The 72,089-nt window shown below is 31.8% G+C and overlaps 4 protein-coding genes across 5 annotated transcripts in view; 2 read left to right on the top strand and 2 right to left on the bottom strand.

Moving 5' to 3' along the window:
- LOC134269311 (caspase-3-like) overlaps positions 1 to 5,861 on the bottom strand; it is an 8,230-nt gene extending 2,369 nt beyond the window's left edge. For both annotated transcript variants that reach the window (XR_009992551.1, XM_062751510.1), the window contains exons 1-6: positions 5,576 to 5,861; positions 5,117 to 5,415; positions 4,575 to 4,855; positions 1,787 to 1,983; positions 720 to 846; positions 1 to 234 (exon numbers count right to left, since the gene is read on the bottom strand). The exon at positions 1 to 234 is cut by the window's left edge. Coding sequence is in view for 1 of the 2 variants with exons in the window: in XM_062751510.1 (XP_062607494.1) it covers positions 1 to 234; positions 720 to 846; positions 1,787 to 1,983; positions 4,575 to 4,855; positions 5,117 to 5,295 (1,018 nt within the window). In the remaining variant the exon portion in view is untranslated. The remainder of the gene's footprint in view (positions 235 to 719; positions 847 to 1,786; positions 1,984 to 4,574; positions 4,856 to 5,116; positions 5,416 to 5,575) is intronic.
- Positions 5,862 to 20,980: 15,119 nt separating this feature from the next.
- On the top strand, positions 20,981 to 26,336 carry LOC134269257 (proteasome subunit beta type-3-like). Its single transcript, XM_062751464.1, has 6 exons — positions 20,981 to 21,085; positions 23,158 to 23,342; positions 23,777 to 23,884; positions 24,135 to 24,312; positions 25,404 to 25,498; positions 26,163 to 26,336. Exons 1-6 carry the CDS (start codon positions 21,083 to 21,085, stop codon positions 26,209 to 26,211), a joined length of 618 nt encoding a protein of 205 aa, XP_062607448.1. The 5' UTR covers positions 20,981 to 21,082; the 3' UTR covers positions 26,212 to 26,336.
- Positions 26,337 to 31,216: 4,880 nt separating this feature from the next.
- Positions 31,217 to 35,818, top strand: LOC134269279 (superoxide dismutase [Cu-Zn]-like). Its single transcript, XM_062751482.1, has 6 exons — positions 31,217 to 31,350; positions 32,632 to 32,730; positions 33,402 to 33,496; positions 34,632 to 34,795; positions 35,021 to 35,138; positions 35,637 to 35,818. Exons 1-6 carry the CDS (start codon positions 31,317 to 31,319, stop codon positions 35,709 to 35,711), a joined length of 585 nt encoding a protein of 194 aa, XP_062607466.1. The 5' UTR covers positions 31,217 to 31,316; the 3' UTR covers positions 35,712 to 35,818.
- A 5,552-nt stretch (positions 35,819 to 41,370) lies between these two features.
- LOC134269269 (uncharacterized) lies at positions 41,371 to 54,096 on the bottom strand. Its single transcript, XM_062751473.1, has 15 exons — positions 53,956 to 54,096; positions 53,441 to 53,638; positions 53,015 to 53,131; positions 52,526 to 52,648; positions 52,225 to 52,344; positions 51,827 to 51,921; positions 51,355 to 51,518; positions 50,834 to 50,951; positions 50,574 to 50,631; positions 45,673 to 45,810; positions 45,035 to 45,130; positions 43,897 to 43,991; positions 42,858 to 43,021; positions 42,277 to 42,394; positions 41,371 to 41,533 (listed from the first exon to the last, which is right to left on the bottom strand). Exons 1-15 carry the CDS (start codon positions 54,017 to 54,019, stop codon positions 41,459 to 41,461), a joined length of 1,743 nt encoding a protein of 580 aa, XP_062607457.1. The 5' UTR covers positions 54,020 to 54,096; the 3' UTR covers positions 41,371 to 41,458.
- Positions 54,097 to 72,089: the final 17,993 nt, after the last annotated feature.

Genomic DNA, 72,089 nt, shown 5'->3' with positions numbered 1-72,089 from the left:
GGTCTTTTGTCAGAGTTGAAGTCACTGCCGGCGCGGAATAACTCTTGCCTGGACTGATTCCCTGGTCTCGGAGTTTAGTGAGATAAAGTCTGTTTACATGGAGAAGAATGTCGTAAATTTCCCGTGACTTTTGACCTCTCCGTAGGGGATCATAACAGTTCTTCTGTAATGTTTCTTTCAACCCCTCGATGTACCAAGACAAAGCATTGTCATCGTCATACCAGCTGTATGATCCTAAAAAATTATTACATTTTATTTAAAGAATATCTTAAAAAAAAAAAAGTTACCAGCAAATCTTCATCTTCAAATTATTTTCAAGGGCTGTAAGACTCAATATATTATTTGGGTAAATGAATAAGTCACTTTCCCCAAAATCAATTTCCTGAAATCCTTGATTAACAGTATCTGAAAATATTTCAATGGAATTCAAATTAAATGTTTTTTAACTAAACATTTTAACTATTGTAAAATCCTTTTAAAAATGGGTGAGAATTCAAATCCTATGAAATCACAATTTTCATGGGTGTTTAATTAATATTCCTTGTTATTGAGGAATGAAGAGACCCAAAATTCATGTCCACAACAAAATGTAAAATATCATACACATAGCTAATTAACAATTCTTGACCCATGAAATCCAATCCCCTTGAACCCAAAATTTTTCCTCAAACCACGAAAATTTGACCCTACGAAAATACGTAATTCTACAGTAATATCACCTGGTATTGTAGAAATCTGTACAAGTATGTCGGAATCTGTTGGGATCTTACGGATCTCAGGTTCCGTCGGTGTGGCACCACTTCCTGTCAGAGAGTCGGCAATGTTGTATGTGAAGGCTGGACACAACTGAAATACATACAATATACCATCACAATAAAATAATATATGAGTACTGAAGAGTAATTGTGCAAAGTTTAATATTCACATTTGCTGTGTTTTTCTAGTAAGCCAACTGTGAAATTGACTTGAAAACCATTTTCGAGTATACTCCCGCATAGAAATATACAAGGAGAAACGTGCGTTAACGTGACGTCACAATAAGGCTACAGCAACGTTGGGAAAAATGCAACGATAAAGGGCAGCGAGAAATTCAAATATTGAGTATATTTTAGTTGCTTTCAATCATGTAAAATATAAATATAAGTAATGTTTCTAAGTTTAGTGTGAATTATTGGTGTGTGAATCACAAAGACTTGCACATAGGTATATTTTTCATGAAGCGCTAGCGCGCTTCATTAAATATGCCTACGTGACTAGTCTGTGTGATTCACGCACCAATAACTCACACAAAACTTAAAAATATTCCTTAAATCTCTTCAGAGAAGTGGACAGGCTTTCGCCTACATCCACTTCTCTAAGCAAAAGCCTGTCCACTTCTCTAGAGAGAATATAAAAAAAGTGTGAACAGACAGAGTCAAAGCTACTGATATTGTCAATGGTTAATTAATTTATTTGACTCACTCAATAAATTTTTTAAAAAATCAAGCCATTTTTCAATCAAATAACCTAAGCCTTTTCTGTTCTGGTTAGTGTGCAGTGGAAAAGGGTATAAAGCTCATCTGATTTGTCATATTTAATTAAGAGTTGTCTTCCTTTAAATGTACTACATATATTCTATGCTTTTGAGGTATCAAATTGAATGTTCCTCCATATCAAAACTTCTCTTGCTCTCTTGTTTGTAAAAAAATTTGTTTTATAATCTAATTCTTTTAGATTGATACATATCAATTGCTAACTCTTATTGAAATTTAATTTTAACTTTATTATTATCTTTTTGAAATATTACCTGCATGAAGAACAGTTTGGGTTTCAAGGCCAGGGAGGGGCATTTGTCAGCTTTGAATGGCTCTATGACTTTTTCAACAGGAACCAGTTTATCAGTGCTTCCGTCGGGACACATTATAGCGCCATCTATCCCATAACTAAGAACAACCATCACAAAACAATCATAGTCGCTGTAGTCATTCAGTTCAGGATTGGTGGCTAAAAATAAAAAAGAAATATTAAAAGATTACAGGACTGTTAAATTAGTTTTCATTCGGCCCACCTCTGCTGACTATGGTACCCTACATGTACATCAAACATGATGTAATCTGCTGAGGTGTGCCGAGTGATAATTTTCTTCTGAAGTATTAAGACAGCGGAACATTAATTGGCAAAATTGGAAATATACAGCAGCATTACAGCCTACATCATTTCTATCTGTTACCATACATGTTAACTCTCCCGATTTAGGCGGGAGTCTACCGCTTTTTCACTCCATCTCCCGCCTACCGATTTAATTCAGAAATCTACCGCTTTTCTACAAAAGCTGCGTCTAAAGTATTTTTGGTTCGCTTGGGTATCCATTTTTGAAGCCACTCTCATAAAATCTCGCTAGATATCGCGTGATTTGACTCGGAATCATACAAACGCTTTTTTTGTACATAGATTTCAAGCACGGATTTGACAACGACAACAACATAAGACTACCAGTGATTACATTGGTTACGATAAATTAATCAACATCCCTGCCATGAAAAAGGAGATACAGCTTTTAAGAATTAGATGAAAACATTTGACATCGTCTTTAAAAGCACAGAAGCTCACAACTTTATCAATAAAGTCAATAGAAATCACTCGATTGACCAAGCCATGTGGCACATCTCTACTTTCGTTTTCGATCATCGCGGGAAATCTGATTTGTATAACGAAAGATACGAACTTGTGTTAGATCTAGATTAAACCATGCCATCATTTGTTTTGTTTAAAAACTGAATGAACATTCAGAATTATTGCTTCTAGGCTATTTCAGCAAAGATCACTCTTCAAAAGGCTAAGTAAAGCAGCCAATCCAAGCAAAATGATGAGCATGAAAAATATTTGAATTTGTACAATTTATGTCAAACTTAAGGTGTTTCTGTCTTCTTCTTTGCTGTTGATATTTAAGATTAATTAGTGTAGGTACCTGATTTCATTCAAGGCTTATAATATACATGTATATTACATGAACAATATCGATAATCCAAGCGTTAAACAACACGCGCGCAATGCTACCGCTTTTCAAGTCTGAATCTCCCTCTTTTTCATCACAATAGGTTAACATGTATGCTGTTACAATCAAAACATTCAGTGATAGACAATGAAATGGGCGGGTACAATTCGCTGCGGACGTGGGGAAAACATCGGATTGAAATTGCAGATCAAAATTCATTTTCAATCCACCTGAGCTGTTTTCAAAGCAAAGAGTGAATGTATGATCCAAAAATCAACTAATTTCAACTCCCAAATACATATTGTTTGAAGTTCACATTAATATGAGTTTTAGCTTATAATTTTAAGAACGCAAAAGATCATAGAAGACAAAGATTATTTTTCAAGAGATATTTGACTCTAGAAGGGGAGGGGGGTAAAAACTTGTCCAGTCAGGCATGGCTTAACATGACAATATATTTTATTTCTAGTATTATAAGAGTGCATGAGTTTTATACTAATTCTCACTGAAAACTGTTGGACAACTTTATTTAAAAATCGTTCAGCCCCCCCCCCCCCCCGGCAAAAACAGATGATTTTGGACATTGTTCTGTATGTTCCACTGTGGGCCCAAATTGGTTGAATAAATATTCCATTCTATACATATATTTACCAAACAGAAATGAATTATTTGTCCCTTAAATATTAATCTTTCTAAAACACTGGACAAAAAAATTCAAACTGTACCAAAATTGAAATTATTTGTCTTCTGGGTCAATGAGTAATAATGTGCCTTCTAGCATAGCTGAGGGGATTGAAAATGAATTTCCATCTACAATTTTAATCCAATGTTTTCCTCACGTCCGCGTCGAATTGTGCCCGCCCATTTCATTGTCTATGTTTTGATTGTAACAGATAGAAATGACGTATGCTGTGTATTTCCAATTTTGCCAGTTAATGTTCCGCGGTCTTGTAATTAAAAAATAAATGAATCATATTCAAATATTTCCTCAAATGCTATACCGTAATTAAGGTTCAGATCCGCTCTGGGTACTCGGGTGATGTATACAGTAAAACATACTTACAGTGAACACCCTAATAATGAATTGACACTGACAATGAAGTGATAGTCATTTCCTGTAGATTTAAAATATATTGTAAACTAAATTAACAGAGCAATCAATCAATTACCTTATGAGGTACAATCATCTATACCTAGCATTTCATCTTTATAAGTGTGTTTTACTGTGCAAATAGGTAACTTTCTGGTCTTTTCATTTACCACTAATATACTGTAAAAGCACAAATATTCGTGGGGGATTAAATTTCGTTTATTTCGCTGTTACCAATTATCAACGAAATTAAATCCCACACGAAATTTTATATGACTATATAATGAATAGGATTACTTTCAAACAACGAAATTAAATCCCCACGAAACTACTCTAGATGACAAAACAACGAAATTTTATCCCCACGAAAATTTGTGCTTCTACAGTAGCTAATTAAGCGGCAAGTGAAAGACCAAAAAGTTACAAAATATAAACTAGTCTGTATTAATAAATGCTATCCTGCAAAATAATTGATTTCCCACATTTTCATTCAGTGACAAAAATACCTACCATCTTGAATAAGTCTCTCCAGTTGTGTGGACGATACATCGTTAACGATGACCTCCTTCCTCCCACAACTCTGGGTGATGGGCTCAAACATAAGATGCTCCAGTATGTTTGACAGGGCAGTGGCGTCTTTGATCGAATCGTCTCGCTCTGGTCTCTGATTAACATCCGCAAAGTTCATGTTGTTGATGATAAGGGCTCTTCCCCTTTTGGGATGGTCCATCTTATAAGCTGTTGCAAAAAACACATCATGGGACATGGATATTGGTTTTGTTTGTTTAGACCTGCAAAGAGAATATCATTATATATATTTTTAAAAGGAGAATATATTCAGGAAATGATACATGATTGTATTAATTTATAAAATGATTTCAAATGTACCTTAAATATGTACACGATGTAACGATACAAATTACAATATTTTTTTTTCCAATGCTTGGTCATATTTTGGAATATGTACCGTACTAGTATTTGATCTTGACCCCACTTATCAAGGTCAAAGGTCATGTATGTCATGACATCTATATTTGCAAAATGCACATTACCCATGTGATGTGGCCGGTTTAGCTTTAATTCCAGGATGGTGCCCAGCAGCTTTAATTTTTGACTGGGGAAGAAGAGGACAGACTGCCTGGTTCCCCACCCCTAGACTCAAACGCTGAGTTGTCGTTGACGACTTGGATGGACAAATTATCATTATCTGTTTCCATACTTTCAACACCATCGACTTCTAGAGACGACATTCTGTCAAGAATGCGGCCACCGCTCTGAATGGAGTTATATGGTTGTTGGACTACTCTTGCGTCTAAACTGGAATTTCCTTTGACTTTTTGTAAAATATTACCTTAAATAGAAAAAAATATACAACATAAATAATATAACAACTAATTTGGGCATTTAACTATGTAGAGTCAAAAAGAAAATTTCCTGCTCATTTAAAGGATGATATTAAATTTAAACTGTGCACTGTAAATTGGTAATAAAGTCAATGCAATATGACTCACCATAATTTGATATATAACCATTATCACTACATACTGGGGGACAATCTTCCTCTATATCCGTCATTTTAATTGATAGAATTAAGAAATTTAAACCAATTAAAATGTTCCAGGTAATTCACAAATTCTTGAAATGCGTTATGCAAGATATGCAATATCACATTAAATCCTTTTATGATCTTTCACATGTTTGACATCTTTGCGAGGTTCAAGCATTTACTTTCTCTTTCGTTCCAGAAGAATGCACATGAAATAATTATTTTTTGGTCACATTGGGTTTGCTTTAAATCTGAAAGAAAAAAAATCAAAATAATGGTTAAAAAAATTAAAATACATACCACACTCAATTATTCCATGTAAACATTATTGAATAGGCAAAATTCTTTAAAATGTAACTATAAAAAATTCTGAACACATGTAGGTCTTTTTAAATTCCTGTTTGCTTTAGAAAAAAAAAAATTGTGCCAAGGTCAATGAAGGAAGAGGAAATTCTTGTCTGGCAATTTTTGAATGGGGAGTCTCTATAAATAAAAAGCTTGTATAGTATAATAATGAATACATTCAAACACTTAATTATATAAAAAGAATAATGATCAAACAGTATATTAATTAATACATAATTGTGGAATGATATATATTTAATCCACTCGGACAGCAATTAATATCATGTTTCTAGTCAGACACAGCTAGATAACACAAAAAGAAATTAATACCATATCCTGGTTTTGCAGAAGAGAAACCTATAGGAGATATTATGTTATGTGTATCCACTGCATTTTTTATGAAAGAGAAAATGACTGCAATTCTTGGAAGGCCTTGGAGGGAAGTCATGTAATTTAAATATTCGCAGAATTAGATACATTAAGTTGTGTAGGCCTTTCAACTAATTTTTCAAGCTGCACATATGATAAAAAACATTGCATAGATAGATTTATAGGTACATGAAAATTTCAAAAAAGATAATAACTTATGCATACTTTTAATTAAATCATTAAAAAATTTAATTTTTCATAATTGACTTTTACGATGTTGTGTTTTAAGGACAGGTAACTCAGGTGTGAAAAATGACCAACTAAATGCCGATTTATGAGTTATCGTTTATAGGAATGACATATAGGCTGCTTCGGTATTGGTATTGTTATATGCACACAAAAGGGTTCCTTACATTGTTTTGTATACAAAAGTGTTGACCAAAAGAAGTAAAATGCCTTCACTCTGCCTGAAATAACAGGGTCGAATGAATGGAGAACAGACTATATTCAATATTTTTAACTCTCTTTGACGACTGTTGTGAAGTAGAAAATATAATGTCGTGTTTTTTGTGTTCGCGCTTTTTCGCTTCCTATATAAAACAACATATTTTTACAAGTAAATGCAACAATTGATTATCTTATTTGTGTTACTTAGCACGAAGGGGAACGACCGAGTATAAAATTTTAATCATGTCAGAACTAAGAAGATGGGTAGATTTCACTTTTTATTTTAATTAAAAATTTTTAAATATATGTTGTTATACGGTGTCCGCAAATACACAGTAAATAAGTTTAACACTGGAGCTAAATTTTAAAACCACTGGATTCTACTGACAGCAAAGAAACACTTAGGAAATGCTAAAAACTGACTTGCATGTAAACAGTTAGATACCTCGGGCCTGCTTTAAACAAGTTTCAGCAGTGAGTTATCGTTCATAAAAGCGAACCCTAGCGGCACTTGAAAGGCCTAAGTTGTGTAGTTATTAACAGTGCCTGGGCCAGATTGGGATAAAGATTTCTAGTAAAAGAGTATATATTTATGCCTGTAATTAACATAATTAACTAATTCCAAGCCTGTTCAACAGAGCGAGTGGCAACAACTCGCTCACAAACATTTCTATTGGAGTTATTAAATAAAGGAATTTTGGCAAGCACTAGCAAACATTCGCTCTGTTGAACAGGCCTCTGGTGTGTATTTCTTGTGATAACAAGAACTCTTTTGTCATCATAACCTTGGCCTTGGAGATGGTAAACTTTTTGGGAAAAATTTTATTAATCTTTGCAACGAGCTGTCATTTGGTGAACAGTTCTGCTTGACATCCATGCAGGTGCCAGTGATTTAAATTTTCTTTAAAAATGAAACGGTAACATTGGTTCTTGGAGTAAATATAAAATATTGAAAAACTTGAACAGAGAACTAACAGAAAGTCAACTTTCCACAGATGCTAAAAATAGGCACGAGTCATATAAGCTAAGTTTACATGATGTACATCCACATGTACAAGTTGTATAGAGTGCATAGATAATCATAATGTACACATTTTCATTCGTATGCAGCTTTTGCAAAACTTCTTAAAGTCAAACATATAAAAACACAACTGACAAGAAAAAAACTATTCACCTTCGCCTTCGGGCTTCAAGTGTTGGTAAACATGTTGTTGGTAAAATGAGGAGCAATGAAGGACCGAGCCGAAATCTGTCGTAAACTGTTTATATTACTGTCTGTTTAAATTATTCTCCTAATAATTTTAACATAGAATGATATAAACAGATAGTTTTTATCAGTGTTTATCACTGTTTATGCTTTCAGCATTTGAAGTTTACATTGATGTCAAGCAAGAAGACCTTTTTAAAATGCAGGTTAATCTTCATAATTATATTTCATATTCATCATGTTCATGATAGTTTATTTACAAATTTAAAAACGATTTTGATTTCAGAACAATATATTATAACTTGATATGAAAATCAAAAACAACTTATATTCACAGAATTTATTTTTTCTTTTTCAAATAATGCTTGTTTTAAAAAGCTTTTTTATTTTATTATTTTTGTTTTAATTGGTTTCAAGCGACACACCGTCTAAAAAATGGCCACCAGAATGTATTCCGATTATGCTTATGTAATATGCTTGAGGACAATCCATTTTTCCAATTAGCTAGAAGAAACTTTTCAAATTACATAGAATATACAAAAGATACACAAACTCAGTGGTCCTTGCGACACGTGTCCACACCTGTGACAAGTGAGGGAAAGTGCCCACAATCACTATAGGGTCGGCGCGGCGCAATGATAGAATTAAATTTAATCTTATCATCTGATATTGCAATTGAAAAATACACTTCTGTCTTTACCATGTTTACTTCATTGTATTATGAGTTTTAAAGGTAAATTACATGGGGAACCAGTCAAACCGTTCCCCACGAAAACCGTCATTTCACATGGGGAACCAGTCAAACCGTTCCCCACGAAAACCGTCCCGGTCAAAGCGTTCCCAGATTTTGGTCAATGCGTACCATGATTTTGGTCAAAATGTCCCCTGATTTTGGTCAAAGCGCCCCCTGACATATTTTATTGAAAAACGAAGTTTCCAAACCGCCCTCACATTTTGGTCAAACTGTCCCCTGATTTTGGTCAAAGCGCCCCCTGACATATTTTATTGAAAAACGAAGTTTCCAAACCGCCCCCACATTTTGGTCAAAATGTCCCCTGATTTTGGTCAAAGCGCCCCCTGACATATTTTATAGAAAAACGAAGTTTCCAAACCGCCCCCACATTTTGGTCAAAATGTCCCCTGATTTTGGTCAAAGCGCCCCCTGACATATTTTATTGAAAAACGAAGTTTCCAAACCGCCCCCAAATTTTGGTCAAAATGTCCCCTGATTTTGGTCAAAGCGCCCCCTGACATATTTTATAGAAAAACGAAGTTTCCAAACCGCCACAAATTTTGGTCAAAATGTCCCCTGATTTTGGTCAAAGCGCCCCCTGACATATTTTATTGAAAAACGAAGTTTCCAAACCGCCCCCAAATTTTGGTCAAAATGTCCCCTGATTTTGGTCAAAGCGCCCCCTGACATATTTTATTGAAAAACGAAGTTTCCAAACCGCCCTCAAATTTTGGTCAAAATGTTCCCTGATTTTGGTCAAAGCGCCCCCTGACATATTTTTTTTTGAAAAACGAAGTTTCCAAACCGCCCCCAAATTTTGGTCAAAATGTCCCCTGATTTTGGTCAAAGCGCCCCCTGACATATTTTATTGAAAAACGAAGTTTCCAAACCACCCCCAAATTTTGGTCAAAATGTCCCCTGATTTTGGTCAAAGCGCCCCAGAATTTTTTTTTTTCTAATATAGAAAAACGAAGTTTCTTACACTAAAATCTATAGTTAAATTGGTCAAAGCGCCCCCTAAAATAATTTTTTTGGGTTTACTTAGTTTAGGTCCAATAGAATAGAATATCTTTGCGATATTGCCAAAAAAAGCATGTGCGTTAATTACAGGGACTTAAGTGTGGTTTTCTGGTTAAGATCTAGTTAATGACTTTAGACTAACCTTTTGGTGCTATATCTATTATGAACTCATCACCAACTTCAACTTTCATTTTCCCGTACTTTGTTTTAAATTATTTCCATCCTTCTATGATGGCATTTTTTTTTTTGCAAAAAAACTTATGAATTTATAAATTCATGCCAAATATAGAACAAAAGTTTTTACTATAAGAATGCTTTTCAATAGGTGTAATGATAAATATTGTTCAGTAAAATAATTTTTAAAAATGTTTACTTTCAATTTTCAAACAATTTTCAATCTGTCAAAAATGTTGATAAGGGCATATGTGAGTGTGCAAAATAATTACACATGCAAATAATCTAATATTTGATAAATTTACATGTCTTTAGTAGTAATCGAGATTGGGGTATTAATTAGTAATCTTTAATGCGTTGAATTATTGATGTTAACTAGTTTCTTCTCAAAGTATAGCAAAAAACAAATATTAGAAACAAATATTGCAATACAAGTTTATAATAATGTTCAATCAAGTTGTACATACATAAATAAACAATTTTATTGCATTAAATAACATAATTTTCGTAGCATACTCTAAAGTACTCTGACGTACTCTAGCGTACTCCGTTTAGTAGTACCCAGTTTTTGCTTTGAACCATTAAAATTTCGAGGATGGAAAAAAACCTTGATTGAATGATGTAGAAAATATTCCTATTTTACAAACAATCGGAACAGTCAGTAAATTAGAAATTTATTAATGAATTTTGTGTGACATCATCACGGGAAGTTATAGAAGCTTGATACAAATTGCAAGAAAAATCCATACCGCCAAAATGATGAAATGACCAAAAGTATTAACACCCGTCGTTTACAGTGTTACAAGTTACGCAATTTCAAACCCCAATACTATGCGCGACGTCTATGTATTTTCGCTAGAGGTGAAATTTCAGCAATATAACGTACAATTTTAATCAAGCGAGTTTATCACTTGTAAAGACGACGATAATGGGTAGGTTGATGGATAAAATATAAGGATAAGTTAAATAAATAATGTGCCTAGGATTAGGGAGTGAAAGGAAGTTAATTGACCGAAGTTGTAAAATCGTAAATTTCTCCCAAAAAGTGCGCAAAAAATATTGCGCTGTAAATTGCACCTTTTTTGCATTACGGGATGTGTAACGTTATGGTAAAAGGGATTTTGGTAAAAGACAAATATATAAAAACCATAAAGCTACAGATCTGCAGCAACGTTAACTCGTTTATTGTTATCAAAATTTAATAAGAATTGAGTTATCTTGCTGATACACGCGGGTTACAAAAGTACTGTGTCCAGTACTCGTAAGCTATAATGTTGGTAATTTTATTTCAAAAAATATAAATAATTGAGAAGATAAACAAAACACTGATTTTATGAAACATTCGTTTTTGGGTTCCTCGCGGCTGTTACTTGTAAGCAATATATTTGAGGAATTTAGGTCGTCTACAGAACCTTTCTATTCGCCGCAGTATTGGAAGTCAACCAATTAAAATTATGATAAGAAGATATTCAGCACTAATTCCGATATGGTTTATAAAAAAATGTTTTATCTTGGTATTATGGAATCAATCTATACGATGTCACATTGTAAATGTTGAATTTATTGGGGGAGGGGGGGGGGGGATAAATGCAAAATTGTTATCATGTTGTTAATTTTGCATTTACCTCCCCCTAGTAAATTCAAAATTTACGACATGATACAGAGACGAGAGACGTAGTTGTAAAGAAATGTGAGAATTATTGCTCGAATTTCCTCTATCGTCTATATGTATTCGTAAAGGTAAAGATAACGAATAATGATCGATCCTAACAGTAAAATTTTGTTAACACGGGAACACTCTGAAATATTGAATATTATGGACTTGTAACAGTGTTGACCAGAAAATAAAATAAAAAAATCTTCCGATCGCGGTAACATATATTCACACAACAGATAACTTGATTTTTTTCACACTTTCTAAAACCTTAGTGATATATTTTATTGACTTTTTAACAAAAATGTTAAGGTTTAGTTGCTTTGTTGTGTTTATTCGCTTTTTCCCATAGAATAATAATAAAAAAAGTCGATTAAAAGTTGTGCTTTAACATCTTATTGATCTCATGAAATTGTTATTTTGTTCGAGTCTTGTTTTAAATGAGCTAGATGCAGGACATATATGTGTACAGGTAATTCTTTTCACTCAGCACGTAAACGCGAGCTCCTCATGTGTGTAACCATAACAAACTTACTATAAATAATAAACATGGCTACTTTGCATGCTAATATTTTTTAGTAGAATAAGGTTCTTGAAGTGCTTTGTGTTTTTCCCCAAATTGTCATGATTATTTGCTGACAACTTTCCCTTTTATTTCATTTTTTTAAAAATCGTATTAACCAAGTCTACTAAAAAAGGGAAGAAAAGATAATCGTTTCTTCTTATCATATAAAAACAAACAATACAGTGAGAAAATAAAACATAACTATAAAGCATATACTATTCACAGCCATTAATTGCACGCCTTTTACATTCACCTTGTTTGTTTACAATTATATAACGCGCCTCCCTCGATAACGCGGGGCAAAGTCGGTCACCGGGAATCAATCGGCGTGTGATCCAGCGACCCACAATCATACACAAAAGAAACCACAGAATGGTTAAATTAATTTTGTTAACTAATTGATGAGTGGATTAATATGGTGAATCTTTCAGATTATTTCATAGTATCTTTGACTGATTATGTCGCTAGTGCATTTCATTCAATAATTTATTAGCTGAGTTAAATGAAAGGTGCATATAATTATTTTTTTTTATAGCAAATGTTTTTCTCGATATCGAGGTCATGATATGTTTTACTTCAAACACCATCGAAAAAATGCTACTTTGATTAATTTCTACTAGTGATAGATTTTTATCTTAAATGTACATGTATGTAAGTCAATATACACTGTACGTTCTTTTGTCGACGTCCTTTAAATGTACAAATGTATACGTCCCAAATATACAAATATCGAGCGTTTTATCAGAATACATCAATACAAAATACCACATTCACACGCGCCACCAAAGTATGTAGATTGAGACACACATGCGTAACTTATTCCATTTAGCAACTAATTAACCTTGAACGAATGATTGTTTTCCATTAAACCTGTAATTTTTGCCAGCAGGTTTCCGTTATTTTTTCTTATCAGCCCTCGTATTGCTTAAGGTTTTACGGAGACATGTAATGTACATGCATGCAAGTACAGAACATGCACGTTTTATAACTAAAGTATAATGCATATGCAAGAGTGCCCAAATATACGCATGTAGAGCCTAATCTGTGTTTGAAATACAGACATTAAAGTGAACTAATTATAGGTCCGCGGAGTTGATTATGAGTTGTTTTTATAACGGGTAACCCATCCTGTCATCCATCATAATTACACAGGTAAATACTAAGGTGTCAATCCATACATTTTCACCTTTTTTCCCCCCATAAAAAATAAATTACCGAGAGATGTGTCGTTTTCTCTAATCATGTATCAATTGACAGCATTTATGAACAGCTGTTAAAACACAGGCCTGTGTAAACGGCAAATCAAAAGAAAGGAAATCTGCGGTACGAAAAACAGAAAATATATAATGCCTCATTCTCTGAAGATTACGTTGTCTTCCGATAACTAAAATAAATTAATGTCCGTCGAATTTTATTTTAATCAGAACATTTACTGATGTGTACCTGTAAACGCAGTGTGTCACTTTTTCTAAGCCTTCGCCCAAACGAACAATTTAGCAAATCTTGAATGAATTAATTAAAACTATCCTTTCCACATATCCACACACATTCGCCTATACCTGAAATCTAATAAAATTCAGATTTTTGACCATTTCTTTATTTTATCAAGATCGGTTGTAACAGATAATGTAGGAGTATTAATATCAGTGTCCACTATTGCAAACAGTGATGTATCATCCGCGAATAATCAAATTTCATTATATATGCCCTGTTACGACGCACTTTGAATTTTTTTTTTCAAAATTTAGGACCAAATCAACGCACTTTGAAAAAATAAAAATTTCTTTTCAAAGTGCGTTAATATCGACCATATTAACGCACTTTGAAAAAATGTGTATGGCTTGGTCAATATTCTTGCAAAAATAATTGAACCTGTTTGATAACTCTTCGGTATGGTCACTTTACGATGTGAAAGTGAGCGATTTTGATTTTTCCATTCATGTACTTTGAAAATTCTCTCTCTCTTAAATATTTTACTAAACTAATTTTTTTTACACTTTTCATTTTATGTAAACTAAAATTTATTGAAAAAATTTTAACGTCATACCAGTTATATTGGTGTGTAGCATAGGCATCTCTACGGGGGGGGGGGGGGGTATAACTCAGTTACATGTAGAAACAAACCATTCAAGACTGAGTATTCAAACTTCTTATGGTGATACATACTTATGTAAGCTATTCAACTGCATCAGTATTTTTTTTTTACTTTGACCTCTCCTGTAACCTTGATCTCACTTTACTTAAGTTAGTATTTAGCTCAGTTTTGAAGAAAGCATTTATATTTCTACTCAACTTCATATGCTGATACACACTTTTGAGAGCTATACAAACCTTAGTCCAGAACAGATGCTCTAACCACTGCGCCACACGGGCTGTGCTCAGATTTGAAGAATTTATTCAAGACATTTTTATCAAACTTTAGTATGCTGATACATTTTAACCTTGCACTTTCCTGTGACCTTTACCTCACTTGTCTTTAATTTGCATTTTGCTTAGTATTAAAGAAACCATTTGAGATATTTTTATGTAAGCTTAGGCATTTTTTGAAGGGGATTTTATAATCTATATCCATTTTTTAAGATTTCAATTTTTAAGAAACTATTCAAGATATTCTCAACAAACGTCATACACTACCAATACAGATTTTAATGTTGCATTATTTACTAATATACACTTGGCGGGGCATTCATGTCCTATAGATATATTTCTAGTTAAATCATTAGGTAATTCATAGTGTTGAACCTAATAAATTCTTCCGATTCGATATATGCCAGAAAAAAATAAGGCTGAACACATCCAGTCATTCGGACGAGTCAAGGTTACTGACAGAGAAACTGTAAATTCGCTAATACATGTAAAAGTATTTGTACCTGTGAAACATTGCTGATACATGTATAATGCAGGGTGGGACATGACCTTGACTCAAGTTCAAGGTCACTAAAGATAAGATGTTTTGGCTGGATTCATAGACTAAAAGAATATCTAAAAAACATATGTGAACTTTTCCAGTCGGTAATACACATATTAGATTTTTATAACACTACCAATACAGATTTTAATGTTGCATTATTTACTAATATACACTTGGCGGGGCATTCATGTCCTCTAGATATATTTCTAGTTAAATCATTAGGTAATTCATGGTGTTGAACCTAATAAATTCTTCCGATTCGATATATGCCAGAAAAAAATAAGGCTGAACACATCCAGTCATTCGGACGAGTCAAGGTTACTGACAGAGAAACTGTAAATTCGCTAATAAAAGTATTTGTACCTGTGAAACATTGCTGATACTATATGATGTATAATGCAGGGTGGGACATGACCTTGACTCAAGTTCAAGGTCACTAAAGATAAGATGTTTTGGCTGGATTCATAGACTAAAAGAATATCTAAAAAACATATGTGAACTTTTCCAGTCGGTAATACACATATTAGATTTTTATAACAGAGTTTGTCATTGCTTGATGAAAGGTCATTTAGAAAGTTCAAGGTCACATACATTCCTTTACAGTCTTTTTCCTGGTGAAACTTTGTAAGTTGCTTCCTTTACAAGCCTTTAGATTGCTTACTTGTATAACTTTAGAATGTGGCTTGACCTAGACTCAAGGTCTTCCTATTCGTAGCTCCAACGGAAGACCTATTCGTTGCTTTGAAACGAGCTCGGCTCTAGTTTATCCTAAATTTATATATACTACATTCATAAATAAATACCGGTATATGAGGGGTTTTTAAATTTTGTTTCCTATAAATCAACAACAAATATGCTCGATTTCTTAATATGCTTTCAGGAAACATTTCATAGAAAACTTTTTAAAAAACAATTATATGTATGTTATATCCGATTTTATGTAAAGTTTTTGAAAATATGAGTGTGATTTTTTTTCTTAATTCGAACTTTCAGAAACCCTTGGGGCCATTAGTAAAGAGTACTGTGTATACCACATATACTGCATGTATATATATACACTTGGTCATAGGCATTATTTCCTCCTAGGTAAATTACACAGAATATACAAAAAATACACCTGACCTCGCGACACGTGTCCCCACCTGTGGCAACTGGCACGTGAACTTCACTGAAGACAGGTGCCCGTACGTTAGTGAGGTTCGACGTAAATTATTGAAAAAAATCGACCCGAAAATATCAACTTATATATACACACTACTATTATAAAGAAAATACTTCTAAGTATGTTTGTAAGAAAATATAAACTAAGTAATTTGTCCAAGGTAGAATAACCTTTCCGAAAGCCAGTTTGACTTTCGCTTATATATGATTTAAGCTTTCTACATAACTTCCAAGCGTATATATAAAATGGAGGTAAAAAGCTTTATACCGATGCTACTTAAAAGTGTTATTGGACGATAATTTTCTGGATTTGTTGGGTCACCTTTATTGTTAAAAATCGGTTTGACAATACCCGTGAGTCATTCGTCTGATATTATTCCACTATCAAAAATTAAGTTGTACAATTTTTTATATACAGGCAAAAAAGTACAATGTAACTATTCATGCTATTTTTGATGAAATATGTTCGTTTAACAACTGGTCGTAGCCTGCAGCCTTATTATTTTTTTTTATTTTTTAACTGCACATAAAATTTCTTCCTCACTAATCTCAAAATTCAAGATATGCAATAATTGGTGTCGTGTACCTGCCCCCAGAAGGCAGTAAATACGCATCAGAATATTTTTTAAAATCTGTTATTGCAGAAAAAGAGATCGGGACTTAACCCCCCCCCCCCATTACTTCACTCTTGAAATTTTAAGAGTTTGCGCCCCTCATGCCCCCTTAAATCCGCTATTTTATGATACCGGCAAACATTCTCAGTTTAAAAAAAATATTATATATTTATCCTTATTAGAATAAGAATCAAACAAAATATAAGAATCAAACAAAATATAAGAATTTAAACAAAAATCTTTTAGTTAGAACCGTTTTTGTACATGGATTTGGGAGTTCAACAGTTATATTTATTTGAGTTTAAATTTTTTCTTCAAAATTATGGCTCTTTTTGAGAAGGCCTTCACGTGGCAAGAGCTGGGAAACGGTATCAGTATCATCTTTTTCGGGGGGGGGGGGGGGGGGGGGGGGGGGGGGGGGGGGGGGTTATATTAAATGATACTGGCGAACATTCTCAATGTTTCCCATAAAATCATCCCATAATTTCTAAAACTATAAATTAACGGACAAGTTGGAAACTTTGTTTTTCTAAAAAAAAAAAAAAAAAATATCAGTGGGCGCTTTGACCAAAATCAGGGGGTGCTTTGACCAAAATTTGGGGGCAATTTGAAAACTTTGTTTTTCTAAAAAAAAAAATGTATCGGGAGCGATCTGACCAAAATCAGGGGGCGCTTTATAAACTACGTTTTCCTATCAAAATATGTCAGGGGGCGCTTTGACCAAATTCAGGGGGCGCATTGACCAAAATTAGGGGGCGCTTTAGAAACTACGTTTTCCTATCAAAATATGTCAGGGGGCTTTGACCAAAATCAGGGGGCGCATTGACCAAAACCAGGGGGCGGTTTAGAAAATACGTTTTCCTATCAAAATATGTCAGGGGGCGCTTTGACCAAAATCAGGGGACGCATTGACCAAAATCAGGGGGCGCTTTGACCAAAATCAGGGGGCGCTTTGACCAAAATCAGGGGGCGCTTTAGAAACTACGTTTTCCTATCAAAATATGTCAGGGGGCTTTGACCAAAATCAGGGGGCGCTTTGACCAAAATCAGGGGGCGCTTTAGAAACTACGTTTTCCTATCAAAATATGTCAGGGGGCGCTTTGACCAAAATCAGGGGACGGTTTGACCAAAATCAGGGGGCGGTTTTGTAGTATCATATTTCTATAAAATATGTCAGGGGGCGCTTTGACCAAAATCTGGGGACATTTTGACCAAAATCATGGAACGCTTTGACCAAAATCAGGGAACGCTTTGACCGGGGCGGTTTTCATGGGGAACGGTTTGACTGGATTTCAATTAACGTACAATTTTCCTTAAACGAAAACTGGGTGGAAAATATCTATTGATAATTATATTTCAAAGTTTCCCCATCCGGGAATTTAAACGTGGTGAGTTTCAGTCCCCATCTGCAACGTGGTGGAATTCAAAACAAATGGGTATATTGTTTCCTTGACGAGGATATATTTTAATATATACGGAAACCTTTGGTGCATGTTTCCAAAGATTCCCACCTTGGCGACGGATTCATTGTATCCATGTCGGGAATCTAAGCGGTAACCATATTATGTAGTGGTTTCCTTAAAAAGGAAACGTACGGAAACCATTCATAGCTGACTTTCAATATTTATAAGACATTTTCCCCAGTTATAGATGATGATCTCCTTTGCCTTTTCTTCCTCATGTTTTGAAAATACAGGGATGAAAAAACTTGTACTTCATCTACAGATGGGAAACTTCTTTCACTGATGTCACAATATGATTCCAGTATGTCCCCAAATTTGGGAAATTTGGCTTTTCACCCTGTGCTGTACGCGGTTTTTAACTGTAAAATTCAACATACATGTATAAGACTAATAAAATGAAAAGAGTATTCTACATTTTTTTTTACATTTAAAGTCCCATTTGAAAGTGTATAAATTGAGGTGACTCTTTCCCTGTATTTCTGTAAATACCCTCCCCCTTTATGACAACGTACTTGTAGGTCAGTTCAGGTATGATTTTAAGAAAATCCATGTCATATCATCTGAAAGTAGATTTTTTTTAAATGGAAGGGGAGGGGGTTTGTAGATATTCCAGTTGAATTTTCCAAGAGAAACGCATGTTTTGATAATGTATTTCCTTTCTTTATCCCCCCCCCCCCCAAAAAAAAAGCTTTTGTTTTATAAGTTTAACGTTAATTCGTCGATCACATAAAATAACTATCTTGCACTAAAATGAAAAAAAAATGTTTATCTTATATATCTTGTTCAAAACCTGACTTAAGGGGGGACCTATGTCCAAAAAGTCTTTGTGTGAAATTTTCAAAACTTTGACATTTGTTTCCTGATCACTTGCTTTTAATTTTTAGGTATTAAAAACAATACCTTTATGTGCTTATTTTTACACAGGAGCACGCGCAAAAACAGTGTGAAATGCTAAAAATAGATTATCTTCAGACATTATTGTTTTACTCCAAATGTGCGCTAAAAAGAACCAAAAATGTCAAATCACAATCGAAATCAACATGTATTTAATTTATATGACTTGTATCTTTAAAGTGAAGGCAAATTCATTGTAATTCATCTCACATGAAAAATTATACAGGAGCACAATGTAAGTATACCCCGTTTTTCTTGTCGTATTTTCTACAATTCCGACATGCATAACAGGTAATATCTTAAAAAGTCTTTGTGTGAAAATGTTGTAATTAATATTTTTTGAAAGAAGTCACCCCTCTCTTTATTTTAACAAAGAAAAAAGTATACCTTTATGATATAATAAACGTGAAATATGACGTTTTCTTTTATTTTCGTTCTCTTCTGTCATAAATATTGACCTTTCTGTACTAAAAAAAAGTAAGTTAGCACTGACAAACATCTGAATATAAATCTTCTTTGCAAAAAACGAGTATTTTGTTTTGATAAGAAATAATTTAAACAGATAAACTCTTTTCTTCTTCATTCTAATCATTCTGCCCCCCCCCCCCTTTCCCCGTCAACAACCAACACCTAATAGAACCTAGGAATGACTTTATACAATAAAATCTACATGCACTATAAATCAATAAAATATAGGTAAAAGTACATTTCTTATTTTTTTTAAGTTTTATCCAGAAAATACAATTAATGGTAATCATAAAATCAAACATATTTCTCTCATTAAAGCCGCTGTCTTTGCTGAATTTTATCTTATAATTTTTGCATTTTTATATCAGAATATCATGGAGGTATATTTCTTCACAACTGAAATTGCTATGAATTATCAACCAAAGGAAGAGAATTTTAATATTAACAAACTCCATTAATCAAATAAAACTGTTATAAATGATGAAAAAAAAATCTTTTTGTAAACTGTGTACGTTATTGATTAATAACAATGTTATGCCTATAATCACAATTGCAAAAGTCAGCGGGAAAAAACAAACGTCGCTATTGTGACGTCACATAACGCTGCTTTGACGTAGAACGACATAGGTCCCCCCTTAATTGGAGGCAGACGGCGGCAGAGCAATGCCATCGTTTGCAGTTTATGCGCCGACTGCAGACTCGATCTCTGGTCTAAGTTTCTCGTTGATGAAATGTCTCCACCGTTTATCATTGTTTATTCGATAAATATAATGAAAATGAACATTCTTCAGAAAAGAAAACAAAATAATAGCATGGACCTATATATACATGTATTAATTCTAACATATAGGTCCTTGATAATAGTTCCAGTAAATATTTTCGGCGCATTCCCCGTTAGCCTTTACACGTATCTCAAGTGCCTTTACCCATAATTTAATAACAAAAAAAATCTTTAGCATATTACTCTTTCTTTCATGGAAGGGGGTCATGGATAGCATGTTCTGTGAGAATATCAGATTAAATATTAGTAGCTCTTTCTTTGATGCACTTTTTGAATGACTGAGATCAAGCAATGACTAAAAGCTCTACAAGCGTTTCTTTCAATTGCAATTAAACTTGCATGGAAAGAATGAAACGACTCTATACAGCACTGTGAAGAATATCAATAGAAAACCGAGAGAGTCCGGACTGGCAATACCTCTGCTACTTTTACCCCTGCCTTTTTCATAAAACCAATTTCGAGCCCGATGTTGAACAGAAAATTAAGTCATTTAAAACCTATTTCTTCTCAAAAAAGAAAACAATTAGCCTACTTGGTCAATATATTATCAGATTCTTACCATCTGGATTGCTTATTTATGTTAAACTACGTTTTTGAAATTTATTTTTAACAGATCGGGATCGAGATTACAATAACCTAGAAGTTGCTGGTGACTTGCAAGAAAACATGGTAGGCTTTGTTTATATCATTTTTCGTTTTTAGCGTTTAAAGTAATTAAAATGTTAATGGATTGAGTATTTTACTTACAAAATTCCCCCCTCAGAGAATGTAATTTAACGTTTCTATAAACAGTAAAATTTTAACAGTGGAAACCGCGTACAAGCATTGTCACTGTCGGTACTTTGGAAAATGATCCAGAAGATCTAGGGGGTTCTATATATTAAAAACAAACATACTGAATAAAATGTTCTTTTACATGAAATGTATTCTGCATGAGAAAAAAACTTACCCATTCCTTTTTACAACTGATCGTAATATGTTAACCAGGTCCGGTACAATGTCTTGATCAGCTGGTCTTGATTAAGCTATATAGCTTGATTTAGCTATATAGCTTTATTAAGCTATTCGGAATAGCTTGATTAAGCTATTTTATCACACTTTTTTCTCAAATGTTTTATTTTGTGCAAAAAGTCGCACCTTGGTGCAGTGGGAATATTAAACTTTGAACTCTTCTGAATACAATGCATGTAAAAATCACTCACCAAATTGCGTCTCCTTGAGAGACTTTGTACTCAAAGTTTTAAAATTTTGGGGACTATTGGTGAGTGACCACACAGTTATTTCTTGAATGAAATAATAAAGGAGGTCAGTTATGGACAACAGGATAATTGATTGGTAACAGTTCAACACAATGAGAAGCAATCATACTTATCCATGCCTCATCGCACTCAATATAATAATGCAGCTACTCAAACAATTGAAATTCATCTTTTGCTTAAAAGTATTCAACACAGCATTGTTAGAACTTTCTATGATTTAGGTTGTAATTTTGATAGTCCAAAGTACATATATGCATAGTCAAATACTTGCGACTTTTTGTTTATTTCTTACTAAAAAACGTTTTTTGTTAACAACTGCATATAAATAGCTTTGTTAAGCTATTTTAAATAGCTTAATAAAGCTATACAGCTTTTTAAAGCTATATAGTTTAATCAAGCGATTGTGCTGGACCTGTTAACGGTGCGACCGTTAGGGCGAGCGTAGTTAGAATAATCTATGTCTCGGTACAAGCCCTCACCGCAGTTAGAATACGTCACATATACTTGCAATGTAGCAAATCGGAGCGGATGTGCTCCGAAATTTTGAAGAACAAAAAGAATTTGCACTGGAAATAAACCAAATATGATCTTTTTGAGATTGCTTAAGCCTTTTTCCAATTTTTGTTTGATGAAAATCCAATAAATTTTCTAACTTGTTGTATTAAAAATTTATATATTTACATTCGGTATTTAGATTGTTTGTAGTCAAGCATTGAAATTATCGCCCGTGTTTCTTTTGCTACATTAAGAATACACGGAACGAATTCTGTCGTTAAACCGAGTCCGTAGGACAATATCATTTTAACGATAGTTTGCATATCTAGGGCGAGCGCAGATACTTAACCAGTTTTCATTGAGATCGGACCCATCAAACCGCATGTGACATTCGGTGCGTATAAGACTCTGACGTCACATGACGTTTGCATGTTGCTTTTATACCAAACCGAAGCCTGAACAGGACTGATTTCAATTAGCTTATAATTATTTTTCTGCAATAAACAGATAAATTCATTAAGTCAAGGTAATTAAGTTTATTTTTTCTTTTGATTTTCGTTATTCTCGCGAGAACGTGGCTTTAGCGTTTTTATACAAACGATGCATTGTGGGTCAAAATTACTGCGGAAAAAATTCTATGGAATGAATGTGCACACCTTTTCTAGGTTTATATATTAGAGGGGCAGTTACGATATTGCTTACACACGCTATTAATGATAAAAATTCAGGTGCCTGTGCTCAGACAGACCCAACTCACATGTATAACGAAGATTGGGTATTGTACCCCCATGTTTAGTGTGTGTGTGTGTGGGGGGGGGGGAGGGGGTGTTCCAGCATTTAAGTGCCAATCTGGCCGCAGGGGTTGACATTTAACTTTTACGAGTTATCATTCTAATGAAACTCAGCTGAACATAATGACATATCAGATCCCTTACCTTTTGTTTTTATTTTTTACACTTCTTTATTATATTCTGCTGTCCTTTTCAGTCGATTCTGGAATATAACGGAGCAGCTATCATTGCCATGAAGGGCAGAGACTGCGTAGCCATAGCGTCAGACCGAAGATTTGGAATACAGGCTCAGACTGTCAGTACTAACTTCCAGAAGATATTTGAGATGGGACCTCGACTTTACATTGGTTTACCTGGTCTGGCCACAGATGTTCAAACTGTGTATGTCTCCTGATTTTTAGAATGATGAATGAGAAAGTAGTTTAGACATACAGTTGCCTTATTTGAGGAAATACAGCATTCTTTTAAAAAAGTCGTATATGGATCTTGTCACATTCTTGTGGATCAAAATTTCCTTTTGTATTCTTTGGTATCCTCAAAACATTTATTGTATACCATAAATATGTCAATTTTGAAAGTAATTTTGAAGTTCCAACAACTTTTGAAGTCTTTACCCCTAGATATACATGTATCAAATTTGTGAAGAGAAAAAAAAAGACTTTTATATACAGAGTAACAAAATGCTTGGGAAAAACCCATGGATTTTTAATCTCATATCATTATACCAATCTTTATGTTGGATTTCTTTCACAATTCTAAACACTTTATTAATTGTGTAATCTGATTAATCTCTGTCATGTGATCTTATTTTGCAGGCATCAGCGACTAGAATTCAGATTAAATTTATATGAATTACGAGAAAATAGAAGAATTAAACCTAAGACATTTCTCAGCATGGTGTCAAATCTACTATACGAAAGGAGGTAAAGTTACTCGTCTTTTAGATTGTCTTATACTTGAATGTACATATGAAGTTGTGCTAGAAAATGCAGACTTTTATATATGTACATGATACAATTTATCGGTAAATGGTCTTGTTTTTGTTTAATATATGAAACCATATGACTATTTTGTTGATTTGGTCCCTATTTTGTTGAGCTTTTTTAAGCATTTTTCTCTATACAGATTTGGCCCTATTTTGTATAACTTTTATGATGAATTTTCTCTGTACAGATTTGGCCCTTATTTTGTTGAGCCTGTAATTGCTGGACTTGACCCTAAGACCTTTGAACCTTTCATTGCCTCCATGGATTTGATTGGCTGCCCTATGGTTACGGATGATTTTGTTGTCAGTGGAACTTGTTCAGAACAAATGTATGGCATGTGCGAATCTGTCTGGGAACCCAACATGGTACGTACAGGAAAATTTATGAGTTCCGGTTCATACATACACAAAAATATCAGTAATGAGTTTATTGATATACATATATCTTATAATATCAGAAGGGACATGATGGAAAGAAGTAATTTCCAAAGTAATTATTTAGTGTAAATTACCGTTTAAGCAGAATATTTAGCGATTTAGGATTTAATTTTGGCATTATGAGGGAGGGTGTCAAGATGGACAAAATTGAATAACGCTGAAAATTATTTGCCATTTACAGCATTTGAAAATTGCTAGAATTACCTCGCACTAAAAATAAGATACCAATTTTTAAAGCCATATATGAAAAATTTTTTGAAAAATACAAAATTTGTAAAGTATAGTTAATACATATAAATTAAAGCTAATAATTTCCGATTTTATCTATACCGGTATATCGGATATCATAATGTCAGACCTAATTACCGGTCTTTAGGTACATATTATAAAGTCCAGAAATTATTCATTTATTTGTTCAATTTTCAAATTTTACAGAAAGTAATTGAAATTCAACAAGTCTAAACATAATTGATTTTATATACATAAAAATTTCAAGTAAAATTTTGTGCATATTTTTTAATTTTCATATAAAATCATTGTAAAAACTGGTTTTAATATGATTTATCGTGATATTGTGGGGAAAAAATCTATATATCGGAACCACCCATCCCTATATAATTCTGAATGCGGAGAACACCTCGTTTCATCTAATAATACGATTTTATCTTCTCTGTAATGTGTTATTTAATCTTTTGTATTTTCTTCAGTGTGATATCTTTATAACGCAATTGACTTAGATTTTGTAATTTACAGAAAAGTTCTATCTTTATATAAAGTAATGATACAAATGATAAGTTGTTATAATTTTAGTCTAATAATTTTCATTGTACATACGCCATATATGGCTTTAAGGAAAAATTGCTAAATTTGTGTCTCACTAAAATTTCCACTTATATGGTATCAAATGTCATAATTTGGGGGTTTTCCCCGGTATTGATTTTCTTTGAAAGTAATTGAAATTCAACAAGCAATGTTATTTGTACATGTGTATATATGACTGGGTTAAATGTTATTTCTAGGATCCACAGGAACTGTTTGAGTCTATATCCCAGGCTCTACTGAATGCTGTGGACCGGGACGCAGTGTCAGGTTGGGGAGGTATTGTTCATATCATGTAAGTTGTTGAAATATTTGATGTATCTCTACATGTACTAGGTATTTCATATACTTCCAGTTTTACTTAAAACTCAACTTTATATTAATCATGAATTTTAAATAATGTTTAAAACCTATAAACAAGCCAACGGTCTGTATAGAATTATTGTCAGTGCTTCTTCCATCACTGTGGCCTACAACAGTGTACTTATCAATAAAGCAATATTTAACATACTTGATTTTTTCACGAATTAAATGATAATTTATACAAGACTGTATTTTAAAGAATGAAAATGGAAATTAGAACTTACCCCCCTTGCCGCCGCCCCCCCATCCCCCCACTCCCGTGATTTTTATGTTTTTCACCAAAAGCTGCAGTATCGATTCCCATTTTTCAATTCATTATTATGAGGCATGTTGTTGTTTTAAACTTTTAATAATAGAAAACATTGCAGAAAAGTTAAGAGCGTACAGCTCTTTTCATCCAGACTATTATAGAGTTAACTTTCTTTTCATTCAATAAATTTTACATCGTTCATCATTTCTGTTTTGTGCAGTGCTGACATATTTTACATTTGTATGATCCAAATATTATCTAAAAACATCAGGGCTCTGTGTAAATATAATTGTAAATTCTACATGTATGTTACTATGGTAAAATTGGGCTGTTATTTATTTGACAGAGAGAAAGACAAGGTGACTACCACAGAACTGAAAGGAAGAATGGATTGATGTGTCAGATTTATAGGAACAAAGTGCTACTAACTGTATAAATGTTAACTGTCATTTTATATTTTGTGCCTCCTCATTCTCACTTATAAATATCAACAAATTGTAATAAATGTATAAAATGATAACTATTTTAATTATCTTTTCTGGTAATGTTATAAAAAAATGAAATAAATGATTTGAAAGTTTTTGACAGGAATAGGAAAAAAGGAAAGAAAATTAAAAGGAGATGTTGCATATCCTTGGCAATTAACATGCATGCATGTATCAAAATGCATGAATCATTTATTTTGTACGTTTTCATGGCATGTAAAATATCAAAATCGTAAAAAAGCCTGGAAAACGTCAGATATTTCGAAATAGGATGTAAAGTGATGGGTATATCCGTCTGTTTAGCTTTACGTCTATTCGTTATGCTTTAAGGTACCCATCTCTTATCCGCAATTCCTCTTGTACTATATGTGGGATACAAGGGATATCATTTTGTGAGTTCAGTGATCACCATACCTCTAGTTTATCTCTTACATTGTATGTAAGCAAAGGAGGAAAATGCAACAACTAATCTGAAGTGAGCCTTAGCATCTCTGATTTGGTTTTTTGCAACCACTGCAACGTTACCTCCTATGCTAGCAACCAAGGAAAGAATTTTTTTGTTTAAAATAAGTTTTTAACATAAGTTATATACTTTAAATTAAATAAAGATACCATATTTGCTAGAAATTTTTGCAACATTTGCTTAATACGTATATAGACAAACATTTATTTTATATAAAGAATTACAAGAGTATTATTTTCCAATCAGAATGAGTTTTTTTTTCGAGAGAAATAAAATATTTCTTCTATAGAATAATTTGGGAATAACTATCTTCTAATTTGGTATTTGCGACCGTTAATGCTGATTTAACGGTCGCAAACTGAGTTTTACCGGCATACGCGTAAGCGGAGCCGGTAAAACGGAATTTGCGATCGTTAAATCAGCATTAACGGTCGCAAATACCAAATTAAAAGTTTAGTTATTCCCATTCTAATGCAATCCATGCATTTTGTTTGTTGTTTACGTCTTATTTTGTTGAATTTTGTTACATGAAATACGTCACGGAGCATTGTATTTTTGCGTCGCTCTATTATGACGTCACAATGAAAAAGCTTTCACGCTCGTTAATGCTCGTTTTACTGCTTCAAACATCAGTGCATTAGCCAATCAAAGAGTGTTTTACAAAACAATTGCATTAGAATTCATCTTTATATCTTCTGAAATTGATTTTCGACGCGTTCTTAGTCCTTTATATCCTTTATATAAAACATGTATGTAATATTATACGAATAGTTAGTTTGCAAAACAATAAGCGCATCGAAAAATCATTTAATTAAGCACCAGTAAAGTTCTTATATAAGTAATAAATAGTACTTAATCACTTGAATTATATCAAATTTCATGGACTTTATTGAGAACCGAAGAACGGAAATGCAATTCCTACTACGTATTTAGAGTTATTTAGAGTGCTAAATCAAGCAGTAAAAAAAAGAAGACCGAGCCTAATTGATCCAAAGAACATACCACTTAAATGTCACCTCCAAAAATTAAAACAAGGGATGCAACATGTCAAGTAGCACTGAAAGATCTTCGGATAAGTGAATGACCTTGAGTAACTTGTGCACTTAGACCTGATTTCAAGGTCAGACAGGCGAGCCTCAAGTAAAGTAGTCATTAGAGTGAACAAGTTTGTCAAGCTAGCAAAATTTTCTTCATACGTGTAGATCTTAAATTCAGGCGGAATATTGAACAAATAGATAGGTAGTATTTGAGTAAAAAAAACCTCACAGTTAACATTTCATCAGCTTTTTTAAGATGACAATTTGAATTTTATTACATTTGAATATAATTATAGGCCCCGCTTGAATAGTAATAGAGGTGTCCGTCTGTCTAGCTGTATGTGCGTCCGTGCATTACGCATTGGGGGAATCCATGCAGCTGCAGCTCCTCGTATACCAATGACTGAATTTTTATGAGACTTTTACAATTTCTTTTGTTACAAAAGCGCCATTGTGATCTTTTACTTTTGGATCGGACACATTTCTTGAGTGTCCCAGAGTAAAACACGACTATAACATACTGAAGGTTACTCATCTCTTATCCGCAACTCCTCTAATAACACTCAATAAAATTTAATAAAACGTTCACAGATTCTTTATTATGTTATTGTGCACCTCATATGCTACCTCTTGATCTGACACTTATTTTGGTTTTACCATAGATTTTGTCATTTAAATCAAATGGGAAACAGGGGTTCGCATTTTGTTAGCTCAGTGATCACCATTATCTTCTCTTATACCTCTTGTGAAAGCAGAGGAAGGAAAATGCAACAAACTCTCTGCAAGAAATGAGTCTTAGCATCCGTGATTTGATTTTTTGCAACCACTGCAACATTATTTCATATGCGTTACAATAAAGGAAAGCATTTTATTGTTGTTCATCGTCGGAAACACACGGGTGATCTCGTTTGTGATGAGTAAAGATGGGATCAACCATGGGTATCCGACGATTATTGTTGTTTTGAACAAATTTAATTGAAAATTTATCAAACAGATTGGGCACAAGTCCCAATAACTTAGAGTCTTCTCCCATTTATTTCTTGTTTAAAATAGGTCGTATAAAGATGGCGGGTTAGTTCTTTGTAAATAATGCCAAATATCCTGGACATGTGTACATTAATTTTTTATGTGAGAATTGTACTAGTATATCCTATCAGATTAAGCTTATTTTTCGAAATAGAAATGTTTTTCTTTGGAAGAATTAATCTTTATATGTTCTTAAATTCGATGGATTTTTGGTCTTTTATAATACGTCTGTGTGAAATTATTAAAAATTTTAATTTTACAAAAAAAATGTGTGCATCAAAAATTTAATTAAGTGTCGATAGAGTACTTTTACAAAGTAATGAATAGTACTTCATAACTTGAATGTATCAAGTTTCATGGACGGATTGAGAACCGAAAAAGGAAATGCAACTCATATTACATGCTAGTATTTAGAGCATTTTAGAGTGCTAATAGGGATGATATGAATAACTAAGCCATGCAAAAAAAGCAGACAGAGGCTAAATTGATCCAAAAAGAACACAGTACTCAAATGTCATCAGAAGAAGAAGGAGGGATGCACTATGTCAAGTAGTACTGAAGGAACTTCAGAATAGGCAAAGACCTTGAGTAACTTGTGCACTTAGTCCTTATTTCAAGGTCAGACAGACATACCTCAAGTAAAGTAGTCATTAGAGTGAACGAATATGTCAAGTTAGCATAATTTCCTTTATTGTATATGAATGTTCTTCATTAAAACATAAGATCTAAGCAAAATTGAGCAAATAAATACTTTCTTTTTTAGTCGTGAAGTATTATAAAACAGACATCTAAATTTCATCGCTTTTCTAATATATAGACAAAATTGAAATAAATTATTCTTTTGAATATAGTAAAACCTACAATTACAGGGTTCAATCAAAGGCACCAAAAATGAAAGAAATTTTTGTGTTTCCTTCAGCAATATTTTTTTTTCATTTTCGAAATAGATATGCGAGGCATGTGCATAAGTGATTAAATTTTTTAAAATGAATTGTTCCTAAGTTGGGATTAAATATTATAATTCTTTCTCTCCCTCTCTGAGGATCTGATTTGTTGGAAAATTTTTGTTTTAATAAGATACCGAGCAGTACAAGTACATATATAATGAAATTACCAATTTTCGTGGATTGTAATTAATTTACGATTTTTTCAAGGTATGAAGAGACCTACGAATTAATATCCACAACGAAATGAAACTTTTCAAATATATTACTATTGAACATTTTATCATCCACGAAATCAAATCTCAATGAACCAAAAATTTTCCTCAAACCTAAAAAATTTGACCCCTCGGAAATAGGTGATTTACTATTTTTTGTTCAAGGCTCTGGGTTCAGCTGCAGGTAGTCGTTTTGTTTCGTTGTTTTCTTTATTCACAGTATCATTAAAAAGACGTTTCTTATATTAGTTCTCATACCTTTTCGACATTCCTAAAAGTACCTGTAAAAATGAAGGTACATAAATTATAAACAAATATTAATTATTGCAGGTACTTCATAAACAACTACGCCGATGAACTTTGTCGTCAATTGATCAATGAGAATAAATAAACATTTTTTTAATTAATTAATTTTTCCTCTGTATGATTATTTTTTTTTATATGTAGATAATATACTGAGTAAATACATGACTTTTTTAAAACGAATATTTTAAAGTACACGTATGCGTTGGAATTTACATTTGTACATTCAATAAATATTCCTTCTCAACCTCCATTACTTTTGCATAAAATTTATCATGCTTTTGAAATATTTTTGATTTTCTGCAATTATATTTCGATGAAAATTTTTGAATACGAAGTATGTAAATTAGTTTTCTTTGACCAATAATTGATTAGAAATTGAATATTCATGTTTATTCAGTAACTTTTAAATTCATTTTCATTTTTAATTTAGAGAACACACTACACGCATATGTTTCTTAAGACATAATCCTTCTATGACATGGAAAAAAATCTATGAAATATTTTAATACGAATATTAACGAATATGAAGACTACTTTTGAAAATCATTTTATATTTTTTGCATAATTATACTGAAAAGGAAAAAAAATAGAGCTATGAGAATTTAAATATAGCAATATTCACGAAAAAAAGAATATTTTCAGAATATTTATTTTATGCTCTGTGTATCATTATCTTTAAAAAAAAACTCAAAATTGCTTTTCTAATTTTTATACTGCGTAGTTTCTTTATTTTAAGGACATCAGGGTTACGAAATTCAAGTGGAAAGGGTCCCAGACGGACTTTCAAGGACATGGGTCATATTGACTCATAAAAGTGCACGAAAGACAAATTTTGCTGAATAAGCCTGAGACAAAAAATATATTTTTTATGCAAGATCAATTCAAAGTTTTTAAGTAGGTTACACATATATCTGAAATTTAATTGGCTTAGCCACTTGAGTGACGGATATAAAAGCTTGCCGCTGAGATGATATTTTTGTCCATAGCCTGAAGCCAGTGCACCAGTCTCCGTGGAGCTACAAAGATGAACTGTCTTATCGTGTTTGCTGTTCTTGTTGGTAAGCTTTACTTGATCAAATATTATACTTTTTAAAATGAATTCATCAATGGTTATTTAACAGAATTTATTTAATTTGAACTATTCTGCTATAATATGCATACGAATTAATTATTTTTTTAAGCCTGATTTTTTTTTTCTTTTTAGAAATATATAATTTTAACTTTTTCATCTAAGATTTTACTATAAATGAAAAAAAAAATAAATAAAAAAAAATAATTGAGAAATTTGAAAATATAATCAAAAGATTAAAAAAATAAAGATAAAACATACAAATGTGTACAATATTTAGAATAAATAGATAATTTAAATAAAATAATTAATAAATAATGTAAATAATTAAACAAATAATTGAAAAAAAAACATAAGGTAAGAACTTGATAAAGTTGCAAAAACTTTCCTCACTTCATTTTGTTCTTTAGATTTTCTGCAAGTAGTCTTTTATAATAGAATAATTTCTTCAAACCTTTTCTACCCTTCCTTATAACAACAAATAAATATAACCTCTTATTCACTTTTACATATTTTAAAATTAAATTCTATATTTAAAAATGCATATTTGTTCTCCAAAAACATGAGTACTTGTGGATTTAAAAAATCTTCCTCCGAAAATTTTGCTCAGGCACAGTCTGTCTATTATATGTACATGTATAAAATAATCTCATATTTGCATATCTTTTGAATAAATTTTATATTAAAAAAAATCAAATGAGAAAGATTATTTTTTATTCATTGCACACAATATATTTTTGATAAGAAAATTAATTAGAAAAACAGAAAATTGTACAATGTATTTAAAAAAAATACTCATTAAAAAAAATAATAACGAATACGATAATGTTAACGCTTACAATGCAACAGACTACTATAATGGACAAATCTTCGAAAAAAAAATTTTTCTCTTGATATAAAAATTAGATACTAATATTGAGATCCCCGGTCAAAATTAATGCCATGTATATGTCTAAAGTGACTTCATGTTATCCAGTTTTAAAATGAATAATGGGGGTGAAAAGGAAAGAAAAAAGATTTAAAGCATACATGTATATAAATTAAGTTTCATAAACCCTCTACTCACTCATATGAAATTTTTCTTTAACTTTTATGATTTTCCAAAGGAAATGTATGTGCTGATTAAAATACAAACAAATATAGCATGGCTTGCGGGGCAAAATTTGACAAAAAAGGCACTTAAACTTGACAAATTTATAAAGAAATAATAGACATTTGTGTCATTAAGAGTTATCTCTCTTATCAGAGTATCAATGTACCTTAATTTTAGGCGCTGCCTTTGCTTCTAAAAACGAAGCCAACATCAACATTTACCTTCACCTCTCTGACGATGAAGCAAAGAGTGATGTAGACGCAAACTACGCTACCAGTAAGGCATAGCATTTTATTTGATTTCATCTTCCATTAATATAGAAACCATGTACTGGCCTGGGGGCCATAAAACTTAGACGATCTCAGTTTCTCTTTCCGCTATTAATTCCTTTGGAAAAAGTGAAATTGAGCTCAAAAGTGAGCTCGTCTAAGTTTTATGGCCCCCAAGCCAGATGAATTCTTCTCTTAAAATTACACTGAGGAGTGTATTCGATGTATGATATTAACCGTATGTTTATGTATGCATCATGTACATAATAGATTTGAATTCGTCTTCATGTACTCGTACTACTACAAGGATTTTAATTAAATACATAGAGATAAAAAACCCCCAGTATTCAAGCTCAAAAGTCCGTTAAACAATATAAAACAGGAGCAGATACAGACCTCTAAAGCACCAGAACTTCGACCAGGTGCAATATAGGAGTATGCTTCCCGTGCCAACCGGTCATACCTGCATTATTATTATCAATATTGATTACATGTATGATTGAATAATCAAATAAGGTCGAAGAAATACCTTTTTTTCATGAAAGTTAGCATAATTTCGAATTATGTCCAAGATTTTTAATGATAATATTTAAGATCTTTATGAAGAAATGATGTTTGCTTTTTTTTTTTTTTTTTTTTTTTTTAATACAATTTTTAAATGGTTTTCCCATTTCACAGCAATGCACTATGCCCAGTGTGAGATGGAACCCAACCCTTACCAACCAGCTAGCCTCCACCACCACGTGCACGGAAGCATCGAAATGTCACAGCTGGTAGGTTTTCAAAATATTTTAAACACACATATCTACATTTTTTTTCTTTCAATGAACATAATACACTGTTTTGAATTTGCATAATTATCTAAGTGCTTCCTTTTCAATCCTGTAAATGAACCAAATAAGGTTTTTGATGATTGAAAAAATTTTTTAATCATAAAAGATAAACCCTCTGCTCATTCATATAAAATGTTTCTTTAACTCTGAAAAACTGAAACTGCTAAGTTTTAGTTAACGATGCATTAAATATCACTTAGTACTTTGGTGATTGCGTATCTATCAAAAGTGACGCAATTTTCTGGCTAGTCAATGCATTATGACGTCACAAAATGTGTCAATTTCCTCATATTCTGAAAAAAGTACAAAACAGCCAATTTTAAAAGCTATACTTCGATATTTAATAAAGAGCGCAACCTCTGATCTAAAATTTGCAACCACTAAATGATAGAACTGTTTCTGGGAATTAAATGACATTTTTTATTTTTTAAATCAGAGGGTGCGCTGATATTATTTTTCTTCACTGAAAGAACATTGTATTTCATAAAGCCAGTTCTCCAAGACCTGGACGTTTAGGAGAAAATTTTTGATAAGAAATAAAAGCACTAAGTATCTATTTTACTTTATGCTTCACATGGAAAATCAAGTGTTAATCAATCAATTGGTATATCTACAGGGACATTTTATGCATAAAATGAACTGAGCTCTTTACAAATGAAATGTATTTGCTAAGTTAATTTCAAACAATTACTGTGTGGCTTAAGACACTTAAACTTGACAAATTTATATCAAGAAATAATAGATATTTATGTCATTTAGAGTAATTTCCTGTATCAGAGTATCAATGTACCTTAATTTCTGAGTACAGTGTAGCAAAATAAGGCTATTGCTTATTAAACCTACGAACTATCAGGAGTGTCAAAGATTACTGACCAGGTTATGGGGAATGTGATTGTCTGTATGAACTTTCTAATATCTTCTTCACTCATATTCATTTTATCATATATATCCGCTATCATCATACAAGATTGCCCTCCAATCGCCCTCTGCAAAGGAAAGATCCGACTACATGCATAATCTTAATTATCTATCCTATAATCTTCAAACTAATTCTAATATGTTAATCTCATTCAAGGGTGACGGAGAACTCACCATGGTGTTCCACCTGACTGGCTTCAATGTTAGCGACGACTTCGCGGACCATAACCATGGCCTCCAGATCCACGAATATGGAGACATGGAGCACGGCTGTGACACCATTGGAGAACTCTACCACGGAGAGCATGTCCAGGGACACGCGTAAGTACCCGGATGTAGATTAATGATCTTTTTGTAAATTTAAAAAAATCAAAAGCTGTTTTGACTATATTTTCAAATATTTTTGTTCATGAAGTAAACAAAAGAGCAGCAATAATGAATCTAGAAGCAATTTTTCCTGCAATGGTCATTTAAAAAATATATTTTCCCTTAGTATCTAGAAATTGAACTTTTGTATATAAAATTAAACCTTTGATTTTTTTTCAGTAACCCTGGTGACCTTGGTGATCTTCATGATGACGACCATGGAAACGTCACTGATACCAGGAAATTTGATTGGCTCACAATTGGACATGAAGACGGAATCCTGGGACGTTCTCTGGCTGTAAGTTTCCATTGTTAAAATGAAATTCAAAATTATTTTATACTGTAAAATAATTGTGTATGTTATTTAAACAGAAAAAAAAACATAATTCAATGGAAATTATTTCTTGAAATCTTGATTTTAATCTTCGACAAAATTTTATTAATTTTTTTAAATATCCTTTTTTTTTTATCAATCATGCATGATCTCAATTAACAAAACAATAATCATTGTGTTAAATAGCTGCCTTCCAAGCTTCTAGATGAAGATTGGAAATAATACTAAGTAAATTAAACAAAAAATAAAATTATGAATTTTTATTTGTTAAAAGTAGGTTGTATTTTAAACTGTTTTTTTTTTGTTTTTGGAATATCATGTTACTTCATTAAAATTAGTTTACAGTTTTAAAATCTTCCTTTTAGATAATAATACAAACTTCAAACACTTCGGCTTTGTAGATTGCGATTGTTTTAAATAAAAAACAAAACTGAAATTATAGCACCATTTTTCTACTTACAGATTCTTCAGGGAGATCACACTAGCCACACAGCCATCATTGCCTGCTGCGTTATCGGTCGCTCTCATGCCCATTAAGATGTCATCTTATTCGTTTACCATGAGTAGACATCTCGGGGGAAACACGTGCAATATCTTTAATTTTTACTGACTTACTTACAAAATAAATTCATAAAAACTTTCAACATGTATTTATATTTTTTTTATGGACAACGTCTAGCCATTTTTAGAGGAAAAATTGTCTTATTGTTTACATTGAAATTCATTTATATGGAATGAAACTTATTTTAACCTACGTTATACGATATAACATACTAGTAACTTGGGGCAGATGATGCGTTTTTGTAATCCTTTGGCGGTATATAAAGCGAAAACTGTCCAACGATATCTTATACGTATAACATAGGTAAAACAAGATGTGTTTGTGAAACACTATGCACCCAGTGGCAACAAAATTCGAAAGAGCTATTTTTAGCATATAGGTCATAGACAAGGTCACAATGTCATTGACCTTGGCTTCATTTCAAAGAGCTTTCTTAGCTGAGTATGCACACTAAATATGAAGTCCCTATCGCTTACAGTTTAAACGTTATGGCAAAGGACAATGTTTACAGACAAACAGACAGGCAAGACAAGAACAATATACGCCCCAGATCCATCGATCCGTGTGCATAAATATGAGCTTTAAGGTAGTACAAACACCAGTGGATTCTAATTTAACCGATTTAAAAAAAAAGGACTGGAAAAAAAAGAATAATATTAGTATACCGGTATTGACAACAATGAATGATCCCTGTGAGAAAAATAATAAGTTGTGGCATGTTTTCGTCATAGTTTGTGAAATAATCCGAGAATTCTATATACTGGTCACTTTGGAGCTTACATTTTAGAATGTACTTACACTATCTCAATGCAATAAACAAGCACATAGCAATCTGTTTTCAAATGCATTGTAACTTTTGTTCCAGAAATAGTAGAAGGCTGATATTATTTACATGATTTATGTACTGTAAAGGTCAAGGTCATATAAAAAGGTCAAATGTCAAATATTGTGACGTCATCTACTGAATTGTTTAATTTTTTTGCCATGGAAATTTTTTAATCGCCAAAATATTTTAAACCACTGGTTCAATTTTCTTTATTTTGACACATTTATTTTTCTGAGATCCATTTAAATCATTCTGTTTATTTTTTGTAAAAGTTGAATTACTTAGTATACATTATCTCGTAAGACAACTTTAAGCAGTATCAATATAACTTATTGAGTATAAGAAACAAAAAGCTTATCTTTCTAAACAGTATTACACAAATTTGCAATAGACAAATTGATAATCTTAAAATAAGACTCATTCTCAAGTCAAATGTCTGATTTCGCGCTGGTAGGCCATATTTCAAACTATGTGGGCAAAAAAATGTGTGGTTGAATTTCTTTCATATCAGTTGGAAAGAGAAATTTTGTATTCTAGAACAAAATATAAAAGTTTCAGAAAAATTGAATTTGAGGAAAATTTTAGTCAATCTATTGTGTCCTACCTTAATCCTAAAATAGATAATAGGAAATACGCGTGAAAATATAACATATATAGTGTCATGAATCTTCAACTCATACATGTAGCTTATAAAATTGCGAGTAAAAAGATATACAAGTCTAGTCAGAAAAAAAATATCATTGCATTATTATAATTTAGCTCTCATTTAAATCGAGGTATTAGGAGGATACCTTTTATAAATATACATGTTTAATCATTTAAAAAAAATTAGAAATGGTCCTAATGATTTGATAAAACTTTTCACCCATCGAGTCATATTCTTACAGTTTCAAAAAATGCAATAAAAATAATTATGTTTCTGGTGCAGGATTAAAAAGTGTTCACCTTTTTTTAAAAGGAAAGTGGGGTTATCAGGACATAGCAGGAGGATCAGCATGAGTATCTTTATTGTCAAAAGTACATTGCAAACTATGCGGGGAATTGAATTTATATATACGAGGGGTTATCAAAAAGTTCGTGGACTAGCGCCATAAAATTAAAACCGCTTTAGGTACATCAATGAATTTTTAAATATCTGGTTAGCATCATCTTTTCTATCTAAATAATAAACCATCAATCATATATTTTATTTTTTAATAAATTAGTAATGTTTTTGTAAGCAATGGTATGTCCAGGCGGCGCAACCTCGAACCCGACGTTTTTCCGACCTCTGAGAAACTGAGAAAAACTCTTCTGATATAATTATTTTACATCCAAAAATCCCGTTAATTCAGGTATGTGTTAGGACACAATTGTTCCATTAAATATGAAATTTTCACTTCATTCTGGAATTTCTATGAAATTTTATAGCAAATTTTACATGGAATGTCCAAACAAACGAGGCCTTGAAAATGACGTCAAAAGGGGGAGGGGTTTCTTTTCCAACATTCTATAAAGTTTTGCCCCCTGAAAAAACTTGTATAGACCTAAAAAATGTTTAAATTGGCTACAGAGAAATAATATGCATCCAGAGTACTTGTCTTTAATGTCAAAATAGATTCAGAGTGAAAAGGATGCACAGTTAATGTCGATTTCTAGACAAGGTGTGAAAAATATCAATCACGTCAAAAAATGACGTTGATCATCTGTGTGTAGATATTAAACTCCCAAGAGCAAAATATGCTGGCACAATCAAGCGAGGATCTCTCAATGTATAAATCCATTTGAAATATTATATTCATTGAAAGCCGCTGTTCATGACATTGTAAAGTCATATAAACAAGGCGGGTTTTAGTCCTTACTCGGCTCCAGGGAATCTCATAAAAAAGTGTATGAGGTAGAAAAGGCAGACATTGAAAAAAACGATGACGTTGTCGGACGTCATGAAAATAAACGACGACAGCGCCGGGTGAACATACAATGTCGTTTTTATTTTATAATAATTTGGCAAATAATGAACGTATCAGGCTAAAATTTTCAACATTTCTTTATTTTTTGTTGCTTTATGTTCAGTATAAATTTTGAAAGCACATACTACATAGTACTAATTTTATAGCCTCAGTCCACGAACTTTTTGATAACCCCTCGTAATTACCATTTACAACACAAAATGTATTGTAGTTGTAAATTGTAGTTTTTTTCAGAGCGAAGAAATACTTTGTTCAAAATTCCCCATGAAGTAGACGTAGGTCACCATCCCCATCCACTTTTTGTGAAAACTTGAAAAATTGACATTTCTGTGAAACCTCATACAATATTATTGATATTGTACTCCATATGTTCTTATTTCATTTTCATGAGGATAAAAGCAGCGAATATACACAATTAACAGATATTAAATTGGTTATTATTTTTTATTTGGGGAGGGGGGGGGATGGGGGTTTCACATGTACTTGGGTCTTGCATGGTTTATAATTATATATGTACCTTATGAGTATGTAATTTTTTTTTCACATATCATTACCTTACATACATGTACATATTCATAAACCAAAACCCACATACACGTTTAAAAATTAGCTTCTCCCCCCCTTTGTGAATAGGCTGAATAATTGATACAAAAGACTTTTTATGTAGAAAAGCAAGTTAATAATTACGAAGCACAAATTGTATGCCGGGCTCGTTGCCACGATGCTCTCAGTTAGGAAAATACAATTTTTACCGATAAACTCATAAGAAAAACATATATGAACTATATATATTTTATAGTTTTTTAATAATAAAACTATATATTATACAACTTATAGTGTGATCAATGATTTACCATTATTCAAAGACCATTCACCACTGTGTGTTACGGACACCGGATATTGCTACCATCGAATGAAACCTGTACTTTTTTTTCAGAATTTTGGCTTACTCCATTCTCTTTTCATAAATATTGCTATAACTTGTGCTTTTAAATTTAAATATTTTTTTTTCTTTAAAAAAAAATTTAATTGATATTAAGAATGCATTTTAAAATAATTATTAAGTAGAACTTTATTTATTATTCTTATATCTAAAATAAATATTCATGAGGTTTATTCCCACATACATGTAGCCCAAATAATTTATTCCCATCTAGCCAAATTTGGGATTTTTACACCTGAGAGGTCACCTGTGTATAGTCTGTTTTATTACCTGTACCTACACGTATTACCTGTGGTGTATAAGTTCAATATCAAAATACATATTATAAATACTTGATTTATAACATAATCATTAATTAATCAGGTTCTACATATTAATAATTTTAAAATACATACCGGCACATTCATATCAATATCATTTTTAAAAAGAAAACTTAGGATCATGTTTTAAGTAAAGAGAATTTAAATAAATGATTTTCTTGATTAATTTACCTTTTTACAGTGAGATTTTTTTTGACAATACACTACAATCATTAAATGTATTTGGATCATTACTTAATAAAATCTTTCCGATAAAGAGATTATACTCAGAATGAAGAAAAAAAAAAGAAATTGAGTTTAAGTTTATACTTATATTTGTACTAAATAGGAATTACATGTAGACATGCACTATGGAAAAATTAATTGATGGTAAAAACATAATATAATCTGATTTATATAGTTTACTAGAAATACACAAAGTGTCCATGCAAAACTTATATTTTTAAACAATGTTAGACCTAAATCACAGAATTTAGCGAAAGTCAATAGATATAAAAGAAACGTCGCTATTGTGACGTCAAATAACGCTTTTATGACGTAGAACGACATAGGTCCCCCCTTAACGCCGAGTCGGCAATTGTCAGCCATGTTTCGGCGAACTATTAGAATAAATTTAAAGGTACTTGGACGCAGATTTGAAGTCAATATTTTCTCTATAATATTACGACTTATATATTTTAATAGCATTTCACACAAAAATTAATTAAAAATCTTATTTCATTTCAAAGTTATTAAAACTTCAAATATTTTGGCGGGTTTGATTGACACGTCCTTGCACTTTCACCAAATTTTAACCTTATTCCTAATCCTTAGGAAAAGGGGCAATCTTGTTGTGTATTAATGAGAAATTTTAAAACTTTTATCCAGAAAAATAATTTTATTCAGAGTAGGAATATTAGAGGGCAAAACTCATTCACAAGTATCGTCATTCCGAATTAAGAGTTGCGTACAGAGTTTAGCAAATCGAGCACACTCGTGTTATGTAAACAGTTTTTGTAAACAGGGCACGAGTTCTGTTATTGTCTATGTTTACAAATCGCGTTCAATCGTCACAGTCTGCTTACCACAACAGCACGGACTGACAATATTATATATTGTGTGTTTGAACATGTCTACTCTAAGTTTTCTGGATTATAGTATTAATATTTTTTATTTTGGATTATAGTATTAATATTTTTCATTTATACAAAACGAGATTGCCACTTTTCTAAGGATTAAGAAGAAAATTAATTTGTGAAAGTGCAAGGATGTGTCAATCAAACCCGCCAAAAATTTTTGAATTTGAATATCTTTTAAAATCTTATATTATAAAATATATATATGCTGTAATATTATAGAGAATGTTTTTATAAAAGCATTACAGGTGATTTATACTTCTCCTTGGTCCCTAATCCTACCTCCTGAATAACCAGGAATGATTCCTTGATTTTATTGCAATTATCTCACTAACATTTAGAAACTACCATGGGGCAGAAAAGTTTATAAGTCTAAAGGCATGAGTCAGATACGAATGCCATAGAACACGTACTTAAGAAAAATGAGAATCATAAATTTGTCCCGGTCCCTTATATTCTGAAGGTAGAAAAACAAAAGTAGTTTGTTTTTTCATTTTTATTTGTAAAGCAGATAATGAAAGTAAAACATTCAAGAGTTCATATACCACACATAATATCTATTTAAGATCTTAATGGGCATGTGAACGACCAATGACGCAGCAGGCTATGATGGCAGTGTGGCTAGTGTGATCTCCCTGAAGAATCTGTAATGTAAGATATCTCTATTAGAAATATGGTTCAACTAGTTACACGTTACAGTGTACATGTAATTAAATAATGTAGAATGAATTCACAGATCCATAATTTTACACCAAATTCGGTGTTTGAAAAAAAAAACATAAAGAAATTATGTTTAAACTTTGCATTTTGGAAATATTGCAGTATGCATGTTTTTATCAAACATATATTTTATAAGATAAATACATTGTGCACTTAATTGGGGAAAGTACATTGATATAACGTTGCCTAGATAGAATCGATAAATAATGTTTTTGTCTCACTTGAATTCTTGTTTTAATCTTAGAAAATTTAGACTATTTCTTAAGTGAAATGTTTTTAGTTTACTTCGTGGCAAAAAGAAAGAAGAAGAAATCAGGAAAAATTGTGATTTATAAAGATATGATATACACTAATTTTACCTTTTAAAGATTTTCTGTTTATAGTCTACTATTTTCATGCATTGTGTTGATTTGAAATGCTCTTAAGGTTTTTATATCAAACATTTTCTAATTTCTTTGGATACAGTTCATTTATATCTAATTAATGTAGTAGACTATTGATAACTGTATTTGTTTCATTGATCTGTTCATTATGTGCCCAGAGATGAAAATTTAAATAACCATATAGGATATTATAATATTATACATATTATAATATTATATTATGATATTATATATATTGTAATATTAAATTATAATATTATTGGGACCTCATAATGGATACTTACAGCTAATGAACGTCCCAGAATTCCGTCTTCGTGTCCAATGGTCAGCCAATCGAATTTTCTAGTATCTTCTACATTTCCTTTGTCGTCGTCATGGAGATCTCCAAGATCACCAGGGTTACTGAAAACAGAAGTGTAATAATTGTAAACTGTAATTATTGTAATAATTGTATTGGTAAATTGTAATTATTGTAAGTTTTATAAATTGTAATCATTGCACAATGGTTTTTGATAAGAACTGTAAATTGTAATTTTATGAGAGAAAAAAAATGATGAGGAATTATTTCAAGAAATGTATTAAATTGAAGATTATTAATTTCTTTCTTATTTTTGATTCAAAGTTTCTTTAAAATGTTCAATACAGTTCCTGTTTAAATAGAAGATAATATTTCGCTATTTATAGCATTCTGTCGATACAAACTTGTAGCTCGTAACGATTACTTTCACGTATTCCAATTTACCATTTTGAAACAAGACTTAGATTCTGAACTTCTAGGACAAAATCACAAAAATATAATTGTTTATTTAGCTGCCAATTCCTAAAATTTATAAGTAGCCAAAATGAGCTACATCCGGGTACATACGCGTGTCCCTGGACATGTTCGCCATGGTAGAGTTCCCCAATGGTGTCACAGCCGTGCTCCAGGTCTCCATACTCGTGGATCTGGAGGCCGTGGTTATGGTCCGCGAAGTCGTCGCTAACATTGAAGCCAGTCAGGTGGAATTTCATTGTCATTTCACCGTCACCCTAGGTAAAAATTAATGTATTTCTGAATAAATTATCGGTAGAAAATATCATCGAATATTATTACATTTAATTCGATTCTAATCATATCGCGGGTTCAACATTGTATCGCGGTATATTCCAAAAAGTAGATACATAGCTCATATCCTTTTAGTTGTGAAAACTATTTGTCTGTCGTCTGAATGTGAATTTTTGTGATGATTAAAAAGTATGGAACATTCGTTGGAATTTTTTTTAAAAGCAATATTACAGATTAATTCCTATTCCAGTTTTATTATATTTAGACCACTGAATTTATAATCTGGTAAAACCTATAATAAAGTTCATCTTTTGAAAGTATTTTGTTTGTATAATTGTTTATTTCTTATGTAGAATTACATCGTAAATGTAAAAGTAAGAATGGAAGTTCATTTTAACCACAAGTCTCCATGTTTTCCCATACCGCGATACTATGAGACTCTCCAATTTAGGAGGTAAATAAGACTTCCTGTTTTAAAAATAGACTATAATTAATGATTAAACGATGCAAGCTTGAGAAACAATTTGACACTAAAAAGTAAGGCCATAGTTTAGTTTATGAATATCATTTGATGAAAGTTAAAGTAAAAAAAATGAAATTACACTTTTTATGCAAATGTTTAAGTTTACAATGAGACACCAGTAAATATGTGCAGTTTTAAGATTTGTTAATGAAGAAAAAAAGATCTGGTATATCAATAAAATAAGAATGTATTTTTCTTGTATTTCTGTATTTTCCTGATATTTTCTAATAAGACACCTTATCCATTAAAAATATTAACAATATATCTAAATTTATGAAAGCTTTTTGTATAAAGATATATTTAAGCACAATTTTTAAATCAATTCTATAGATTTACCAGCTGTGACATTTCGATGCTTCCGTGCACGTGGTGGTGGAGACTAGCTGGTTGGTTGGGGTTAGGTTCCATCTCACACTGGGCATAATGCATCGCTGTGAAATTAATACAAGACATTCTGTAGAATGGAATTTCCTAACTCTATTTTAAAAAAGTGCTCATATAACATTGTGCCAGGGACAGATGAATTTCCTTCGTTGTAAGTGTTATTAGTTTATTCTTTTATTAAGTTTGCAATATATTTTAAAGTCACAGGGAATGTAAAACATCTTGGTCCGCCGTCATAAAACATACTTAAGTCTGAGAATGCTCTCAAGTCTGAGAAATTTCTCAAATCCAAAATTCTCAGACTCAGAGGCCGTCATAAAAAAGCTGAGAAAAATAAAAATTCCTTAAACTACGTTTAATTTTCAAATTTTCAGCTGAGTAGTTCTCAGGACTTGAGTTGAGAATTTTGTTGAGAATTCTCAAAGTTTTATGACGATGTCGTAAGCGTCAAATCATTATAAACGAGTTTTACTCTACGGTCTTAAAACAAGTAAAATGTACAAGACAAAAAAGAAAAAAAGTTACAAAATTAAAGGTTATTATTTAATGCATAAATACTATTTTAAAACACATGTAGTTAATATATGAAATGAATTGTTTAATGATAATAATAATGTTAAATGAAGGTTCGTTTATCTTAAATATTGAGACATCAATGGAAAGCCAGATTTTAAATTAAAACTAAAATCAAAAGAGATCTATCAAAAATCTCAATACATGTAATTATATTAATTTTTGAAATACAGTTTTAAGACAGCAAAACGCTCTGCATTTAAAACAATGTCAGTATTTTACGAATGAGACAAAAATGCTTAATTATACAAATGTGAAATTTACACAGTACAAATATTTTCAGTGGTTTCGGATATTTTTGTAAAACGAAAAAATAATATTAATTATTCATCTTCCGATAAGATTATAAAGATAACGATCAGTATTAAAGCTCAACAATCCACAAAACAATACAGAAATAAGAGCAAAACAATCAGGGACTCCAAAACATCAAAGGTTCAATCGGATGCCATACAGGAGTAAGCATTCTCTGCCGATGTACATGTAAGAGAAGTGACGTGAAATAAAAATATCTTACTATTGGCATAGTTTGCGTCGGCTTGATTGCCGTCATCAGAGAGGTGAAGATAGAGGTGAATATTTGCCTCATTCTTACTGGACGCCGCAACAAAGCCTGCATACAATTAGAAAATTACATATACAATTTTTTCTTAAAAAAAAAAGAAATGTACATTAAAACAGCAGAAAAAATTCTTAAAATGTATTATTCGAGTTCTCAGAAAAAAAAGAGTTTCTCTGTTAACAAATTGTCAATTATTTATAGAACATGCAGATGAAAAAAGTTCACTTAATTAGGAATTTATTAATGAAAACTTCTATGGACCTGAGAATTAGTTCATATGTTGCCTTAAATTAAAAGACTAAAGTGTAAAACTTTATAAATTATTAGAAAGAAAGAAAAGCACATCTATAGAAGAATAAAAAAAGTAAATATCAACAATTTTTTAAAGAAATGAAAAAAATAATGACAAAATTTTTAATATTCTATCAAATGAAACACAAATGTACTTTTTAAATGTAAGCTTGCATATATTACATGTATAAATGTAAGCATGCGTATATAAATTATTGAAACGTATTGAAAAATGACTGTACATGTATTACTTTACTTGGTGATGTGTCAATTTAAAATTAAATCAAACAAAGTTTACTTACCAGCAAAGGCAACCAACAGAATCAAAGCGTTCATCTTTTCAGTTCTACCTTTCTTCTCTGTTGAGGGCAAAGGACTGGATTGGCCAGTTCTTCTTTTTCTTATATACAAATCTTTCATCCATATGAGCCAATCAGTTTCTTTTCTTAGTTAGCAAAATTAAGGACCCTTGAAATTACTTTACGTATCGCTCTATTGCTGTGTTTGCAAGATTTTTAAGGCTGTTGTTCTTACTTGTGTCATTTTGACCTATTTCTAAGAGGATCTGTATGCACCGCCTTAAGAGAGTAGTCTAGCCTTTTCCCCCTTAAAGATGCAATTAGACTAACTCAAATATCCTTGAAAAGAAAGTACAATGAACTTCAATTCGAACTTCTTAACTCTTTTTAATATACACGAATGTGAAAGGTTTCTGTACAATATCAGAGCTTTATTGTTACAGTTGGACAGGAGGTTTTATTTTGAGGTCTATCAAAATTTTATTAAACTAAAAGAATTCATCAGTGACTCATTCTAAGAAAACATGATCATATATATTTTTTTAAAATCTTGTAATTTTTATAATCTTGTATATTCAAAAAAAATGTTTTGAGATGGATTTATTTATGTGTTTTCCTACTGAATTCTCCCTATAAAGTTGAAAAAAAAAACCAATCCCTTACCACTTTCTTAAGAAATTTAAGGGTTTGATTTTTATTGTAGATATTTTCGTCATCTTCAGTTGTTATAATCGTTATAAATAAAAAGAAAATAAATTGTAAAAAAGGTGGAAAAAACCCCAAAAAAACAAAAAAATAGCATAGAAAATGTATTTGCATTGTATTGTAAGCAAAAGTAAAACATGTTCCATTCTTTAAGAAATAAATATCCAAATATAAACAGTAAAAGTGTTGAGCTGAGATCAGTTAGAATATTGTCTGCTTTTAAAAAAATTTTTGTTGTGAAGCATTCGTATCTATACCCATTTTTCCTGATCCAATAATGTTAAAATTGAAATATCATTTACAATATTAAACTTTTTGAAATGTATACATATTCAGTACATGTACATCCTATATCCCTAACCCCAAAAACTTATTATAATGTCTAATATTTTGGGCTTAATTTTCCCTTTTTTAAATTTTCAAATATATTAATACTTTAACCCGACAAAGATGAACTATTTGATGTTTTTTGTACTTGTAATTGTGTTTTTTTTTATTCTGTGTAATTGAGCAATACTAAAATGACTTCATATACTGCGATTTACATGTATTCTCGATTTTTTAAACAAGTATCTGCTGTAAAAAATGTTTTTTTGTGATTTGTGAAAAAATGTGATTTATTTTGATATTTCAACCACGACAGAAATCTTTTTTTTTATCTTTTAATTAAAAATTGTTTCTTAAATAATTGTGTCACTTGAAATTGTCTGCGTTTTGACAATCTTTTGATTCATCGATTAATTCACTCCATAATGGCACCAGATCCCACCTTTGATGTTTTATAGTTCTGTATTTACTCTGCACTATTTTGTATTGTATTATGGACTTTTGAGTTTGAATACTGTTCGTTTTCTCAATATATTTCATTATATAATCTGGGTTGTCAAGGCTAACCGTGTGTCAATGAACTTTCATACGAAAACACTTCTGCCAGATCTTATATTAGTTTGAGAATTTAAATTAAAAAAACCTGCTGATTACACAACTAGTAACCATATACACTTCCCAAGGTTCTATAAGTGCTACTTGACATTTTGAATGCTCTCCCCTATTTTATTTTTAAATATAGTTAGTGCATTGTGAGATCACCCGTACTTTGATTTTATTTCTACATACAAAGTAGATAAAAAATTAATGCCTCGAACGCCTATTTTTTTTTACATCTCTGATTTAAGCTCTTTAACGAGGCTGGGAGTCCACAAATTAACCATCAGACATAACTTCATTTTTTAGATATGACATCTTAAAAGCCGTCAACAATCTTTAGGCAAAGAAAAAGAGCAAGAGCCATCTTATGCATAAAATGGCCCTGTACTTATATCAATTAATTAACTATCACCCTCTTCCCATTTTCATATATCAAAATAAAGTAGACACTTGGTGCTTTCATGTTCTATAATAAAATTTCGTTTTGAGAATCCAAATATTTGAAAACAGGCTTTGAGAAATTGCAATGTTCTTGAAATTTGCAGAAAATATGCGTTTTTGACTACCTTCAGCAAAGAATTAAAATATGAGCACAGCCCACGATCCAAAAAATAAAACATGTTTTTTGATCTTCAGAAATAGGTCTTTCTTTATGTATTGGCATATTTTGGATCAGAGGTTGTGCTCTATATGAAATATTGAAAAAACGCTTCAACTTTAGGTCATTTTCAAAGGAACTTACAGGATATGAGGAAAATGACGCATTTTATGACGTCTTATTGCATTGACTAGATGTGAAATTACGTCACAATTAATAGATACGTGGTCACCAACAGTCCAAGTGATAAATACTGCATTTGCAACCTAAACTGAGCAGTTTTGAATTTTCAGAAATTCTCAGGGCCAAATAAGGCCCAAAGTGGCTCTACCTCTTTCAAACATTTTAGTTTTAAAATTTGATAATTTTTGTATATCTTAATATGGAGGTCTTCTTCTAAAAGAGATCAATGTAGTCTTAAATGACAACAAACACCCAGCACTCTCAACAAATATTTTGTAACAATGGTAACAGTTGCATGGATACAAATATTAACATAAAGTTGATAAAAAGTGCCAAAACTTCAGTATTTTGAAAAAAAAATCATGCAAAATTAAATAAGAAGGAAAACAAATAAATATTTTAGAATGAAAAAGATCGTAAACAAACGTTTATGACATAAATACTTATTTTGATAATAATCTTTCTGATTGTATTCACAATTTTAAACACTCCGAAGTCGATAATATGTTGTTTAACGTCCCTCTCGAGAATTTTTTTTACTCATATGGAGACGCCACCACTTGGAGAGATGCTTTTGTCCAATACTCGACAGTCGGCACTTAGGACCAGGAGGGAACTTTTTTGTGCCAGCACCTACTGCGACATGGGACTTCGGTAAATACGGTCTCATCCTAAAGACCAGTCTCCACGTCCCAAAGTTAGATTCGAACCCGCGACGTAAGGATGGACTGCTTACTTGGCGACTCTAGAGCACACACTCAAACCACTGCGCCACGTGGGCGACGATAATAAAAAGAAAATTAAGTTCTCTATTGAACTACCTCTGTATGTGTTTTAAAATTAGACTTCCATCATTCTGTTGGAAATCCAATGGGTACCAGTTAGGCCCCTTTATTAGTGGGTATACTTTTTGTTTTATATTAAGAATAATCGATTTATTTTAAAATCACGTTACAAGAAATCTCTTACTGTTGACTACAATATGACAATTAGATACACCAACGACGTTTTATGTAATGAAAATATTCATTTTATATATCCCTTTTAACCAAAAAAAAAAAAAAAAAAAGAAAAAAAAAGAACTCCACAGGGTCTGACAGATTTGTCTTGTATTTCAAAATCATAGATAAAAATAAGAGTAATTAATTGCTTTATATTTCATAATCATAGAAAAAAATCATGAAAATAAAAAGAATAAATTGCTATCTTTCAAAAAGATCTTTAAATTCTATCGACAGCTTTCCTTATTTATGTAGCTATATGCAGTAAAACTCGATTATAATGATATTCTAGAGACGTATGATTTTGCTTTATTATAGGAATTATTGTTCAATCCGTTTAATTGAAAATATTCTTAAAAGTCTTGGGAAATGAAATTCATTTCGTTATAAGTGCTGTTCATTTTAAGTGTTCGCTATAAGTGTGATTTACTGTATCATTATCACCTGTATATTATGAAATCTATTTCTCTCACCTAATTCGAAGCGCAAGACCGTCTTCATATAAGAACAATTTCCAAAATGAAAGATACACATGTATCAACAGTCTAGTATAAAATTATATTTACGCAAATTCTATGGACAATACAATGACCAATGACCTTAATAGCAAATACAAACCATCAAATTTCTGCTGACCTGTGTCACACAAATTGATCGGTCATTGCTCTTGATCCCACCTCTGATGTTTGTAGAGGTTTTCGTTTACTTTGCTCCCGATCTGAATTGTTCCAATGAACTTGTGACTTTGGTTTCTGTTTGCAATTATCTAATATATTCAATGAATGTTGAAAGACCGCTATATACAATTCATCCAATAATGTTCGAACACCTTATAATTCATTTTTCAATTGTTTAATCACCTCGTTATGAAAAAACAATATTTGCAAAATGGAGGCAAGAAAATTTTTAATAACCACCAATACCAAAATATTATGAGGTTAATATAACAAACTTTTCTGAGGGAAATATTTTCTGAACGACATATTCCTAACATTTTTATGAAAAATAATGAACCGCGGTTTCTTTATTATCAATTTAATTTAAATGACTTTCACTTGAATTTGTTGTAGTTTAAATTTGCATAATAGTGTAATTTGACTACAATCAAATGTCCCCCAAATCTCCGTTTATATTTTTTTTATATAACTGAACATGATGCACAATGCATAAAAAACTGAATGGACCCATCTTTCTGCAAATACAATGTACGACCAAAAAGACACCTTCGATATCCCATTTGCACAATATTGTCTTAATTTACTATTTTTCGCATAAATTTGGTTCAAAGTTTTGAATTTACTATAAGCTGTGTACCTGGTATCCCATTTCAACAATTGATATAAAACGAATTACAACAGTAACAAAGATGTCATGAATTCATTGTATTTTATTTTAAAAGTCAGAAAAGTTTTGCAGGAGTATGGTTGCTTTTCTCGTGGAAATTACTTTGATGAACACTTAGAAGTGCAAGCTTCAGTGAGCATAGTCACGACCAATGACGCAACAGGCAATGATAGATGTATGGCTTAGGTGGTCTCCCTGCAGAATCTGTAGAACATAAATAATTTCACTATTAGCATTATCATTATGGAAATCAAACATAAAATCCACAGCCCTCATTAATAATTTTGTCTATATTCAGCAATTAAAATCTAGCTGCAAGGCTTAAGGGGGTATGAAACACACTTGATTAAAAATTTTTTTTGTAAGAAAAAAGAATAATTTGGAATAGTTTTTGGTCTACACTTACAGCCAGGGACCGTCCCAGAATGCCATCTGCTTCATCAATATTGAGCCAATCAAATGACCTCTTGGCAGTAACAGTCCCTTGGTCGTCGTCATGAAGGTCACCGAGATCACCTGGATTGCTTTTAAGAAAAAAAAATTATCAAACTGGTTATCGGTAATTCTTTTTCGGTGAAAAGGAATACAATATTTTTTGAGTCTTTTAGATATTGAAATGCTTGAAGAAGCTGTGCAATATTTTTTGAAGATTTGCTTCAGAAAGTTTGATTGGTTGATTGATTGATTATTATAATGATTATTTTTTACACTAATTTACATATGCTTTGAAAATTTGCTGTAGAAAGATTGATCGATTGATTGATGAATGGCTTTTTTATTACACTTTCAATAAAACTACGACTTTTTTCTGCCATGGTATTTGGCAGACACGGTTCTGATTTTATTGGCAGAGAACAAAATTGACTGTCATATATATGCATACAATTGATATACATCTTTATTCTTTGGAGTAAAGAAATGTCTTACGCGTGTCCCTGGACATGCTCTCCGTGGTAGAGTTCTCCAATGGTGTCACAGCCGTGCTCCAGGTCTCCATACTCGTGGATCTGGAGGCCGTGGTTATGGTCCGCGAAGTCGTCGCTAACATTGAAGCCAGTAAGGTGGAACGACATAGTTACATCTCCATCACCCTGAAAAGCCAACAGGTGATATTTTTATTGTATAAAATATTTTTTTTGAAAAAATTATATATATTTGATATATACATGTGGTTTAAAAGTTCAGCATCTGAGCTGCATTCAAGATTTTATCTCATCATAATTTAAGTCTTTCTATAAGGATATTGAACACATTACTTTATTAAATAAAATCTTTACGTACATGTAGCAGTCAGATTATTAAATCTTTCAAGAATGAATTTGTACGTAAATCAACATGTACATAGCCTCTTTGATCATTAATACACTCTGAGAAATAGATGCACCATTTATATACATACTCGTTGTGCGATTTCAATGCTTCCACGAACATGGTGATGCAAACTGGCAAGCTGATAAGGGTTAGGTCTCATCTGACATTGGGCATAGTGCATTTCTATCATTTAAAGAAAATTGTCGTCTAATTTAAAAATAAGTATATCAAACAAAATATCGTATGAGTATGTGTCTTTAGAGTGTAATATTTTCGAGATTTTGGAATTTTAATTTCTTTTCATTGTCGCAGAAGTACAGAGTTGATACCAATTTAAATTCTTATAATTCGTGGAGGACATGAATTGATGGGACTCTTCATACCACGAAACAACGAAAATTAAAACCCCAATAATTCCACAGTAAATTTTTACAATTTTTGAACTTTTTTTTTTATTTTTGGCTAACATTTTGGGTCTTAATTTACCCTCTTTCTGAGTAGTTGCCGCCTTATGCTCCGCTGGATGATCCGGGACGTCCATGAAGAAGTCCAGGTGGACCACGTGGTGTTTGGTTTCCTTGACGACGCGTCTTACTGGACAGTCCTCTGTGTTTATCAAAGTAAAACTTATCTAATTATTACTTATTTCTACGAATCATATATTTTCTTGCACACATTTAGATGAAGGGCTGATGCTGAACTTTATGAATCATTCAATTACGAAATTAAATTAAAAAAGTTCAAGTGTTCTACAGAAATGAGAAAAATGAAATATTTTTTTATTTACCGTGGTCTGAGTCGGAACTGGTGGCATTATAATGGTGAGGAGGAGGATGATACGGGATGTCTAGGAAGAAGTCCATGTTAACATGGTGCTCCTCGGTCTCTCTCTCAACACTCTTCACCGGATCTGTTCATTACAATGTAAAAAAAATATTAATTTTATTGATTAACTATCTCCTCATAGTTCTAATTAGGGAATTACGCTGTGTCTGAATCCTGCAAAATCAATGATGAATAGTTGACTTTAAATGTAATTTTGTTAGAGGATAAATTCTTGACAAGTAATAGAATATAATTTCGAAAAAAGTATATATACATTTTTGGTTAATTTTACTATATATTTCTGTATGAGGCGAACTCTCATTTAATCTGCTGGCACAAATCAAAATTTGAGTATATTTTTGCACAAAAAAGTAAAATGATTTTAAAGAAAATGTAAAAAATAAAAATCAGGCGTGCAGATATATTAAAAAAAAAAACAATATTCGTTTACCACTGGCCGGATGGTCTGGGATGTTCATAAAGAAGTCCATATTGACTCTGTGTTCATTCGTTTCCTTGGTAACACTTGCGACTGGTTCCAGTTCATTATGGCAATCTTCTTCATGACCTGCATTTAAATTTTAAAATTTTGGTATTGTGAATATATTGTGAGTATTTTCTGGATTAAAACGTGTCTTAACATACAGCAATATGTTATAAAATTAATTTTTATCACTTATGTTGTGATTCAAATTACAAAGAAAAATCCACACATTTTCCATAATTGTTTTTCATATAATTTTCAGACAAAAACTTTTTTTCCTCTATTTTAAATTGCTTACATGAAAATTGATAAACTTTAAATGCTTGGAATTGCTGCAAACTACTCATAAAAATTATTTTGTTTGCCAGAAACAGGTCAAGAAAAGAAAAGTACCTGGATGAGAACCAGGAATGTCCAGATGGAAGTGGAGGTGAACTTTATGTTTCTTGGTTTCCCTGACAACGCTTTTGTATGGCTTTGGTGGGCGCTCAATGCCAAAGAGCTTATCATGCTCGTGAACAATTTCCCAGAGAGCAGAGAGGTTGGATTTCAGAAATTTGACTTCATCTTCAAGGTGCGATATCTTACTTTCTGATAAATTAAATAAAGCATGATCAGTATAAAGAAAGTGGAATTAGTCATTTACATTTTTGTTTGACATGTACGATAGAACCCAATTACAACTAAATTTTGATATTTAAATGCATTAAAAAGAGAAAAAAAAATCATTTTTTTAATGCGTTGTAGAATAAATTTTGTCTAAAAAAGTGAAATGTTTGAAAACAACAACAAACGTTTAAATAATATGATCAGAAAAATTTAATTTTTATCCAGAAATTCACTTTTTTGACCAAAGATTAACTTTATAAATACCTTTTTAAACTTAATAAATATAAAAATTTACTCACCCAATGGGCGTCCAGCCGCCAAATAGGCCAGGGAGACCACGACGAGGATCGATAAGGTTTGCATTCTTCCTAATGCCCGCTCACATCAGAACTACGCTGGGGGAACATACTAGACTTGATAACAATCTCTTTATGTAAGTGCTCTTAAGATGCAAACCAATGAGAGGCGATGAAAAGTCTATATATAGTGTACTTAAATCTCTTTTTTTCTTTCTCTAGACTGAAAAAATATATGAAGTATCGTTTTCGAATTGTTCTCTGAAAAAATATAATTTTTTGTTGTAATATTTTATTCAAATTTTTTTAAAGCAAAATAGAAAAATCAATTCAGATAGTTTGATTTTTTTCTGAGAATTAATTTGAACACCTGCTATTTTTCGATCTTTTCATGGATAAAATAACGACGTATGAAGAGCAAACAAAATTCTTTCTTTTTTTCATGATGTCAAGAATTAATAGGATAAAAAAGAATAAAATTAATGAAAGAAATATATTCAAAATTTTTATTTAAATGTAATTGATTTGTTGTTCCTTTTCATGAACTTCATAATTTGAGAAGCAATGTGAATAAGAACATATCTTAGCTAAGTTCTTTTTTCTTTTGAAGATACCAATAAAGCATAATTGCATGCATGTTTGCATGATAAGAATTAAGTCTATGAACGCAAATAAAATGATTTGCACTGAAATGGAAGATGCATTTAATTGAGATATATCAAAAACACGAAAGTTCACAGTTCAATTGGATTTCATATAAAATATCAGTATATAAAACGTTTAATCATCCAAGTTGAATGCAAATACGAAACGCGATCATGTACATACATTTATTTATGTTACGTTAATCCACATATTTTTATTTCATTGCCTATTTTGGTGATTTTTTGTAAGATTAATCTGTGCAAATTTTTTGCTCACTCCGGCGAAAACATCAGAATTAATCAGATCTTTCGTACGTTATGTCAGATAATTAGATTTTCAAGGCCAACCAGTAGAATTCATATAGTATATTGATATATCACAAAATACATTTATTTAATAAGATGTCGTTAAAATATGGAAACACGACAATCGTCTTCCAAAATGTCAAGTAGCTCTAAAATAACCTTGTAACGTAAAGTGGCCCGACTTCCTGTTTAATCAGCATTTAATGTTAAGATTTTCTAAAATATAAGTGCAGATAGACTGCATTTACTTATTTAGGTATTATGTTCACGATTTTTATGAACTGCGTATGTTAAATTGAAAATTTGAAATTTTATCCCATTGATGTTCCATAAAAACATTGAATGAACTTACACAATTCAGCTGTTGCATGAAATTATCACTTATAAAAATTGAAATGCTATAGTTACTAATCTATAGCAAACGATCTCATTCCTGAACTTAAAAAATAAAGTAATAAAAAATCCATAGCATGACATCAAGAGAGATGGCAGAGGAAAGCGAAGAAAACATTCAAATTGAACTTTGAATTAGAAATAAAGACAACGTTTTATTATAAAAGTTAATTTTTTTGGGGGAAAAAGAATCTTCGGTAGAAGAAATAGATCAACCGTAATCGTAATGTTTTTTCTGTTTTGGGAAATATTGAAGAGAAATTATTCCAAAAAAAAATTTAAAAATCTTAAATTCCCAACGAGACTGAAACCTGAAAAACTCAACCATGTTCCTCATACATAACCAGGTGCATTACATCCTGTACTTAATGTGATCCTTTAAAACCGAACTTGCAATATTTCTCAAGAACGAATAATGAGTCCTAAAAAAATTTTTAACAAATATTTCGCAGGTCTTCTGTATTCGGAAATCGTATTCTTGCATATAAATACGAAAGCCCAGAAGGCTCATTCGAGATTCGAGTTACAAAATACGAGATTTGAAATTCAAGATCCAAGCTAACCAATTAAAAGCGAGTTCAACATTTGATTTCTCCCCTTTATTATGTTTCTACTATCAAGAAATCGCTGAATATATTTATAACAAATAGGTCGTTTGCTAAAATGATAATGCAAGAAAAAATGTTTTATATATCAAAATGAAATAAGAATAAAATTTGGATTACATTTTGAAAAAAAAAAATCTTATTTTTCTAATTAATAAAAACAGTAAATACGTATAATATAGAATATTATATGGTCTTATCGTTGATTTTCGGATAAAGTAGGTCGACTAATTTTTTTTCATTAGATCATTGATGAGGGAGAAAATAATCATAGATATGAAATATTTTAATTAAGAATCTCTCTACACTGCACAGTAATTCAATGGTATATATTTCATTAAATTTATAAAGGGTACATTTGTGTGGTGAGACTTGACTGCTGAATCGAACTGTAGCGTTACAAGGTTTTACTAGTATAATTTAGTCTTTGACCATAACGCAATGGTAGGAGATTAAAATATAAAACCATAACGATATAGTTCTCCGGATAATTTAGACTCTTCTACTATCTCATCTACTACATGTATTTGATATCAGATAACATAAATACCGTATTTATTTTATTTTATATTGCCAATCTGTATTCGATGTATAATGTTTAATTAATCAAAGAAATCAAAACCTTAGACCAAGATAAGTAATTGAAAACTAATTTGTATGTATTTCTTTATTAGGAAAACGAACGGGAGTTTTGTTTAACAATAATACGTTACCTTTCAAGTTTTACAAAGTAACATTTTCATTGTGTTTGGAAAAATTGGCAGGTAGGGGGGGGGTGTTATTGTTAATCTTTAGACACTTGTCACTACTTTATAAGTTTATTAATATGTCATCAACCCTGTAAACATAGTAGACAAGACAAAAATATATATATATATATATATATATATATATATATATATATATATATATATATATATATATATATATATATATATACTCCTGATATATTTAATCGATTTAATATTTAAGACGCAAGACGCTATAATATAAATTGAATTATGTCTTGCTGATCAAAAATACAATAAGTATTTAAATTTCCTTCTAATATTTATAACATTCAATCTTGAATTGTTATTTAATCAAATGACCCATTTGTTATAAATATATTCAACGATTTCTTGATAGTAAAAACATAATTAAGGGGAGTAATCAAATGTTGAACCCGCTTTTGATTGGTTAGTCTGGTAATCTTGCTCGACGAATTTATTTTGAAATTCGAATCTCGAATGAGCCTTCTGGGCTTTCGTATGTACTGTAAACCAACTTTTATTCGCGTGCGAGAAATTTTTGCGAGGTTCGCGATATCCTCGACATCACGAATATTTCTCGCCGCGAACCGGTTCTTAAAGTCTCTCTGTCTATTTACAACCGATCCAAAAGGCTTGATCGCGAAAATTAATCATCGCCAACTAGTTTACCCCTGGTAAACCGCGAAATAAAGTCTTCGCGAATAAAAGTTGGTTTACAGTAAACCATAGAATTAGATTTTACAATGCTTTGACAATGTGCTTTTAATGAAATATAGAGAAATCTTACTCATCAAGAACCACTATGTTGTAGCTTGGAAATTAATCACATTTGACTTATTTGCAAGCTTTTCACCTTAATGACATTAGATTGTAGCTAATCAAGAAAGTTTATAATTTAGAATAACATTAGTGTTGATTGAATGGAGAATATACAAAACTTTAATATATTACATATTTTTTTTTAAATTAACATATGAGTTAATTACCTGCCAGTCCTTCCTCTCTTAATTAGTTTACAATAGTTACATTTAGCACAAGATTTTTTTCTAATCTTCCTTTCTATTATTTATTTATAAAAAATACATATCAAGACATAATTTTCCATCGTGTAAGCATTGGTGTCGAAGGTTTGGTACACTGTTCAGATAAAAGTACAGTTGCACTGTATACTGTAAATCATTTTTAAATATAGTATATGAATTGTATCATTATAGAATATCGGAATAAAATAGTATAAAAATGTCATTGTGACTTAAATATTTACGTATCGACTTTATTGGAATAAAGGATACATACACTGTATACCACAAAAGTTAATGGCATTTATTTTTCGGAAAATTTCTTAAAAAACGATGGAAAACAAGATGTGTTGGTGAAACACAGATGACCCCGTATGGCAACATAGCGAGGGTTAAGCTTTCTCAAATGCAGATCGAATATGTTCGTACCTAAAATAAAGCTTTTTCACATGAAATACAAATGTGAAATATAAAACCGTAGCACCACCTGTTCAAAGGTTATGACCAAGGTAAACGTTTTTAAAGGTAGGACAAACTCCAGGATCAAGGTCAAAGGGTCAATGTTGTTGGTTTCTAAAAAAGGCCTTGTCTCAAAGTGTTCAATAGTTATGGCTAAGTTTAAAGTTTTTTCATAAGTACGGAAATCTCCAAGGTCAAAGAGGTTGTTACTCAATGAAAGGTTTTTCCATAAAAAAGATATATATGAAGTACAAAAGTCCTGGTATCTACCGTTTAAAAGATATGGCCAAAGTAAAAGTTAAGAATTTTTGTGTAAAAATGGGTCAAAATCCAAGGTCAAGGTCAAAAGTCAAATTTGGTGTTGCCCAAAGAAAGGTCTTGTCACAAGGAATACACATGTGAAATATGAAAGTCATAGCGCCACTAAATCAAAAGTTATGGGCAAGGTTAAAGTTTTTGGAGACAAACAGCTAGACAGACAGCTAAACAGACAGACATCTAGACAGACGGACAGATGAACGAACACGACTAAAACAATATACCCCGATACTTCGTTCACGGGGGCATAAAAATAATGACCAAAGGCTGATTCTTCATATGAAAAGAGAGGTAACTCTATATATTATGCTTCACTTTTGATGAAAATGTGAGCTGACAAATGTGGAAAAAATGAACTCATTACCACGGTTAATATTGATTTCTTAAATATTATCTTAAAGATATTTTATTATGAATTTTTTTGGCCTCTCCGAAATGTTGTAGCTAAGAGAAATAATACGAACATCCAAAAATTTAGTCATTTCTCTATAACAACGATCCTTTTAAAACGAGAGCTCCTTCTTAACCAGTAGAAGGACCATAAATGGTCATTCCTTCATGACTTTACTACTGATTATATAAGCTTCGTTATGTTAACCTATTATTTTAATATCATTTTTACTCCAATTAGTGAACGAAATGAAAGTATTCTTGAAAAAACGTAGATTATCAATGAAACATACAACATTACCTATTCCATAGGCGACGTAAATGGGGGGAGGGGGTGTTAGCCCTCCACTATTTTTGCAAAGATAGACATAATACAGGCATTGAAAATTGAGATTTACAATTTTTTGTTTTTTAGCCCCTCTCCCTCACTTTCAACTGACCACCCCACTTTTAATTTGCTTCCGATATCCATGTCACCATATACCGAGGTAAGGGTTCAAATTTAGACTTAAGTCAGTCTCTGTCGTGATTCGAACATACAACCACCTGTTCACAGATTTTTGTATGAAAGACAAAAAAAAAAAAAAAAAAAAAAAAAAAAAAAAAAAAAGAGAGAGAGAGAGAGAGAACTGAGTATTTTAAATATGCACAGGATAATCTTTGGGCTAAATATTATGTAAGAAGAAAAAATATTTTAATAGACATGATGCCTTAATCGTTAATGTTCCTTACTTACATTATTTATACTTCCATTGCAATTTACTGTTTCTTTACTTCGTGTTTAAAGCACATTAGACCTGCACAGAAGTCACATATTTCTGTCTGCCCATTGGCAGTTACTGAACAATATCCGTTATTCGCAAGTCGATATCTGATCTTTCATTTCTTTTTCTATTGAGATATCTGATATTTCCATTTCTGAATGTATGGTCAAATCTATTTCCATCGTTCTCTAATAGAAATAGATTTGACCATACATCAACAATGAGTATAAAAGAAAACAAACAGCTGATGTATCTCTAATCTGGTCGGATACGTCAGCTGTTTGTTTTCTTTTATACTCATTGTTGATGTCCTACGGCCAGTTATCTATACCATAATTCCATTTAAATGGAGTATATATTTTTGATCGACAGAATAAAATCCATGAATTAGAGAAACAACAAAATGAACAAAGTACCTGAAGGCTTTCGTAGAATGACTGCCTCACGTTACTCCTCCAGAATCGGAATCTGACAAAAACAAATTCGGTATAAATGCTAGCAATTAATGAATCGAAAATGACAATGCCAGACAACATAAAAACAATCAGATGGACATATTGAGCATATTTCTAATGATGAATTGAATATTGTTGTTGTTTGTTCAAATACAACCTAATATATGGCATTTCAATTTCGGGCTTTAAAGGTTGAAAAATTGAATTACATCCTATAAATTCTGATTTATCGGCGTTTGTTGTCATGGAGATCTTAGCAATTTTTCTCAAATATATCTGTCTATTAGAATTAAATTTAGAATTAACTTCTTAATTGAAAAAAAAAACTGCTTTAAACAAACATATATCAGCATATTTAAGGTATGTAAACAAAAACATGGCACGGACCTTGTTCACATACCAAATGTTTGTAGCTTTAAATCTGTCTTAAATTACTTTTGAAAGAAATAACTTAATTGCTGTCGTACCTTAATTAAAACAGATTGGGGATCTGAAATTCAAATTTTTGATAAACATTAAAAATACCATAGCTAAGCATTTATTAACATGAAAAAAAATGAAAGATAAATTTGAAAAATATCAGTTTATCAATATCAAATATTAATAAACTGACTTTCGCCAATAAATTGGAAGGATATACAGTACATGTATGTATCATTGTTTGATAATCATCATGTGCGTATCAACACATGTTCACCTTGTGGCAGGCATCATATTCTGTTCTTGGTACACGCTAAACGGACGCTTTACGATGTAAGCCAAAAGTTTTATTTGAAGAGAAAGAAATTTTATACTTCGGTTTTACTTGGACAATATTTTGTCTTGAAATTATTGCAATCAGTGCAATATATTTCTATATTACAAAGAAAATTAAATCATTTTTCTCCAACGTTCTTAAAAACAAAACCAAATACTCGTACAATGGATGGCAAAGCTATTCATCGGCTTCTATGTCCCATACTGCCGGATCATGGAAACAAGAGTCTGCTTCTTCACAATTGGTTAATTTAGATGTTTCTTCTTACTCAAAAGGATCCGAAAGACGAGGCACTCTTTTCAAAACTGGACGTACACCTAAGACCGCGTGGTCAAAGGTTGAAAGTGAGGTGATTTCTTAAACCCTAAAAAAGAATCAGCAAAGTTGCCAAATAGTGTATGGACACTTCAAAACCCTCAAGAGTTTGAGATCTTTTCTTTTAGCTACGATTGTTCCAGCCATTCCCATGTTGGTGGTACAAATGATATCTTTTCTGAATCAATTGATATATACAAACCCCTCTGTGAATGTTGTGTTGTCCTTGTGTAACGTAGTACATGCAATGATACTGCCATTGATAACGATCTTTACCGTTTAGTGTAGAACAAGCTGAAATTTTCATATAGCCTTGGTTTATTTGTATGTTTGTTTGGTGTTTAATTTCCTTTTGAGAATGTTTCACTCGTACTTTACTTCACAACACCAATTGCCGATGGAGAACTCCACATTCAGATTTGTATTCGATACCGTCTTTCAGTAGCTTTATATCTGATTTGTGCTAGCACCTACTGAGACCTTAGACCTCGCTTTATACATGTACAGTTTCATTGAAAAGACTGGTCTCCCCATGTCCCGATGTGGGATTGAAACCTGCGGCATAAGGATCAGCTCCTTACACCAAGATCCTGAAGCAAACACTTTTTATTCCAATAGATAAGTCTCGTTGTGCAGTGTGATAGCAGTAAGTTTGAGTGTCTGTGTAATTTACAGTATTTTGTTTTAAAACAAGGTAAATCTTTGCTTATTGAACTTATATAAATACATTGTGCAAATATAATTGTATGTGATATTGTTTTAGCTTTAAAGCAGGTTTTAGTAACCTCACTTTTATTCTAGTCTGAACTCTGTTTGTAATCTTCACTTTTTCACTTTATAATCAAAAACTAATAAATAAAAATAAACTCCTTTGATATGTTTTATGACAGTACAGAAGATTTTCGTTTGAAAGACTTTCTTCAGTTAAATTTTGATTTTGTTCTAGATTCACATAAATTATACTTCATGATCGGAATATTCCTCTTCCAATTAAGATTAAAATGTAGGCATGTTATTAATAAATACAGGTAAATACCATCGATAAATTGGATGGCCAGATAAATATAATCCCCCCCCCAAAAAAAACAAACTTTTAATGGTTATTTCAAATGGTTGCTGGCAAAGACAAGCGACATAGAATGTTTCTATGTAGATAATTGCTTTAGGAGCAGCAAATCAGCAATTTTTATCAATGAATTTTCACTTGCAGTAATAAAAATTGATATTAACTATTCAAAGATACGATTTTGAGTGTTGAGCCCTGCAAAATAGAATCTGACTCCGAAAGTAGACTGACATCAATTAATGTTAATTATTATGTAAATGGGGATGTGTATTTTTCAAATTAAGGCTATAAATTACAATATTGATGAGTTAAATGTTTATCTGTTAAAGGTGTTTAATAGTAGTAATAGTAGTGCTTGCTACAAAAGGTGTTTGTCTTTTGTCCTTTGTCCTTTTTTTTTAATTATGTTCCCCAAACGAAGTTGGGGAACATATTGTTTTTACTCTGTTTCTTATCATTATTTTTCTTCTTCCTGGGTACTTATTTGTCCGCGAACGATCTTGTAAACTGTTCATCTGATGTAAGTAAAATCTTTTTAGGGTAAGTAGACATGTGACGTAGATTTGCGGAATCAAGGTCATATTGCGCGCACTTGCTTGCAAGAGCGCGCACGTGCAACATGTAAATGACCAATATAATTGATATAGCCGTAACTTTTCTATTTTCTGATGAAATGTGTTGAAACTCAGAATATAAGAATATATTAGTATTATAGACAAGAGGACATGGTCAAATTATCATGAACTCACGCGCATGCACGTGGGCTTCGCTCTGATTGGCTGAAACAAAAATCTCAATATCTTATTCGTTTTTATGACGAAATACTTTGAAATTTAAAATATTGTCATGCATTAAGATATCCTACGATATGATACAAAGTAATTTTCATGAAATCACGCGCATGTACGTGCGCTGCAACCTGATTGGCTAAAACTTTAAATGCCTATAACTCCCTTCGTTTTCAGCCAAACAGGATGGGATTTAGAACATAGATAGTCTTAATAGACCCCTACAAGAGGGTATGGTCAACATGCACATGTATGCACGTGCGTGCATATGCAATATGTATAAATACAAACGCACTTGATTTAGCGTATTTTCGAATACTTTTTGAATGCCTTGATATTAAGTACATTTAAATAAATTAATAGTGTAGATACAATGATATGGTCATTCCACATATGCATGCAAGTGTGCGCACGTGCAATGCAAAAATTTGCTATATACTTGGTATACTTTAGGAAAAACGTTGTTTAAGTTTAAGATGCATAGTTTAGTTTATTTGATGAAGCTTAGAGGGAATGAGGCACCAAAATCAAGTTGGGGAGCGTTTGGGGAACATCTGTAACGGTTCCCGTTACAATTAGCACTAGTTAATACTTGTATTTTTCCGTTAAATTATTACTTTTTGTTCTTTCTTTTTAAATAATGCATTGTAATCTTTCTGAGATTAAATGAATAAATAGACAATGCACATTTGTTTAAAACAAACATATCTTATCATCATATTTGTATATCAAATTTTACTTTTAATGTTTTAATTATAAATGATGGTTTAATTAATTTTGAAACCACTTAAGAAATATTTACAAGTTAACGTACACAAGAATTTCCGATATCTCATACCTCGAAATTTGTAATGGTCTAACGAACTTCGAGTTATTTGAACCCCCAGAATATTATTCTAGAATAAATGTTATTTAAGAAATTCAGAACTGTATGCGGTAAAAAAAAACTATATTTGTTCCCATACAATCAAATTTTTAAATACAATGTCGGAAAAGTCTAAATAAAAAGATAAAGAATTGTTTGATCTAGCAGATTAATGGCAAATATTATTTCTGTGACGTCATAAACTAGGATTTATCATTATTTTCAAAGAAAATTAAAGTGAGGAAATGCATAACATCTGCTCTTGTGAAGTATTTAGACAATTAATTCATGTTATCATCGTACACAAGATAAAAAAGAAGATAATGCAAAAATCATTTACATTTCTGTTTCCAATACCGGTAATTAAAACGTGAAATACAAAAAAATTAGCTAGACTGTACTTGTCACAGTTGACGTTGACAAAGCCGACACATGTAACAATATTGACTTCATATGTAAGGCACATTTCTTTAATTGATTGTTTGGAAGAATTTAGCAGTTGCTAATTCAAATTATACCAGGAGTTCAATTTTTTAAGCTGAATTTTCTCAATTTAAAATTATTTTAATATTCCAAACACTCAAAAGGAACTTGAATAATTATCTTTAACTGCATTCCTTACCTTCCTAAAACTCTTGACAAGCGACGCTGATAGAGAGTAGCAATACACAATTTAATTTTAGTTGTAAAACGTCATTTAATTCGATGAAATATTTAGTTTATATCATATAACAAAAGTTGCCTGCGTCCCAATGAAACGTTTTACGTCGCTTGACGTTACTTTTAAAATGTGCTCAATTTGAAGCCATTTTTGGAAAAAAAATTGTCGTATTGTCTACACTGAAATTAAATTATATGGGATGAAGCTCATTTTAACTATGTTATACAATATAACACAGCCTGTGGTAGTTTACGCTTTTTTTAAAACCGCTTCGAGGTTCATGAAACGTAAACTGCCCAAAGTTATGTTATATCGTATAACATACAATGTAGATGAAAATGAGCATCATTTCGTAAATGTTTTACCAGGCCTCGTTCTTTATTTTCACTAAAATATGAACAACAGTGAAGGAGAAACATCGAGATTAATGTACAACAATTTGTTCGAGAAACTGTAAAAATCAGACTTAAAGGAAAATTATACCAAACTTAATTGCATCAAAAGGTAAGACTTTTCAACACTTTGTACACCATTCATCATAAAAACAAAGTTAACAGCTGCTTTTTCACCAAATCCAATATTTTGATTTTTTCGGGGAAAATATTTAAATGCAAGAAAAACTTTTACCGATTCTTTCATGGATAAAATAAGAAAACGACATGAGAAGAGGAAATCAATTTTTCATGATGCTAATAATATATATATATATATATATAGAATAAAAAATAGTAATATTGAAAAAAAATAAATTGTCATTCAATTTTGAAATGCACGCGTAAAGTGAGCTGACTTCCTGGTTAATCAGCATTTTCTGTTAAAATTTTCTTTGAAGTGCAAAAAAACTGCATATAAGTATTATGTTTACGATATCTATAAACTGCGTATATTTAATTGAAAATAAGACATTTAATCTTGTCGATGTTCCATAAAAACACTGAATGAACTTGCATAATGCAGCCCTTGCATTTAACTTAAACATGAAATTTGCAGGACCATTCTTAAAATAAAGTTTGGTTGCTCTCTCTCCACCGACTTACTAGAAATGGTCCGACTCAAAGCTTTCATTTACTTTCCTGGACCTGATATTTTTTTTATTTTACCCTCTGACAAATATGTTGACATTTTCTGGAAAAAAGATGTACCCAATAATTGACCCAATAATTTTACACTGATTATGGAGAGGGGTGACAAAACATTATGCCACGGAGCAAAGTGCGGATGTGATTGGTCGTAAGGGATCCTTACTCTTCCATGGCACCTGATCCAATCTCTAATGTTTTAGAGGTTTGTGCTTGTTTTGCTCTTCATTTGTATTATGTGTCGCTCGTGTGGCGTAATGGTTAGACCGTATGCTCCAGAGTTGCAACGTTAGGAGTTGATCCTTACGTCGCGGATTTGATTCCCACTGGGGACATTAAGACTGGTCTTTCAGACGAGACAGTATAAACCGAGGTTCCGTTTCGTAGTAGCTGGCACGAAATAAAGGTCTCTTCCTTAAAGTCCTTGAGTGCCGAGTATATAGAACAAAATTTGCAGCTCTCCTACGGCAAGTGGTGGCGTCTCCATATGAGTGAAAAACTCTCAAAAGGGACATTAAACAATATACAATCAATAAATCATTTGTACTGTGAGCTTGAATACTTTTCGTTTAAGTCTCTCTGAACCTGTTTTGGCTAATTAAATTGATATTTAGATTATTTTGATTATCAGCAACCACAACCTTTTCCTCAGCGTGAATTATACTTAATAAAAAACAGTTATTGAGTCTTAATGTGTCGATCTCCATTTTTTTTTAAAGTTAAACAGTAAATTTGCAATCAACACCAAAATATATTAACTAATAGGAAATTTATGTTAATTAAGTAATTTAAAATTTGTTAAAACTTTTTTTTGATTATAAAAAAATATATCGTATAACTTTTGTTTCTTTTATTTCCTATAAAAAGACCTGGAGCTGATTTCAACGTTGCAAAGACTAAATGAAAAAAGGTCAAACTGCTTGCATGTTGTTAATCAGATTATTTTGAAGGTATTTTTGAAATCGAATTTATCTGCTTTTTTTACTCTTAGTGATAAGATTTTATATTTTAAAGAATAAATTAAATGGCTACTCGAGGTATAATGTGTAACTTGGATTGAAACATTTCATGCATTTTATAAAACGATTTGTGTTTATAAAACTACTCCAATTGAGGAAACATGTATTATAAATACATTGTACAAAACAACAAGAGTCCATGAAGCTATTTCAGTCATACCATAAAAATTTGAAAATAAGACGGACTTGATAATAACCCTGTTTTAAGAATAAGCCACCTATTTCTTGCAATATAAAAAATACTCGAATATAAGCCGGTCATAACAATGCCATTTACAAATATAACAAAATAACTAGAATGTGTTTCTTTTTTTACACGCAAGATGTTGAACGCAGTATTAATTAATTTTTTTTGGTCTTAATCCATTGCTGTATATTGCTCTCATCAATTCCAAATTGCTATGCAGTTTCGATGATATGATTGTTGGTATTGCCAAGTGACAGCTCTTTGCAATGCTCAAAAACCCTAAGTTTAAATTCTCTGTTTTAACTTTTTACTTGGAATTGGAGCATATAAAACAGTCTCCAGATCTAAAAGTGCACAGTTTTATAAATCATTTTTTGAAAATAAGCCGACATAAAGCTCTCGTCACTTACCAGTTTTTTGTATTGTATTGATATTAAGCCGAGATTTGAAAATGAGACGATTTTGCAAATAAACCTCCACTTTCTTAATAAAATAATTAAAATAAGCCGCGGCTTATTTTCAAGATCTTAGGATATCTTAATTAAAGCAGACTGGGGATTTGTAAATGCATTAAGACATCTATACGTCAGAAATACACAGGTTGTAATAAAAGGAGGCGTTTCAGTATACATAAGGATATAAAAAGAAAAGCATACAAAGTGCAATGTTTACTGGCATCAAGTAACGGACACATTTTCGAGAAAAAAGGATGCAGGCGAACTTATCATTTTCAAATATTAATAACCTGACTTTCGCGTATAATTTGGGAGGATACATGTATCATAGTTTGGGAATCATCATGTGCGTATCCACGCTTGTTCACATTGTAGCATGCTTCATACTGGCAAAGGATAAACATCTTCAGAAGCGCAGTCAGTATTTAGTTTTTCTCATAATTTCATCCACTGAAATTCTTTACAATTTTTTATATGTGATAATACTTTTCCTCGCAAGGAATATTTCTCCTGGATACACTTGTATGCTGACGGTATATCTTGCCACTATTTGTAGGCATAATGTCTTGAACCATCTTCTCTATATTTGCATTGAACGCTTTTGCGCTTTGAAAACGAGTTTCCAGAGAACCTTTTCAATAATGACAAAAGAGAAAACAAGGCTGATTTTTCTTGCCTGTTCTCTTATTTTTTCGACAGCGATATTTTTACCCTTGTTCTTGGTTCACGCTAAAAAGGACCCTTTTCGATGTACGACAAAATTCTTGTTTGGAGATAAAGAAATTATATACTTCAACGTCACTAGGATTTTATTTTCGCTTGAAATGATTGCAATAAGTACAATGTATTTCTATATTGCGAGGAAAATCAAATCATTAGTATCTCCAATGCCCTTAAAACCAAAACCAAATGCAGTCAATGGCAAATCGAATATTACCATGTCAGATAAAAAGAAAGACACCGAAAACAAACCAACTGAAAGAAAAACAGGATCATCGACTACCGGACCATCAAAACCAAGATCTGTTTCTTCACAAGGGGATAAATTGGATGGTTCATCTCACTCCAGAGGATCTAGTGGAAGGGATACTATCATAAAAACTAGACATACATGTAAGGCAGAATTGACGGGAGCAGGCGAGGTGAATTCTCCTGAAAAACCCAAATCAGAAACAACAACGCCGCCGCCATCTACAAAGATTAAACCGGCATGGACACTTAAAGCCTTCAAAATATTGAGGTCCTTTCTCATAGCTACAATTGTTCCATCTCTTCCAATGCTGATGGTACTAATGATATCTTTCGTGCATCCATTGATAAATACAGTCACCGTTATACATATTGTTCTGACATTGTGTAACGTGGTGCATGCCATGATACTTCCATTTATAACGATCTTTACCGTTAAGTGCAGAACAAGTTGAACTCTTTTTAAAGCGTAAAGTCGTTTGCAGATTTGTTTTCTTTTATTCATATGTGTTGTATTTGTTGTAATTTGTATTTCTTATATTAATAGTACAAATATTTGAATTTCATGGCATAATTTTTATTCCACATGATTGACAAAAGAACTCCATTTGAACAATTTTTTTTTTCAAAATGGACAATAACATTTTTCATTTTCCCTTTATTTGTTTTGTTTTTTGTTGTTTTCAACACTTCAAAAAAAATTTTCACTCATATTAAGAAGCAACCACTTGCCATCAGAAGGATGTAAATTAAGATTCTGTAAACGACATTTACGACGTTTCACAACAAAAGGTTTTGTGCCAACACGTTCTGAGAAGGGTCTCATCAGAGTGACCGGCGCCTTGTACCACAGTTGGGGGTCAAACCCGCGACGCAAGGTTAACTCCTTTCTCCGAGATGGAGGAACAAACCCTTTTATATATACCTATATATGTTAAAGATGTTAAGTATTATTAATGGTAGCAACAGGTGTGTCTGGTTTTTACTTTTTATGAATACATTGTAATCTCTCAATGAATAAATGAAAATATACATATGTTTGTTTTAATTCTTAAAAAAGAATTCAGATCTGTTTGTCTAGGTGAATTAAATGAAAGGAATATCATTGTTGTCGATTGATTGATTGTATGTTGTTTTACATCCAATTCAACATTGATTTAAATTACACGAGGACTCCCATGTGAATTTGAATAGTCCTCGCCCACTGACGCCAAACACATTTAGGCAGCCGCACGAGATTTACATGCATATTTGGCCTCCCTAGCGTCAGACACAGAGACAGATGCGCACCAGATTTGCATGCATGTTAGGCCTTCTTAGCTTCTCAACTATCGACCTGCCTAATTTACATTCCGGTAGAATTATCAAGAAATCAACTTCACTAGCTTTCAAAAAGTTATGACAGAGAATAAAATTAGAAATGGAAATATAACAAAATCGCTGGGTCCTGTGAAATGACGTTATATTCGTAATTCGTTGCATTCGTATAAGGATTTTTATTTTTTCAGTTGGGGATAAAGAAAACTTCGCTGTATCCCTGAATTCGCAATATTAGTGTTCGAACTAAACGAGTTTTATTGTAGTACAGAGGTGATCTAATTCAAACATGATAAATAAGTCGTGATGTGGCCTCGTGTACTCACATAAATAAGAATTCCTAATATCTCGAAATTTAATATGGCCAATCAAACCGTGAGTTCATAATTTGGCGTATTCAAAATTTAGAGCAATCACTGGGTATGGAGTTGTTGGCATAATCATGAATGAGCGCTATGCATATCTGAACTGTGATTTATATTTATTAAAGATTTCTTAGTGGCATTCATTATTTAGTTCATCATTGTGTGCACAAAATTGTGACGCTAAAATTTCAAGCCCACTATTTTGTATACATATTAAGTATTGAAAATCACTAAACACTATATAATTCTTGAAAGTTTTGCCATAGCCAGAATACAAGAGCTTTTACAGCTTATTTCTGTCGACATAAAAACCAAATTTTGAAATTTCCTAAAATATGAACAATAGTGTATAATGTCAGAAAACTCTGGATGGACAATAAAAGTGTTTAGAAGAAGGTAGATGTATTTTCTTTTTGTTTCTATAGCATTCTAAACTATTTGGATTTTTCATTAAACACATTTAGACAATTCTTTGTATCAGCATTTTACACATAAAAAAGAAAATTTTGGCGTTCTGTCACACACGATTAAATGTATCAGATTGATAATGACATCGCGCATAAAGTTATTGAAGGAAAATATAAAGATTTTTACTTCTGTATTTTATACAGCAAAGAACTAGATAATAACACGATCAGTATGTCAAGGTAAGTATGACGAACTAACAAACAAAAAACTTTCTCAAAATCGATTGTCAATTTTGATTTTAATATTTCAGACAATGAAAAATAAACTTTCTTATACTTCACTAGATTTTCAATCTTCATAAAAACTCTTCCAAAGATATATAGCGGGCACCAGTATCATCCTAGCAAGCTTCACATTTTATTCTTTACTATAATGATAGTCGCTGCGTGGCGCAGTGGTTAGAGCGACTGCTCTAGAGTCGCGAAGTAAGGAGTCGATCCTTTCGTCGCGGGTTCGAAACAACTGTGGGACGTGGAGATCAGTCCTTCGGATGAAACTGTACAATCCGAGGCCCCGTGTCTCAGTAGGTGCTGACAGGTAAACGATCCCTTCCTATTCAATGGCCCTGGGTGCCGAGTATAGAATGGCCCTGAGTGCCGAATATAGGACAAAATTTGCAACCCTCCCCCGGCAAGTGGTGGCGTCTCCATATGAGAGAAAAACTCTCGAGAGGGATGCTCAACGATATACAATCAATCAATTAATCTTCACTAAAATATAAACAAGAGAAACATGCAGGCTCCTGGCAAACGATATTAATATATTTATGTAGCTATGCTCAACTAAAAGGAATATTTAAGTAAAAATCAATAACACCAAGGTGTACCATTTTTCAACCCTTCCCACTAACAAACCAATAACAAACAAGGGTTTGTACTCTAAATAGAAAAAAGGAGAAATCCTTGGTCTAATAAAATATGCTAAATAAAAGATCTAGTTTATTTTTATGTAACATATGTCCTACATGAAGATTATTTAATTATATAACCTCAGGTTTTCATTTTGATTTGACTCTGCTAATTAGCAATCTTACATAAAAAAACCATCTGATGATTATATATGATGAGTAAATTATAGCCTTGTTAGTCCAAAAGTAAACAATGATACCTTCCTTAATTATCTTGATAATATATATTAGAGTTATCAGCTGTAGAATACGTTTATAGTTAATCAACATATTTTTTAGATTGTTAGGAAATATTAAATAACTATTCTACCTACTGTGTCGTCCATCGTCTAGGTCAAGGTCTCTACCACTTAAAAACTGTATTTTCTATGTATATAAAAATACACAGCAAATTTCTTATACATTTCCGTTTTCCTCAAGCTTTTTTTTATAGGTTCGCCGATTTCAAAGCAAAATTGTATCGCTACTACTGCACTCTGACGTCATTAGACGCCATTGTTTTTTAAGCTTTTTCTTGAAGTGTATCCATCTTTAGAAATTTACATCTTTTAAACAATGAACTAATATATCACATAACAGAAAAGCATCTGAAGTAATAGAACAGTATAGGATTTAAACCTTTTAATTTTATTTCGTTTTTAGAGATATGACTATATACATTACAAAGTGTACAATAAGTAAATATAAGTGATTTTTGCTCGTTTACATCTTTGATAGATTTTGAATAACCAATATTTGCAAATAAACTTAAATTGTATATTTATTTAAGTTTTTGAAACAGGGTAGTATATGCTGACTTCAAAGCATGTTGATA

Source organism: Saccostrea cucullata, unplaced genomic scaffold, assembly GCF_032062105.1.
Source record: "Saccostrea cucullata isolate Sc308-1 unplaced genomic scaffold, CSIRO_AGI_Scuc_v1 ctg712, whole genome shotgun sequence".
In the NCBI taxonomy this organism is placed as follows: Eukaryota; Metazoa; Mollusca; class Bivalvia; order Ostreida; family Ostreidae; genus Saccostrea; species Saccostrea cuccullata.
Note: the sequence above shows the minus strand (reverse complement) of the source record. Positions and strands in the feature narration are given on the sequence as shown.

Excerpts from the sequence above, each read along its gene's own strand:
- LOC134269257 (XM_062751464.1), top strand. Across the intron at positions 23,343-23,776 it reads GCCACAGATGTTCAAACTGT|GCATCAGCGACTAGAATTCA; the intron begins GTATGTCTCCTG and ends CTTATTTTGCAG. Across the intron at positions 24,313-25,403 it reads CTGTCTGGGAACCCAACATG|GATCCACAGGAACTGTTTGA; the intron begins GTACGTACAGGA and ends TGTTATTTCTAG.
- LOC134269279 (XM_062751482.1), top strand. The coding sequence starts at position 31,317 with ATGAACTGTCTTATCGTGTTTGCTGTTCTTGTTG. Across the intron at positions 31,351-32,631 it reads CGTGTTTGCTGTTCTTGTTG|GCGCTGCCTTTGCTTCTAAA; the intron begins GTAAGCTTTACT and ends CCTTAATTTTAG. Across the intron at positions 34,796-35,020 it reads GAGCATGTCCAGGGACACGC|TAACCCTGGTGACCTTGGTG; the intron begins GTAAGTACCCGG and ends ATTTTTTTTCAG.
- LOC134269269 (XM_062751473.1), bottom strand. The coding sequence starts at position 54,019 with ATGCAAACCTTATCGATCCTCGTCGTGGTCTCCCTGGCCTATTTGGCG. Across the intron at positions 52,345-52,525 it reads CAGTTCCGACTCAGACCACG|AGGACTGTCCAGTAAGACGC; the intron begins GTAAATAAAAAA and ends TGATAAACACAG. Across the intron at positions 45,811-50,573 it reads TGCCTGTTGCGTCATTGGTC|AAACTGATTGGCTCATATGG; the intron begins GTGACTATGCTC and ends AACTAAGAAAAG.